This window comes from Leptopilina boulardi, unplaced genomic scaffold (genome assembly GCF_019393585.1).
Source record: "Leptopilina boulardi isolate dan_hultmark-lab unplaced genomic scaffold, ZJU_Lbou_2.1 LbouV2_191, whole genome shotgun sequence".
NCBI classification, from domain to species: domain Eukaryota; kingdom Metazoa; phylum Arthropoda; class Insecta; order Hymenoptera; family Figitidae; genus Leptopilina; species Leptopilina boulardi.
This window is the reverse complement of record NW_026137742.1, coordinates 252761-324849: the sequence shown is the minus strand read 5'-3', so window position 1 is coordinate 324849 and position 72089 is coordinate 252761. Positions and strand designations below refer to the sequence as shown.

At 29.4% G+C, this 72089-nt stretch overlaps 4 protein-coding genes across 4 annotated transcripts; 1 reads left to right on the top strand and 3 right to left on the bottom strand.

The window, feature by feature from the left end:
* Positions 1–13349: 13349 nt before the first annotated feature.
* On the bottom strand, positions 13350–15431 carry LOC127277935 (uncharacterized). Its single transcript, XM_051299383.1, has one exon. It carries the CDS (start codon positions 15429–15431, stop codon positions 13350–13352), a length of 2082 nt encoding a protein of 693 aa, XP_051155340.1.
* Positions 15432–15866: 435 nt separating this feature from the next.
* Positions 15867–17147, bottom strand: LOC127277934 (uncharacterized). Its single transcript, XM_051299382.1, has one exon. It carries the CDS (start codon positions 17145–17147, stop codon positions 15867–15869), a length of 1281 nt encoding a protein of 426 aa, XP_051155339.1.
* Positions 17148–17344: 197 nt separating this feature from the next.
* LOC127277933 (uncharacterized) lies at positions 17345–48641 on the bottom strand. The gene is made up of 6 exons (XM_051299381.1): positions 48582–48641; positions 44533–44675; positions 44381–44458; positions 38662–38743; positions 28320–28381; positions 17345–17413 (listed from the first exon to the last, which is right to left on the bottom strand). The coding sequence occupies exons 2-6, from the start codon at positions 44665–44667 to the stop codon at positions 17345–17347; spliced, it is 426 nt and encodes a 141-aa protein (XP_051155338.1). The 5' UTR covers positions 44668–44675; positions 48582–48641.
* A 129-nt stretch (positions 48642–48770) lies between these two features.
* LOC127277926 (uncharacterized) lies at positions 48771–68821 on the top strand. Its single transcript, XM_051299375.1, has 4 exons — positions 48771–48916; positions 54682–54850; positions 55210–55298; positions 68550–68821. Exons 2-4 carry the CDS (start codon positions 54693–54695, stop codon positions 68657–68659), a joined length of 357 nt encoding a protein of 118 aa, XP_051155332.1. The 5' UTR covers positions 48771–48916; positions 54682–54692; the 3' UTR covers positions 68660–68821.
* The last annotated feature ends 3268 nt before the right edge of the window (positions 68822–72089 follow it).

The window sequence follows — 72089 nt, the reverse complement described above, 5'->3', positions numbered from 1 at the left end:
TTTCCAATCAAATAAATGTTATTTTCCCCAAAGTCGACGATATTCATTATGGTTACAACTGTATTATCCTTCAATAGAACGCAGTTGTCTCTTGAGCTGCCACAGTCAATAAAAAAAGATCGATTTTTCAGTGATTTATATTGCTTTATTCTTTCAGGTGTATTGTTCATTAAAGGCCCATCGTAATGAGACTGCTTTAAAATCACAACTGGTTTATTAATGTTCGCTTCCTCGAAAGCTTGCATTTCAGCACTTCTTTTTGCTAATTGTTGTAAAGGTTTGTTTTTTTTTCGAAGTCTTTTCTTCACAGTTGTCATATAATTTTCAAACTTAAATGCACTGAAGACATCTAGAGGACCAAATGTTTTAACATCATTGCAAATGTGGAGTAAATTGTGAAAATTATATGACATAAATTCTTTTCCATAAAGAGTCTCAAATGTTTGGATGAAGTATTCTATTAATTTTTGGGCATAATCAATGTTTTCTTGAATTTTGGAATAAACTGGACTGCATAAAATTGTTATCGCAACATGAAGAGCCATAAAATTGTCATAAAAACCTTGATTCTTGAAAACATTTTTTAAAACTATTGGACCACTGTATAGTAAAAAATTTCGAAATTCTGTAGCTTTCCAATATTTAAAATCTCGTAAAGACCTCGATCGCCTAACAAAATCTGTCGGCTGATTTTTTCTTAATTCAATCAATTGTGCAGAAATTTTGTCGATTATATCTGGAAGAAGTTTCACCCATGACGGACCACACAACCAAAGATAAATCAATTTTTTCATAATTCCTAATAAGATAAGATGCATGTAGTCCAATGGTACATTAGTAACACCTCCAAAACGTGGAATATCTGTTAGAACACTTTTTCCTTCTTGATAAGTTCCTATATTTATATTTAATTATTTATATTTGTTATATTTATTAAATGATTATTATTTTTATTATTATTATTATGATTATTATTATGATTATTACATTTATTATTATTATTATTATTATTATTATTATTATTATTATTATTATTATTATTATTATTATTATTATTATTGTTATTGTCATTATGTTTAATAATTTAAAAATACCTCGGAAAGAATTATTTGCAAACTCCTCATCAGTTCTTTTTTTAAATGGACCTATTCCAGGAAAACAAACACGCCGCTTTGATTTTTTCTTCGGATTTTTTCTCCATGGTTTAGGTCGTATTCCTTTTCCTTTAAATTTGCACTTTGAACAACAAAAATATCCCGAATGATGTTTTGTTTTCAGAGACAAACTTTTGGCTGGGGCATCACATACTAATCCTTTTAAGTTAACTTGAATTTGACGATCTTTATAAGTATAACCTTTACTGCAAAACATTTTTGCTTCTTCTGCGAACGCTGATAAAAATTCGTTAGAATCTGCAGGATGATGATCTCCGCAATAAGCTCCAATCAAGAACACTCTTTCACAGTTTATTTCGGAGCAAAGAATTAACCATAATGATTTTCTGGATGATTTGTATATAGGTAACCCGTCGACGTTAACTAACAAATCAATGCTATCTTCACAATCTTTTCCCATATGGCCGCGATATTTCAAAATAGAGTCTAGGACAGGAACCATTCCCAGATGAAGATATTCTCCTCCATCAGTCATAGAAGTTATCTTAACATTTCTTGGAGTCTTTAGCAAGGTTCGAGCGCAGCGTGGTAATTTAAAATCCGTAAATAGATGTAAAATTAAAAGCAAAGCTGTTAAAGCAGCCATTGGGATATTATACAAAAGAGACCACTGAATTAAAGACGTTTTGAATTTTTCCTCAGTCTTCTCAGGATTTTCTTCATCAGAGGATGAAGAATCATTTGCTTGACTTTCGTATTCGCTGTCCGAAAAATTGGGCTCAAATTCTTCGTTCGAAAAAAATTCATTTTCAAAATCATAAAAACTGTCATCCGAATTATAATCGGTTTCAACATAATTCTCGTTTATACTTTCATTCTTATTTGTAACAGTATTTGTGGGCAATGGGTCATACGATTCTTCACTGTCATTCTCTTCTGCTAAAAAATAGCAAAGTGAATGATAATCAATAATTCATAATCAATGAATCAATAATTCAATTGAAATCAACGGAAAAAGTCTTATTTGATTTTAGAAATAATCAAAAAACCCTAATAGCGTCTGAATTCTGTCTCTTAAAAATTTCAGCTATTCATATAATTTTTAAAAATAATATAATTAATGAAATTAATCAGTATTAATTATTTCATCTGATTTTTTCTGAACGACAATTTACTTATAAAATATTCACAGGAATTAAATTATTGTATTATTCGATATATTTTAATTATACCCTCATCATTTTCTTGAATTTTATCTATGTCCATTTGAAAATTATCATCAGGATCTTCTTGTTCAATTGTTTCTTGTTCTGAATACGTATCGCAACAATCCACGTATATTTCCTCTGTATTTAAAACATCGTTATCACTATAGTCTGATTCTGCATTTAACAAATCGGATGACGATAACAATTCCATTTCTTGTGTTGTTTGTTTGTGTCTTAACCTACGAATGTGTCTACTGGAATATCCAGCATAAGAAGTTGTTTTCGACATGATATCGTTAATCGCATTAACTTTTTAATGATCTGGAATAAATTTAAAATGTATATGAATGAAGCCAATGAAAAATTTTGTTCTATGTAAAAATTATTAAAAAATTTTTACAAACCACTTTAAAAATGGGAAATAATTATAATTGATATTAATTAATTTCAAGTCTACATCTTATTTCATTTATATAATTAGTGAAAATATGAAAATAAATTATTACAAAACAATTAAAATTTTCATGTTATAAAATTAGTTATAAAAAATTGTACTAATTTTCAATATAATTTTTTTTCAATTTTTTCCATTTTCGAAAGGAATGAATTTAAAAAATTTATTAAAATATTTTCTATAAAAAATTTAGAAAATTTAACGGATCTGACAGAGAATTTCCTTTATCCTAATTTGGTTTGGATTGATTGAATATATCGATTAAATAATTTAATTTACAGAAATCAACATTTTTTTAATTTAAATTATAGTAAATATTAATATTTAAAAAATGATATAATTTTATTAATTACATTATATTCACACACATATAAGTTTATAATATATTTTTTCTTCTATAATAATTCTCACAAGTAAAAAATATTGTTATAACTTTTTGTTAAAAAATATAGAAACATATTATAAATGCTCACCTTCAAAGAGTTTTCATATATTGGGCAGAATGTTTTTGCATAATTGTTTTTTATTTTTCTCAGACACTAAATAAACATTTCCGCATAAATATTATTCTTAAGAAATATTTTAAAATTTATTATAGAATTAATTTCTGCAAAAAATTTTATAGATCACAAAATTTAAAACACACATTTAAATTAATTCATACGTTTTGATGACAGATGTCAGTAAAAGAATTGAACTTTGAATCGCATATCAATTTTTTTCATAATTCTATGTAAAAATAAAAAACAATAAAACCTCCATGGTTACGTTTAAACAAAAGGATTCTTATGACAGATAATGTACCGTCATGAAAATTTCTTCTGAAATTTCCAAGAAATTGTAGAAAAATGTGTTTTTCAGTGGTAGAATTAAAAGATGGAGTAGTTTTAGTACCGAAAAAATGGATAATAAAAGACAAGTACGGTAACAACAAGTGTTTCTACCCTCCGAAAATAGAAGCCAAAAAGTTAAATGACATGGTGTGCAAAAAAGTTGATCCGCTGGAGAATTGGGAAAAATATGAAATTATAAAATATTTAAAAACAACAGGTAAGATTAATAAAAAATTTAAAAATTAATTAAGAACAAATTATTTTTAATATTTTTAATATTATTTTAACTTATTTATTTATTTTATTAATCTAACAATAATTAAACACTTTTTAAAATGATAATTAATAACTATATAATATTTATGCTATTTAACTAACTTACAACGTCATTTATTTAATAATAGTTTGTTTTAAATTAATGGAAAAATGTTCTGATTATTGCAGATACTTTCGAAAAAGGAAGAGAAAAACTGTTGGATTCCTTAATTCTGTCAGAAATCAATAGTGATCTTAACGAAAATTATGCGGAAAAGTATAGAAAATCAAGGCAGATAAGGGCGAAACGATCGCCTTCTCCGAAAACATTGAGCAGGCAAAATAGGATAAAAGTAGTTCGAAACGAATCTCCAGAATCATTATCGGACAAAGAAAATAGGGCGAAAAGGTCTTCTCCTGAAAGGTTACAAGCTGTCAGGAATCAAGAATTGAGAGAGCAAACAAGGCAAAAACCGAAAATTCTTGAAAATAAAATTGTGAATCCGAAACTTCAATTTCCAGTAATACCGCAAGCTCCCAAACGAATGCGATTAGGTATCTGAGGCTAATATTTTTCTCTATTTTCAATACTTTATACTATTTTTCCATATCGATCAAAAAAACTTCTCTGTTTTAATACATAATAAATACTGTTTCACAAAAAAAAGTTAAAACAAAGTCCATATCGCAATATCATGTCATATTTTCTGTAATTATTTTTTATTTAATTTTACTTTTCATTTATATTTAGTTAATGTTTATCAAAAAAAGTTTGCTGATTCAAAAAAAAGAATTTAATACTATTTCTATCTGCAAAATTTAATTTTCTAAAATTTATGATATTTATTTTTTAATTTAAATATTTATAAATAGTTTATTTTGAAAATTTCGACAGGTTGAAAATTATTTGATCAATTCTCTAATTACATTTTATCTTCTTAAAATAAAAATAAAAATAAATTTTTAAATTAAAAATTGATTTATTTAATAGGAAATGATAATGAATCTTTAATGAAACCAACGACATCTAAGAATGATCACTCTGATGAATTCGGCGAGAAAATTAAGTTCAGAAAAAAATCAAATTCTATTCCTGGTTTGGCTCCAATGAATAAAAATTCAGGTACTTTTTGGTATTTTTTTATTTATTTATTTTTGTTTTTTAAATTGCTTTTTAAATAGAAACTAAATTTCACTTTTTAAAAATAAAGAAACACTAAATTCAAAAACTGTCAAACTCAAAAAATGGTTTGTCTAACTTGATTTCTCAACAAAAAAATTATGGTAACCTATTTTTCAATTTGTTTTCATAAATAATAATACTTTACTGTAATTTGTGTGAAATGGAATTCAATTATAAAAGTAATTTTTCTCTAGACTTTGCCAATAACTTTTTTAGCATAGAAAATTAAAAGGTAGTTTATTTTATCATATTTTCCTTTAAAAATCAAATTTTAATTAACCAATTTTTCATTTGCTTTCAATCTTGGTTAGATTAAAATAAAAACCAATATTTTTTAATGTAAGAATTATTATTTAATAAATAACAATAAATTATTTTAGCAGTCTGAGATAGATGAAAAAATGTATTTTAAGAAAAATATTATTTTTACAAAAATTAATTTTTATTTTATACTCCATCATATATTAGATTTTAAATTTACATTTCTATACAGAATTTCCACCTGCTCCTTTACTCCTATCAACATTGTCGCCACGTCAATCGAAACCTCGATCATCAGTTGGACCATCGTTTGAATCAATACTTGGATTATCATTTGGACCACCACTTCAAGCATTACGTCAATCACCTGATCAGTCACCTGGTCCATCATCTCGTCGATCACCACGTCGATCATCACGTCTATCACCTCGTCAATTATCACCTCGATCACTACCTAGATCACCACCTAGATCACCACCTAGATCACCACCTAGATCACCACCTAGATCACCACCTAGATCACCACCTAGATCACCACCTAGATCACCTCGTCAATCATCACGTCAATCACCATCTCGATGGCCACTTGAATTACAACGTCACTCACCACCACTTGCGTTACAAAGCCGTTCATCTTCTATTCCCTCAGCCAAGCTCAAAAAATCATCTTCAAAAAATAGTAGTGACAATGGTCATTCGAGGGAAACGACAAAGTCAAAAAATAGTTTGTCCAGTATGGCTTATCAGGACAAAAATAGTGGTAACTTAGTGCCATAAATTTATTTACTTTATTTTAATTATTGTTTAGATTAAAATTTTCTATAATTAAATATTAAATAAAGAATTATCTTATTGATAACTATTTAATATTTATTAAAAATTTTTTTTAATACAGGTCTCACTTTTGAAAAATTGACTTTGAATAAATTAAATGAACTTATATTACTGACAAGAAACTTAAATATTGATTCATCAAGGCATTAAAGGAGCTTCGATTTTGGATTCAGAATCTTGCAAAAATTTGCCTTTAAACACAACGAAAAATTTCGAAAATCTAAATGAAAAATTAAAGGACAACACTTTCAAACAAAAAATGGTTAATTACCAATTAGCTTTTATTACATGATTATTAAGTTTTATTTGTTATGGAAACTAAACTCGCGTTCGGTATAGAATATAATAAGCTGCTAATGCCATGGTTTATAACTGAACAGTTTTTTAATGTCCGAAATCCTAATTGCAGGTTACTTTTATTGAATAATTAAAATTATTTATGATTTAAAGATCAGAATCTTGATTTAATTTTGACTTTTATGTTTAAAATGTAAATCCATTAAGCTGAAAATAATTTTAATTTATTACAATTAGCATAAATAATTTCTTTTCTTCATTATAAAATAATTTTATGAGTTTTTTATAGAATATAGTTAACGTCTATTTTTGTACGATTTGGAAAAACATTTTTTAATATGAAAAATGTGTGAAAAGCAGAGAATTTTTTTCTATATTAGTTTTATCTGTCAGTAAATTGTGAAGTTTGTTATATCCTTAAAACATACTTATTTTATATACAATTTTAGGTACAAGCTCTTGCTGAAATTGGTGGAAGGGATCTTAAAAACCGTGTTGCAAATGTTTGCAGGAAACTATTTTCCAATGAGATCGCTGTTTTGTATAGCTGGTCTGGACGCAAAAAGCCAAAACTTCCTTTGAATGACACTAATTTTGCCGATCTTATTATCCGTGAGTACAATATGTAAAAAAAAAGATTACACAGGTCAAAGAACTTACTAGTAGATGTTTTTTTAATACCTTTGAAATATTACAAAATCATTTTGGTCATACAGTATAATAAAAAATACAAGATATTTATGAAATACTTTAAAGAATTATTATAACTAAATTATGATTATTTTTGTACATATAAAATTATTTTTAATTGCAGGTAGCGTGAGAGTGAGAAACCGAAATGAGACGGAGGAGGAAATAAAAGAGGAAAGCTCAAAATGGCTTGCTGGAGCAAAGCATCGGTTGGATTTAAGAAAGTAGGAAGTTATTTTAACTTATGAGAGTATTTTCTTTATTACTATCTAAAGTTGAGAATTCTTATTGAGAATTCATTGCCGATAATCATTTCCCGAGTGTTACCCAGGAGATTATTGAAAATATTTTCACATAAAAAATAATTTCAAGAGTTTTAAATTCATCAAATTTAAATAAAAATCAATTGAAAATGTTAAACTTTTATTTTCAGCGCAAAGAAGGTAAAAGCTAATGATGACAAAAATTCAGCTGGTGGAGATGACGATGTGAATCAAGAAGAAGTCAATGCTCCAGATGCAGACGATGAAGAAGAAATGCATTAAATTTAAATTTGGACGCTTAAGTGTTTTGATCTTGAATTAATGAACTAATTTTGCATAATAATTCCTATTAATTTGTTCGTTTTCATATTATATCAATTGTTACTAAAATGACTGCACATTATAATAGAATAAACACAATGCATATAATTCTTCATATTATTTAATTTTCATATTTAAATTGGTTTTAAATTATAATTATAATTAAATTACAATCTTGAATTGATTTTAAAAAATTTGTATTTTTTAATAAAAATTTTTTGGCAATATTGTGGGAATATATCGTTTTCGAATTATCTGATAAATTTTGATATATTTTATTAAAATTTTTTTTGAATGTTTCTCTTAAATATTGCGGAAGGATTACGTTAAAATATTACAGTGACATTTACATAAATATTTCTGAAATATTTCTAAGAAATATTCAAAGAAAAAATTCAGGCACATATGGAAAGTTTCATCGCAACATTCCTGCAATATTAAAATATAATATTCCCTGAGTCGGACATTTTAATATTTCTGAAATATTCAGGCAATGTTAAATTTGAATATTTTGAATATTGAAAAGAAATATTGCAGCAATATTGCTGCAATATTACGTGTTATGTGGGTAACCCGAAAAAGGGTTATTTTGCATGTTCATCCCAAAAAAGGGTTATTTTGCAATTTTATGCAATTTTTTACAAATTTTTCAATATATACCTTTAAAATTACTCTATTTTTGAAAAGTTACATATAAACCATTTTTTCCAATTTTTTATGGTTTTTTTAAATTATTTACTGTTGTTTTTTAAATTTTTAGTTAGGAACCTATAATATTGTGCCTAATTTTAAGTGTCATTGAAATCAATTGTTTTTAACTTAATAATTTTAACATTTCTTATTTTAAAACGAAACATCTTCTATTATATTAAGTTAAAAAATTTCCAAAAACGACGCCGACCCCGTGACCTTGACACCGTCCTTGGAAAATCTATTTTCACTTATTTTCAAATAAATCAAAATACTTTACCATATGCTTTTAGAAAATCTTACTTACTTTTTTTTGTAACATCTTTTTTTAATTTTAACCCGAAAAAGGGTTATTTTGCATGTTCATCCCAAAAAAGGGTTATTTTGCAATTTTATGCAATTTTTTACAAATTTTTCAATATATACCTTTAAAATTACTCTATTTTTAAAAAGTTACATATAAACCATTTTTTCCAATTTTTTATGGTTTTTTTAAATTATTTACTGTTGTTTTTTAAATTTTTAGTTAAGAACCTATAATATTGTGCCTAATTTTAAGTGTCATTGAAATCAATTGTTTTTAACTTAATAATTTTAACATTTCTTATTTTAAAACGAAACATCTTCTATTATATTAAGTTAAAAAATTTCCAAAAACGACGCCGACCCCGTGACCTTGACACCGTCCTTGGAAAATCTATTATCACTTATTTTAAAATAAATCAAAATACTTTGCCATATGCTTTTAGAAAATCTTACATACTTTTTTTTGTAACATGTTTTTTTAATTTTAATACGAAAAAGGGTTATTTTGCATTTTAATCCCAAAAGAAAGGTTATTTTGCAATTTTATGCAATTTATTACGATTTTTTGGATACATACCCTTAAAATTATTCTATTCTTAAGTAGTTACATATAAACAATTTTTTTCAACTTTTTATTCCCCAAAAAGGGTTATTTTGCAATTTTATGCAATTTATTACGATTTTTTTGATATATACCTTTAAAATTACTCTATTTTTAAAAAGTTACATATAAACCATTTTTTTCAATTTTTTATGGTTTTTTTAAATTATTTACTGTTGTTTTTTAAATTTTTAGTTAGGAACCTATCATATCGTGCCTAATTTTAAGTGTCATTGAAATGAATTCATTTTAACTTAATATTTTTAACCTTTCTTATTTTAAAACGAAACATCTTCTATTATATTAAGTTAAAAAATTTCCAAAAACGACGCCGACCCCGTGACCTTGACACCGTCCTTGGAAAATCTACTTTTACATATTTTCGAATAAATCAAAATACTTTGCCATATGCTTTTAGAAAATCTTACATACTTTTTTTTGTTACATGTTTTTTCAATTTTAAACTGAAAATGGGTTATTTTGCATTTTCCTCCCCGAAAAAAAGTTATTTTGCAATATTATGCAATTTGAAAATGTCTCGTTATTTGACGCGATAGTCACTACCTTTATTTTTAATGAAATTGGAAGTTAACCCTTCTTCAGGTTGTAAATCTGAATATACTTGTTTAGTACGTCAAAGTGTTCGAGAGCTATTGCTGACGATTAGAATTCGTGAGCAACTCAATCTGTTGGTTTAAGGAAAGGAATAAAAAAAGGCACAGTTCACTTAAACTTTAATTTATTTTTAATTGATAATTATTATGGAAAGTCAGAATTAGTTTTTTTAAATAAAATGTTTAGTTTTTTAATAAGTGTTCAGATTAAATGTTTGAATTTAAAAGATTTCAATTGCAATTAATGAGTAGAGCTTACACTTAGCGACGTGCTCTCTCAGAGGTAGACAGATAACTGATCCAAAAACCTTGAAAAATGCTTCAAAAGGTTGGATAGAAAAATTTGGCAACGTTGTTTACAATTTATATATTTGGCAACAATGTATATATTTTTGAGAAAGATGAGAAAAATTTTGAAGATGGTATGTTTAAGAAAAAAACACATTTGATTTTATTGGACTCATCTGCTAAGATGTCGAGGTAAAGAGTCATAAAGGGATTAAGAGCCCGGTTTGAGTACTGTGAGTCTACCTGGGTTCGTACCCGGCTAGTTTCTTGACAATTTCAAATTACTTTTAGTATATTTCGCACTAAATGATAGAAAATAATAAAATAGCAGATGTGTCATTTGAGATAACAAAAAAAATAAGTTTTAAGATTTTATTTGTAGCTCAGTTTAAGAATTGACACTGAACACATTCCCTCCTTTGAGAAATTTTAATAACAATTGATCAAAAGGAAGGGTAAAACAATGATATAGTTTCAAAAAAAATTAAGTTAATAGTAAATATAGGTTTAAGCACATATTGTGATTTGTTCAAATTTAAAAATTGTAGTAATCTTATAGCACAATTTTGTTTTTTTTAGAGTTCCTAGGTAATGTTCGTTTTTTCAGGGTAGTCACAAAGAAGAGGTGAGAGTTTTCTTATGTTTCTATCAAACTCTCCCTTTGCTGTTTTCACTTTCACAACACGAGTGACACCATCACTCCCTGGATATGTTTGAATGACTCGACCCAGGGACCATTGTCGAGGTGGCAAGTTGTCTTCTCTGAGGATAACTAGAGTATCCTCTTTGATGTCGTGGCTTCCTTTATTCCATTTGGACCTCAGAATTTGCTCATTGATGTACTCCTTGTGCCATCTCTTCCAAAATTCCTGCTGTTTTTTTTGGATAAGTTCCCAGCTTGATAATCTATTATTTTCTGTTTTTCCAAAATCGGGTTCAGGTAAGCTCATCAATGAATTGCCCGTAAGGAAATGACCAGGAGTAAGTGCAATTAAATCATTTGGATCTGTGGAAATAGGAGTAAGAGGACGGGAATTTAAAATTGCCTCGATCTCGATTATTAAAGTATTGAATTGTTCGAATGTGACTAACTCATTACAAATTCTTTTAAGATGATGTTTGAAAGATTTTACGCCGGCTTCCCATAGTCCCCCGAAATGTGGTGAAAGTGGCGGAGTAAAATGCCAGTTAATACCCTTTTCGCGCAAAAATGAGTACAATTCCTTGATCTCGTTATTTGCTCCTATGAAATTAGTGCCATTGTCCGAATAAATATTTTTCGGTTTGCCTCTTCTTGCTGTAAATCGTTTGAGAGCTCCAACAAATCCTTCAGTAGTTAAATCAGTAACGATTTCCAAATGTACTGCCTTAACCACTAGACAGACAAAAACACTAACCCACACCTTAATTCGAGTTCGATTTCGATGTTTTTTCTCTTTAATATAGAAGGGGCCGCAGTAGTCGATTCCCACGTTGTAAAAAGGTTTTGCTTCCGTGATTCTTACTTTCGGAATATTGCCCATAATATATTCGCTTTTTGGAGGGTTAGTTCTTACACAAATTACGCAAGTTTTGATAGTTTTTCGAACTTGTTGTCGGCCGTCGCACAGTGGCCGATTTCCCGAAAAACCTGGCCAAAAATCGAAAAATGATACAATTTCAACCAAAATTGGTATACCCATGTTTTTTGGGCTTCTGAATTCAAATTTTACATTGGTTGTGTCAAATTCAAAATGGCGGATCCAAAATGGCCGTTTAGATTTTAGAAAACTTTGCTGAAAATCGAAAAATGATACGATTTCAATCAAAATTGGTATACCCATGTTTTTTGGGCTTCTGAATTCAAATTTTACATTGGTTGTTTCAAATTCAAAATGGCGGATCTAAAATGGCCGTTTAGATGTTTAAAAACTTTGTTAAAAATTAAAAAATGGTACGATTTTAACCAAACTTAGTATACTTACGTTTACTGGGTTTTTGAAATCAAATTTTACATTTGTTTTATCAAATTCAATATGGCGGATCCAAAATATTTGCTGGTATTATAAAATTGCGTATATGTGTTAGAGTTTATTTTTTTTAAATTACAGACAGTGCTTAAATTTTAGTTTAAAGCGAATGCGAATGAAGAAAAAGTCAGTCTTTCATGTTCAGTTGCACCGCCGGCCGGTGCAACGCGCTGTCGGTAAACCGCGCTGGGTGAAATAAAAAGTGATACCAAAACTGCAGGGGCAGCTTCTGGCAGCTGATTTCAATTAAAATGAATCAAAAATATATTCTAGTTTATGATAATACCAGGTAGAGCGCGGACATCGGTGGATTTTACAATTATTTTCATGATTTACGTTGATAAAACAATACAAAAATCGTAGCCATGAATAGCGATGTTTAATGTCATTTTTTAAAAACTGTACGTTTTAAATGTGATGATAAATACATTCAACATATTTCATACACCTTTGTTAATAATTCCCAAAAAAAGATATTCAAAAATCTGCTGTATATTAGTATATTTTCACTATTTTAACTGTGACGAAAATTTATAGTTATGAAACGTTCTGAGTAAATCTCTGGCAAAGATCACTTTTACTTGTTCACATAATAAATTGGTCATAAAAAAAGTGTAATTTTTTTTCGCAAAATTATGCAGTGAACCCTCCTTTATAATATTCAACAATAAAAAGTATAAATTTCTAAAAAAAAATTTTTGACTTTTGGCCAGGTTTTTCGGGAAATCGGCCACTGTGCGTCGACTATCCAATAATTTTTTCGCATTGCATACAATGTTGTTTGTGATCCAGCATGACAGTTAGTAATGTGTTCATTTCGGATAAGCAAGGTTGTGATGTGATGGTTCTTGGGTATCAATAGAGGATATTTTTCTGAGTATGGGATATTGCAATTTTTAATCGTCCACCTACTCTTACTAGGCTGTTTTCGTCGAGAAAAGGGTTCAGTCTTTTCCATTTATGATTTGGTGATAAACATTCCCTTCTCTTCAGTTCCTTGATTTCCTCAGAGAATGTTGATTCTTGTACCAATTTTATGATTTTTTCATTTGCTGATAATAATTCGTTGGCAGAAAGTGGACCATTATTTTTATTCTTGAAGCGTAGACCGAACGCGAATAATTTTCTTAAAAACCAATCGATGAAAATTTTAAGATCCATGGTACTTCATTTTCAACACATTCCGTATTGTTTTCCTTGATAACAGTTTCAGTTTCAGAATTTCCTTTCGAGTTAGAGATAAGACATTGTGTTTTTCGTAATTCTGGGATTTCTGGTAAAACAGTTAGTTCACTGATTGGCCAAGTGGATTCATCTTGACTGAGCCAAATTGGACCATTTTTCCAGTTTGAATCTTCTATGAATTCCTTTGGATACAATCCTCGGGGAAGATGATCAGCAGGATTGTCAGTTGATCTCACATGTCGCCATTCACTATTTTCAGTTTTCTGTTGTATGTTTGAGACTCTGTTTCCCACAAATACCAATAATTTATGTGGTGGAGTTTTAATCCAATGAAGAGCGATCATTGAATCTGACCAAAAAATTATTCGATTAATTTGATGTTTTATGGCCTGTTGAACTGACGTGAATAAATCTGATAACAAAGATGCTGAACATAATTCTAGACGAGGTAAGGAAGTGGTTTTTATTGGTGCTACACGGGCCTTTGAACAGAGTAAACGTGTTTGAATTTTTCCGTGAATATTCGTGGAGCGAATATAAATACATGCACCATATCCTTTTTCACTTGCGTCGCAGAACCCGTGAAGTTGAATATCCCTTGCTTCTGAAATAATCACCTTCCTTTCAAAAGAAATGTTATTTAGTTCAATTAATTGACTGGAGTATTTTTTCCAATCTGTAAAAATACTCAGAGGTACGGCATCGTCCCAATCAAGTTTTTCTAACCACAAACGATGTAGAATCATTCTTCCTTTTATTATCACTGGACCCAAGAATCCGAGCGGGTCAAATATTTTCGCTACTTCTGACAACATTATTCGCTTAGTCATTTTAACATTTGTTGCTATAGGAAGAATGGTATATGCAATCTCGTCTGTATTTGATTTCCAATATAGGCCCAAAGTTTTAATTGTTGAATCTTCGGAAAATTTCATTTTAACATTCACATTACTTTCAGGTAGTCCTTCCAAGAGTCGAGGGTCGTTGGAGGCCCATTGTCGCATATTTAATTGTCCCTTTTTTAACAATTCTATTACGTCGTTTCGGAGATTCAATGCTGATTCGAATTCATCAGTGCCTGTTAGTAAATCATCGACGTATATGTCTTCTTTAATCACCTTTGCAGCTTCTGGAAATTCGTTGTTAAAGTCGTCAGCTAATTGGTGTAGACAACGAATGGCTAAAAATGGAGCGGCAGATAACCCAAATGTGACTGTATTTAGATGAAAGATTTTTTCTTTACCATTGGCATCTTTCCACCAGATCTTTTGATATTTTCTGTCTTCTTCTCTGACCCAAAATTGCCGATACATTTTTTCTATGTCACCGGTCAAAACGAATTGATGAGTGAGGAAGCGAATTAGTAGTGAACATATATCCTGTTGAATTGTAGGTCCGGTCATCAGAGTGTCATTGAGAGAGAGACCATTTTCGTCCTTTGCCGATCCATCGAAAACAACTCTCATTTTTGTAGTGAGGCTGGAATCTTTTATGACAGCGTGATGTGGCAAGTAGAAACCTTCTTCTTCTTGAAAGTTCTCATCGATTGCGGTCATGTGACCGAGATCAATATATTCTTGCATTACGGTTGAATATTTTTCTTCAATCATTGGATTGCGCTTGAATTTTCGGAGAAGAGTTTTGAATCGATTGAGAGCTGATTGTTTTGAATTTCCTAAATATTTTACCTTTTCATTAAAAGGTAAGGCAATAAAAAACTGATTGTCTTCATTTCGATTAACATTTTTGATAAAATGTTCTTCACAGGTTTGTTCTTCTTTAGATAAAATTTTAGTAGTAAAGACGTCATCCATTTCCCAAAAATTTTTTAATTTTCTTTCTATTCCTGTTAGCTGATTTTGTAATAGAGATCTCTCATTGTTTGTTGAATCAGATAGTATACTTCCACCGATGATCCATCCAAGGCGTGTTTCTTGCAATATCATATCATAGTTATTTGATTCATTCAATCTGATTTGACCTTGACAAATTAAAGACAGAGTTGTACCTACGCTTAAAAGCATATCTACAGGGGCAGGCTGATAAAATTTTGGATCTGCTAATTGTAAACTCTTTGGAATATCAAATTGATCCCGATTGATTTGTTCATTGGGAAATAAATTTCCAATTTTGGGAACAGTTAAAAAATTCAATGTTTTTGAATATTTGTTGAGTCTCGAGTTGATTGTCGCGGTGGTCAAAAAATTGGTCTTGGATTGAGAGTTAGCCATTCCTTCAATACAAAGTTCTAGTTTTTTGAGAGGTAAATTCAATTTTCTAGCAAGATTTTCAGTAATGAAGTTTGAGCTGGATCCAGTGTCCAAAATCGTACGGCAACGAATCGGTTTTAGATTTGAATCAAGGACAGTGATAACAGCAGTAATTATAATATCTCTGGATGGTAAAGTGGCAACAAGAGTTGTAACGACAGGTATAATAGAGGGTGAATTTGACAATAGTCAAGATGAAGATTGTCTAGATTGAAGTTGTTCTTCAGTTAGATGCACGAGATCGTTATGTCTCCCCTTACAAATCGAACAATGAGAAGCCTTACAGAAACGTGTTCTATGATCATTTTGAAAACAATTCAAGCAAAGACGAACCTTTCTTGCTGCTTGAATTCGATCTGGGGTGTTTAATGCAAGAAATTTATCGCATTTATCTATTAAATGATTTCCATTACAAATAACACATTGTTTTTCATCAGTTGAAGTAAGAAATGAGTGGGTATTTTCAGGACCTCTATTCTTATTATTTGTATTTTTTGGTTTACCATTCGAATTATTCGTCGAATTATTATTAAAATTAGTCATTGCTGGTTTAATAAATGTAAGACGCGTCGCTTGCTCTCTCAAAAAACTCAAAATATCCTCATAATTAGGAACCTTGTTTCCTTGTTTCGAGCGATTCCATTCTCTTTCGGTCTCTTTATCTAAACTGCGTAAAATGACACGTGATATGATAGTGTTCCAATTTTCAATTTTTTCACCAAATGCTTTCATGGCAAGTAATTGAGTTTGAATATGGTTCGTCAATTTTCGAATTTCGTCGGCGGAGCTTCTTTTCATTATAGGAGTTTCCAAAAGTAGATCGCAGTGACGAAAAATAAGGACATATTCAATATCATAGGTGGATTCTAATAATTTCCATTCAACGGCATAATTCTCGTCTGATGGTTGAAACGCGCTTATTGTTTTTTCTGCTTCGCCTGTGAGGGTTCTTTTCAAATAATCTAACCGTTGAGCGTCTGTTAAGTTCTCGCGATTGTGAATGGTTTGAATAAACCAGTCACGGTACATTCGCCAATTTTCTAAAGTTCCATCAAATCTTTTTGCTTCGATTTTCGGAAGTGACGATAGGTAATCTGAAGGTGCTGAATGTGAATAAACCGAGCCCGACCTAGAGTTCACGGATGCGCGATTTCGCATTTCTACTTCAAGATTAGGTTCTTTAAGTCTTCTAATTAAAACTTTAATTTCTTCATAGTCGAAGTAAATATTTTCTTCCTCTTCTTCATGATTTTTTCCTGGCTCTAATTGAATGAGTTCCATTTGAATTTGTACTAATTTTGTTAATTCAAAATCTATAATGGACATGTGACGATCCGCGTGTTCCGCGTTTGCATAGACACCTCCTTCTTTGAGATAATTTGATAATTTTGTGATTCTACGCTTCAAATTTGCACGATTTTGAACCAAGCTGTTTCGTCTAGCCTTTTGTGTTTCGTCTAATTCGACCATTTTTTATTTATCGAGATCGAGAGGAAAGAGGGAGAAATAATTAGAAATAAAAAAGGATTGACAATTCCAAACAAGATGATGAGCTTACCTTTTGCTGGTCCTTGATAATGGTTGGTAGGTGGATGGCGATATCCCAGTCTCAGCTACTTCTTAACCCCTTGACTGCAGGTGCTCCAATTATTAGTATTGTCCTTTAGTCACAGCAGTATATCTTCCTCACAAGAATAGTTAATTTGAGAAACACTGTGTGTATTACCTTGAGTTATCTGTCACACATTCAATTTGTTATTTTTAACAAAAGAAAGTCACTTAATTAACTGTATTCCGAACTTCTATTGCGTATTTGTAGCAAAAGAAAAATCACTTCACTGATCTTTTGTCCAAATCCGGCTCGAAGGACCATGAAAATGTCTCGTTATTTGACGCGATAGTCACTACCTTTATTTTTAATGAAATTGGAAGTTAACCCTTCTTCAGGTTGTAAATCTGAATATACTTGTTTAGTACGTCAAAGTGTTCGAGAGCTATTGCTGACGATTAGAATTCGTGAGCAACTCAATCTGTTGGTTTAAGGAAAGGAATAAAAAAAGGCACAGTTCACTTAAACTTTAATTTATTTTTAATTGATAATTATTATGGAAAGTCAGAATTAGTTTTTTTTAATAAAATGTTTAGTTTTTTAATAAGTGTTCAGATTAAATGTTTGAATTTAAAAGATTTCAATTGCAATTAATGAGTAGAGCTTACACTTAGCGACGTGCTCTCTCAGAGGTAGACAGATAACTGATCCAAAAACCTTGAAAAATGCTTCAAAAGGTTGGATAGAAAAATTTGGCAACGTTGTTTACAATTTATATATTTGGCAACAATGTATATATTTTTAAGAAAGATGAGAAAAATTTTGAAGATGGTATGTTTAAGAAAAAAAACACATTTGATTTTATTGGACTCATCTGCTAAGATGTCGAGGTAAAGAGTCATAAAGGGATTAAGAGCCCGGTTTGAGTACTGTGAGTCTACCTGGGTTCGTACCCGGCTAGTTTCTTGACAATTTCAAATTACTTTTAGTATATTTCGCACTAAATGATAGAAAATAATAAAATAGCAGATGTGTCATTTGAGATAACAAAAAAAATAAGTTTTAAGATTTTATTTGTAGCTCAGTTTAAGAATTGACACTGAACACAATTTTTTACGAATTTTTCAATATATACCTTTAAAATTACTCTATTTTTAAAAAGTTACATATAAACCATTTTTTCCAATTTTTTATGGTTTTTTTAAATTATTTACTGTTGTTTTTTAAATTTTTAGTTAGGAACCTATAATATTGTGCCTAATTTTAAGTGTCATTGAAATCAATTGTTTTTAACTTAATAATTTTAAAATTTCTTATTTTAAAACGAAACATCTTCTATTATATTAAGTTAACAAATTTCCAAAAACGACGCCAACCCCGTGACCTTGACACCGTCCTTGGAAAATCTATTTTCACTTATTTTCAAATAAATCAAAATACTTTGCCATATGCTTATAGAAAATCTTACTTACTTTTTTTTGTAACATCTTTTTTTAATTTTAACCCGAAAAAGGGTTATTTTGCATGTTCATCCCAAAAAAGGGTTATTTTGCAATTTTATGCAATTTTTTACAAATTTTTCAATATATACCTTTAAAATTACTCTATTTTTAAAAAGTTACATATAAACCATTTTTTCCAATTTTTTATGGTTTTTTTTAATTATTTACTGTTGTTTTTTAAATTTTTAGTTAGGAACCTATAATATTGTGCCTAATTTTAAGTGTCATTGAAATCAATTGTTTTTAACTTAATAATTTTAACATTTCTTATTTTAAAACGAAACATCTTCTATTATATTAAGTTAACAAATTTCCAAAAAGGACGCCGACCCCGTGACCTTGACACCGTCCTTGGAAAATCTATTATCACATATTTTCAAATAAATCAAAATACTTTGCCATATGCTTATAGAAAATCTTACTTACTTTTTTTTGTAACATCTTTTTTTAATTTTAACCCGAAAAAGGGTTATTTTGCATGTTCATCCCAAAAAAGGGTTATTTTGCAATTTTATGCAATTTATTACGATTTTTTGGATACATACCCTTAAAATTATTCTATTCTTAAGTAGTTACATATAAACAATTTTTTTCAACTTTTTAACCCGAAAAAGGGTTATTTTGCAATTTTATACAATTTATTACGAATTTTTGGATATATACCTTTAAAATTACTCTATTTTTAAAAAGTTACATATAAACCATTTTTTCAATTTTTTTTTATTTATTTACTGTTTTTTTTAAATTTTTAGTTAGGAACCTTTAATATTGTGCCTATTTTTAAGTGTCACTGAAATCAATTGTTTTTAACTTAACAATTTTAATATTTCTTATTTTAAAACGAAACATCTTCTATTATATTAAGTTAACAAATTTCCAAAAACGACGCCGACCCCGTGACCTTGACACCGTCCTTGGAAAATCTATTTTTACTTATTTTCAAATAAATCAAAATACTTTGCCACATGCTTTTAGAAAATCTTACTTACTTTTTTTTGTAACCTGTTTTTTTAATTTTAACCCGAAAAAGGGTTATTTTGCATGTTCATCCTGAAAAAGGGTTATTTTGCAATTTTATGCAATTTTTTACGAATTTTTCAATATATACCGTTAAAATTACTCTATTTTTAAAAAGTTACTTATAAACAATTTTTTTCAATTTTTTATGGTTTTTTAAAATTATTTACTGTTGTTTTTTAAATTTTTAGTTAGGAACCTATAATATTGTGCCTATTTTTAAGTGTCATTGAAATAAATTCATTTTAACTTAATAATTTTAACCTTTCTTATTTTAAAACGAAACATCTTCTATTATATTAAGTTAACAAAATTCCAAAAACGATTCCGCCCTCGTGATCTCGACACCGTCCTTGGAAAATCTATTTTCACTTATTTTCAAATAAATCAAAATACTTTGCCATATGCTTTAAGAAAATCTTACATACTTTTTTTGTAACATGTTTTTTTAATTTTAACCCGAAAAAGGGTTATTTTGCAATTTTATGCAATTTATTACGAATTTTTGGATATATACCTTTAAAATTATTCTATTTTTAAATACCCAGTAAAAAAAAAATAATTGAGAGTAAGGAAAAATAATTGGGAGTTAGCTTACTTTGTATTCAGTTTGGCGTCTAAACCGTGTAGGGACGTTACGGCCAATTATTTTTTCTTACCCTGAATTCTTTTCATCTGGATTGTTTAAATTGATGTTTGTTGATCAAAATTTGCAATACAAATGAATAGAATGCATGTTCCAAAGTGTCAAAATGCCGATTTGGAATAAGAAATGTGAAATTTTATGAAAACGACAAAATGTGAAATATGACAGATTTATCGACAATTTTACCATGTGAGTAGTGTTCATATGATAAATGTACCATACGAGCACTACTCACATGATAAAATTGTCGATAAATCAGTCATATTTCACATTTTGTCTTTTTCATAAAATTTTACATTTCTTATTCCAAATCGGCATTTTGATACTTCGGAACATGCATTCTATTCATTTGTAATGCATACGTTGATCAACAAACATCAATTCAAACAATCCAGGTGAAAAGTAATTCAAAAAACACAAGTAACAAGCACAAGTAATTCTAAAAAAATTTGTAAGTGTCAAAAGAGACTCAACACGTTCAAGGGAGTTGGAAGATCTTTGGATGTCGAATGACAGGACGGTTATGCAGAGGGAGGAGATTAAGAGAGTGAGGGAGGAACTAGAGACCCGTCGATTAGACGGAGAAATGAATGTGTCAATGGTCTACTGGCGTGGAATCCCTACCATAATTAAAATCCCCCCTAGAAATCGCACATCGACTCTTACAGTCCAAATAGATGCGTGTAAGGAGAATCTATAGTGATTTCCCCACTTGGTGCCCAAGGTTGTGTCCCTTCCTTGAGATAAACTTATTTTATTTCTATCTATGAAAGTGATTTAAGGAATGTAGACATTGTGATTTAGAGAAAATCAGTATTATTGAACAAAAACAATTATTTTTGAAATTAATTGATATAATGGTAAAGCAGATTCAATTTATCAAAATTAATCTTCTCCTTTGATTTGATTTATGTTATTCTTTACTGTATAAACTTATACTGAACTTTAACCATTATAGCGCCTACCTAGATTTAGTTAATATTTTATATTTTGTATTGTTACTTACGTAACTATTAGAATTTAGGAGTACTTTTGTACGAAAGGGCATGTCCCGTTAATAAATGAAATTGAAATTGAAAAGAATTCAGGGTAAGAAAAAATAATTGGTCGTAACGTCCCTACACGGTTTAGACGCCAAACCGAATACAAAGTAAGCTAAATCCCAATTATTTTTCCTTACTCTCAATTATTTTTTTTTACTGGGTAGTTACATATAAACAATTTTTTTTCAATTTTTTATGGTTTTTTAAACTATTTATTGTTGTTTTTTAAGTTTTTAGTTAGGAACCTATTTTTAAGTGTCACTGAAATCAATTGTTTTTAACTTAATAATTTTAATATTTCTTATTTTAAAACGAAACATCTTCTATTATATTAAGTTAACAAATTTCCAAAAACGACGCCGACCCTGTGACCTGCTAATAAAAACATGAAATGAATAAAAAACCCATCTATCTCAATTGTATCTGATTTTAGATGTATTAATGATTAAATATTGTTATTTTTATTGAAAAATAACAATTATTTATTATAAAATTAAATAAATGAAATCAGTGAGATTTCAGTGTTCATTCAGTGTTGGTTAGAAAATGAGTATAATAACACGTAAAATAATAAAAATAGGCACTACACTTCACGGTACCCTGGAACCAATCTCAACCCTCAACATTCTCCCTTTCAAAAATTCCTGTTGCAACTTGTTCGGGGTACCTCACTGAATATTTTTCAACAAGAAAAATCAAAATCCGTAGGGCGCTTTTTTTTAATTTCAATTTTTGTGATTTTAGCGCTAAATTAAAAAAAACTGGTTTTTATAATTATTTAAAGTAAAATTCAACTTCACATGGTCAAATTTTGTTCCAGAAATTATACAAAATCATAATTCCGGTAGAAATTTTTCTGTAGAATCGAAATCTGACATTGGCTTTCGAATTTAAAGCAGAGGAATCCCAAAAAATCCGGAAAACTGTAAATATTCTAAAAGCAATCTCACTGTCGTTTTTTTCAAGTTTTCTGTGTCGAAATTTTTTTTCTGTATTAAACACAGAATTCCTTACGCCATCTACAAACAGCAGTGGTAAATTCCACAAAACTGCTGCGTTGGTTTTCGAAATATACAAATTGAGTAGCTGCCTGCAATAACTCGCCGAGCGCTTGGCCGATCGCTCTAACGCCAGTCAAACGTTCAAAAACGTGAAAAAAATGAAAAATCAAAATTTTGATTTTTGAAAAGTGCAATCTTGTAGGACATAAGATGGCGCATCTTTTTTTCCTTTGAGTTTTTTTTGTAGATCAAAAAATAGAGTTAATATATGCAAAACACTTAAAAATTTTATTTCACAAATTTCATTCAATTTTTAAACATAAATCTTAGTATCTTTGACAAATTTCAATAAATCTTATTGAAAATTAATATACATACGTATTTAGGTCCATAGAAGACGACAACATAATCAAAAATATTAAAATCATCAATTGTTTATTTATAATTAATTGTAAATGAAGACTTGTCAATAATAATGTTTACTTACCTTTGACGACATAAAGTGTGTGGGGAACTTCAGAGTTGAAGAAACTTCCAGTGAGACATTTGTTTATCATAATGTAAGGAAGTTTTTTGTAAAATATAAAAACAATTTATCAACAACTTTAGAAAATATAGAACGTTTAAGAAAACATGCGCGACGCGCTAGCGAGTCTCCGCGCGGAGAATTGCAAACAAGAGTTGTAGAGGACCGAAAATACAGAAACAAATATTGTCACTACATTCTTAGAAATGTTTTTCAAATAAAATATGTGTTAATTATATGAAAATGCAAATTAAATTTGAACAACTGTTTTTTTAATATTTACTAAATAATCAATAGTTTTAAAATATTTTGGTGCTTGTATGTACTGTTTGTGCAGTTTGCAAATAAGTTTTTTAATAATTAATATTAAGGTATATCTTTATTTTCTGTTTCTTCATTTTTTTAAGAAATTAGTGTATTGTTACATATCAACAGTGATAGTATGTTGGCTCCATTTTCAAAACATAATATATCAGAACATAACATAACGTCCTTCTTAACTCTTGTGTGCAATTCTCCGCGCGGAGACTCGCTAGCGCGTCGCGCATGTTTTCTTAAACGTTCTATATTTTCTAAAGTTGTTGATAAATTGTTTTTATATTTTACAAAAAACTTCCTTACATTATGGTAAACAAATGTCTCACTGGAAGTTTCTTCAACTCTGAAGTTCCCCACACACTTTATGTCGTCAAAGGTAAGTAAACATTATTATTGACAAGTCTTCATTTACAATTAATTATAAATAAACAATTGATGATTTTAATATTTTTGATTATGTTGTCGTCTTCTATGGACCTAAATACGTATGTATATTAATTTTCAATAAGATTTATTGAAATTTGTCAAAGATACTAAGATTTATGTTTAAAAATTGAATGAAATTTGTGAAATAAAATTTTTAAGTGTTTTGCATATATTAACTCTATTTTTTGATCTACAAAAAAAACTCAAAGGAAAAAAAGATGCGCCATCTTATGTCCTACAAGATTGCACTTTTCAAAAATCAAAATTTTGATTTTTCATTTTTTTCACGTTTTTGAACGTTTGACTGGCGTTAGAGCGATCGGCCAAGCGCTCGGCGAGTTATTGCAGGCAGCTACTCAATTGTTCTTTGTGAAAAAGCCAAGATTAATTGGCGCAGGCGCAAATTTCTTGGGAAAAAAACAGACTAGAAACGAATTAAAAATTGTTTATATATTTACATATTTAATAACAGAAAGCAAATTTGAATCAGAAAATTTAAAATCAGTACACGGAAAGAAAGTTTGTAGCAATATTTGATATTATGGTGTTACTTTTTAGTATATTTGGTTACAATTGCGGAACATTTTGGCATGATAACGATTTTCGATACTATTTTTAAGAATGATTGAGATTAAAATAAGAATATTTAATATAGTTGGAAAGAAAATTTGATATAATATTTACGAAATCTGAAATCTTTTTATTGAAACACAAAAATGAGAGATTCTTTTTCAATCGCCCCAGCCCAAAAAGTCAATGTTCTGGGATTGGCTTCATACTTTGGTAAATTGTTGTCCTATATGATAGTAATAAATCCCTAAAATATAAATTAATTAAAAAAATATTTGTAGAAAGTAGAGGGGGTTGAAGTTTTGACGTTAAGGGTAACATTGTCATTTTCAAATCCGTTTAACTATGACAAAAGTTAATGGATTTTAATTTATCTATAATGAATTTTATTGCATTTTTCACGTACTTTTCAAAAATGTATGTGAAATTTAAAAAAAAAAATTTTTAACCCCTTTTTTGTCAAAATCAACCCTTATTTTTCGATTTTCACCCCTTCGGGTATTTTTTTTTTTTTTTTTACTTTCATTGGAAAGCTGAGGTTTTTTCCGATGAGCTATGTAAATATGAAAATGGGACAACAATAATTTTGTGAGTAACAGAATATTAAAGTAGGCGGTGCCGATAAGGGGTGTACCTGGAGATCATATTTGAGGATTTAGATAGGCACCGCCTAATTTAATATTATGTTTCTCACAAAATTATTGTTGTCCCATTTTCATATTTACGTAGCTCATGGGAAAAAACCTCAGCTTTCCAATGAAAATAAAAAAAAAACAAAAAAAAATTCCCGAAGGGGTGAAAATCGAAAAATAAGGGTTGATTTTGAAAAAAAAGGGGTCAAAATTTTTTTTTTTAAATTTTGTATACATTTTTGAAAAGTACGTGAAAAATGCAATAAAATTCATTATAGATAAATTAAAATCCATTAACTTTTGTCATAGTTATACAGATTTGAAAATGACAATGTTACCCTTAACGGCACCCTTATCGGCACCGCCTACTTTAATATTCTGTTTCTCACAAAATTATTGTTGTCCCATTTTCATATTTACATAGCTCATCGGAAAAAACCTCAGCTTTCCAATGAAAGTAAAAAAAAAAAAAAAAATACCCGAAGGGGTGAAAATCGAAAAATAAGGGTTGATTTTGACAAAAAAGGGGTTAAAAATTTTTTTTTTTAAATTTCACATACATTTTTGAAAAGTACGTGAAAAATGCAATAAAATTCATTATAGATAAATTAAAATCCATTAACTTTTGTCATAGTTAAACGGATTTGAAAATGACAATGTTACCCTTAACGTCAAAACTTCAACCCCCTCTACTTTCTACAAATATTTTTTTAATTAATTTATATTTTAGGGATTTATTACTATCATATAGGACAACAATTTACCAAAGTATGAAGCCAATCCCAGAACATTGACTTTTTGGGCTGGGGCGATTGAAAAAGAATCTCTCAAATGTCAAATTTTAATAAGTTCTTTATCAATTTTTCTAACCAAATATTTCAAATTTCGTAATTAGAATTGTATAAAATGATATAATTATTTTATATTTTGATATATTCGATATGAAAATTGAAAAAGAAATATCAAAGTTAACGAGATTCGACGAAATTTGCCGAAGTTGAACGTTCGGAATTGCCCGATCCTCACCGAGTGGTAACGAAGACTGACGAAGCTCTTTAGACAAGCCCCTTTTTACTATTATCTTGATACAGACCTGAATTTCTTTTATATAATTAATTTCGAATATTTTACAATAAATCAGTAAAAAAAATTGTTCTTCAAAAAATAATAAAATATTTAATTATTTCCCAATAAATAATGATTTTTATTTATATTTTTAAACATGTTTTGATATAATTTCACCTTTCTCATAAGCGGTGAAAAATATGTCTGGTTAGTATATAAGAATGGTCACATCAGTTTTTCACATGTGCGTAAATTTGTATATGAAGCGTTATTCTGCGAATGTTATACGTATTATCGTTAGTATAGGTTAGGAATAAAAATAAGCCAATCGATGTAAAACATTGCGGTGTATGTGTGTGTGTGCATTTAAAAGTTCATATCCTCGTCTATCCTCGAGATGAGAAAGAGATAAAACTTTGGCGTAGAATCTGTTGGTATTTCTGTTGTCATCTGTCACGACTGAACCACTTCGAATTTTTAGTATTGGGATCTGACATGGGGGCGGGGCCTAAAGCAATATGGCGTAAATTGGGTAACACTTTTAGTGAATTTACATGGGAATAACATGGGATGCAATAGAACAAAATCGTTTAAAAAATATTGCTTAATTTAATAAATGTATAAGTGAATTTTTTTAATACAAAATTACTATTTAAATTCCTATTTACAAACATGAATAAAAATATAAAAGAAATCTTATTTTTATACAAATGATTTTCTCAAATCCAGCGATACATGTGCAAGAAAAGTATTGTATTTTCCTTTATATTTCATGTAATTATATGAAAATTTATAAATGTATATATTTCATTTTTCATTGCAAAAGTCTGTTAACAAGAAGTGAAAAAAAAATTTATTTATCCGTTTTTACAGTGATAAATTAACTTTCAAAATGTTCACATGCACGGGTAATATGAAAGATTATATAACCTCCAAATTTTAAAATCTTAAACTTACCTGGCAAAATGTAATCACTTCTTTTGAAATGCAGATAACATACTCTCATAGAAGGCTTTATACTGTGTATTTTTAAAGCATTTTTCCAGGCCTTTAATTGATCGACTTTCAAAATTATCGAACGTATTTTTCACATCCACTACTCGTTGTTTTGGTTTCGGAAATTTATGGAAAATTACGCTTAAATTTTTCGCTACAGTACTGCCACAGCCTCTCACAGAACACTTAATTCTGCAGGAAGATTTCTCACGCGGTAAAAAATGTAGCTTCATTCATAATGATAAAATAATTAACAATGACAGCGGAACTACAATTGCAAGTGACACAAACAGTTATCCAAAACTAGTTACATTTTTCAACACCAGATGGCATGTGTACGAATGTCAGATCCCAATAGTTTTAACAAATTTCGAAATAATCTTTCCAAATTTTCATATAAATTTATCAATTTACGAAATAATAATTTCAATTTCTGGAATATATTTACTAAAAAGACTATTGGTAAAAATATACCGATTTTCGTTATCAAACCCAAATGTTCCGCGTTTGAAAAAGAGAATACTAAAATTTCCTATCAGATTTATCAAATATTGCTACTAAATTTCTTTCCGTGTAGAAACGTCGTAAACATACCCTAGATTTTGTTAACTTTTAAATTCAAAATTTTAATCACTGCCAAAAAAATGTTCATTCTATAATATTTTGTTTTGTAAATTTGAAAATGTAACTGTTACTTATTGGGAAATTTCGATAAATTTTGAAATTGCTCTTATTTTTATAAAATTTAACAGACAATTTGGAAAAAACGACGCTACGGTGAGATTGTTTTTAGAATATTTACAGTTTTCCGGATTTTCTGGGATTCCTCTGCTTTTAATTCGAAAGCCAATGTCAGATTTCGATTCTACAGAAAAATTTCTACCGGAATTATGATTTTGTATAATTTCTGGAACAAAATTTGACCATGTGAAGTTGAATTTTACTTTAAATAATTATCAAAACCAGTTTTTTTTAATTTGGCGCTAAAATCACAAAAATTGAAATTAAAAAAAAGCGCCCGACGGATTTTGATTTTTCTTGTTGAAAAATATTCAGTGAGGTACCCCGAACAAGTTGCAACAGGAATTTTTGAAAGGGAGAATGTTGAGGGTTGAGATTGGTTCCAGGGTACCGTGACTTATTATATACTTATACATTAGTATGTATTTAATTTAATTTTGTATAAATAATTACATATTTTACTGTTTTTAATATAAAAATAGTAAAATAAATAATAAATGTACAATTCACTGTATATAATACGCGAGAATACTGTCGGTAATCGATCAAAAATGAAGAATACAACATCAGCGCCACGTGATAAGTTACCACGTCGTAACTTACTACTTACCATGTCGCAACGACTTGCTGTCGCGCCGCCTTTTCGTCCGCTAGGTGGAGTTGTCCATTCAACTGTGTATCAGTTGAATGAAAGTAAACACATTGAATTTGACAGGTGACCAAGGAAGATGTTTTACATCCATAAAAATAATTTAAAAACGATGTTGTTAATAAATTAATTAAAATTACTAACTTTTAATGTTTTAAAATTCTCATCATACTGAGAAAGTTTTTGATTTGTGTTTTTTTAATCTGTCATTCCATGTGAGATTTTTATTAATTTCTATTTTTTCAAAATTTTTATGAAAAATAAAAAAATGCGCATTTCCATCAAACCACTGAAAATCATCTGAGCGTGTCAGCTGGAATATTTTTAAAAAATCTAGTTTTAATATTATGTGAAACTATGTGAATTTCTACGTTCATTGGTCATAATATTACCGTGTAAATTTTATTTCGTTTTAAATTATAATTTATTAAAAGTAAGAGGTTCACGACGTGATTTGGTAATCTTAAATGTTGCACTTTTTTTGAAAATATTATTATTCGACAACTGCCAAATATTACATATTCTTATTTACTGGAAACATAAGTCAATTAAAAAATGATGGAATTATTATAGGGGTAAATGGGGACAAGAGGATTTGGAGCTTAATTTACAGATTTAAAATTAAGTTCAACGTCAATATTTTGACCTTAGATCACCTGCAAGAGGTTTTGAGTATTGCCAAGCTTTTATCTTGACAATTGGCAGCAAGATAATTCAAGCTATCGCTCAATATATAAAAACTTGAAAATCCAAGTCAAACTGTTTCAGTATTTTGTCTCGCATTTCAAAGAAAACAGACTTAAAAATCTTACAAAATTTTTTTCTTATTCCTTATCACTCCTATAACAGAAATTCACTTAAATTTTTCATTTTTGTCAATTTGGTTAATAATAACAAGATGTCCCCATTTACCCTAAGAATTTGAAAACTCAGAATAGATGGGGACAGCATGTTATTATTAACCAAATTGACAAAAATCACAAATTCAAATGAATTTATGTTATGGGAGACATAAGGAATAAAAAAAAATTTGGTATGATTTTTAAGTTTTTTTTTCAAATGCGAGACAAAATACTGAAATAAAAAAAATTTAATTGGTTCAACTATTATATATATATATCTACTACAAATTTTTTTCAAGTTTTTTCATCCCTTAATACATTAATATACTTATGGTAACTTTTTTCTTAAAATTTTATTAGAAACTATGCTGTCCTCATTGACCCCAAATTTTACGAAATTTTCTAAATTTTGGTTTAAATGGAGACAGTCAGTTTCATGCGTTTAAAACTTATCTAAATTTTTCTCTGCTGCATAAAATTAATCCTGGGAATGTAAATAACAACTTAAAAAAAATAAACCTGCAAATATTACCTTTTAAAGAAAGTAACTTACGTAATTTGTGAAATATTGCGATTTTGTCCCCATTTACCCCAACTGACCCTATCATTATTTTATTTTTAGATGTTAATTCGAATTTGAAAATTTGGATATACTTCCGAAGTAGGGGTACCTCCGATTTTAATAAAACTTGCTATACTAACATATTTTGGTGCGCTGATTACGAAAATGATAGTGAAAATTGGCGCAAATTTGATTATCATGGTAAAAACCATAAAAAACACCATAAAATCATGGTTTTTTGCAATTATCTCGTAAAAAACGCAAAATTTCAAAAATTGTTTCAAACAAAAGTTGTAGGTCTCAAAATAACACATATTTTATGTTGTATTCATTTTTTACCAAAAGTCATTATTTTTCGAGAAAAATCCAAAAAACGATCAAAAACGCCACAAAATGATGGAAAAATAGTAATTAGAGAGGAATTTGGTAGTTGTAAGTAAGGTACTGCTCGCTTTCATTTTTAAAGAAACCTTGGCGAGAGGGGGCGGATATGGCCGAAAGTATTTTGCTGAAATTGTGGGGTAGAGTCTACAGCAGCGGTGAACGCAAAATAGTAAACACGGCCTTCGACCGCGTAAGGTACTGCTCGCTTTTCTTTTTAAAGAAACCTTGGTGAGAGGGGGTGGATATGGCCAAAAGTATTTTGCTGAATTCGTTGGATCCTGAGTAATGGTGAATATGATACTATATACGAGTTAAATAATATGTCTAACCATGACTGTTGTATATGTTATCATTATCATGGTGTTTTTGGTATTTTGGATTTTTCTCGAAAAATAATGACTTTGTAAAAAATGCATAAAACATAAAATGTGTGTTTATTTGAGATCTACAAGTTTTGTCGAAAACTTTTTTCGAAATTTTGCGTTTTTTACGAGATAATCGCAAAAAACAATTTTTTTATGGTGTTTTTTTTATGGTTTTTACCATGATAATCAAATTTGCGCCAATTTTCACTATCATTTTCTTAATCAGCGCACCAAAATACGTTAGTATACCAAGTTTCATTTAGATCGGAGGTACCCCTACTTCGGAAGTACACCCGAAAATTTTTTCAGTCAAACAATTTTACAATTCTTAGAAGCTTGTAACTTTTTTCTGGAATCTTTAAAAATATGTGCGAAACCCCAAAATTTTTTAAGCTTTTAGGAAAATGTTACAAGCATCGAAAAATTGTGAAATTTTTTTACTGACAAATTTTTCAAATTCGAATGAATATATTTAAAAATAAAATAATTATCTAATAATTATATCATTTTATGATGTAGAATAAATTGATTTATGTATTCTATTACGACCAATGAACTTAGAAATTCACATATCTGCGCGCATCTATTTCGCCCGCTCGGACGAACTACTTCATTCTTATATTTCGCCCGCGACGTGCGAAATAGATACGATTGTGTGAAGTGGCTATTTCGCCTGTCGTAATAAATGTGATTTAGAAGACGTGAGAAATAAAAAATAGATTATTTCGCCCGTCAGGTGATAATAAAAAAAATCGACCGAAATAATCTAATTCTAACTACAATATTTCGCCCATCAGGGATAAACGCGCACCTGTTGCATATTTTTCAAATTAATTTTAAAATTAATTTAAAGTTTTAAAAGTAATTATTATATTAAATAACAACTTAATGTAAAAAAGGATATAAAAAATTAAGGTTTTTAATATAACGTGTTGTTAAATTTACTTGTTATTAATTTTCGCATTCGAATTAATAACAATCAGATAAGAAAAAACTAGATTCAGTTATAAATTGTACAATTAAAAATTAGCACATTTATAATAATTATAGGTTGAATAAATTTTAGAGAAAATATTCCGCAGCTCATACAATATTTATACAAATTCATCTTCGACAATTTATATCATTTTTCATGGGCAATTTTTTTTACATATTTTCTTTTATGATTCTTAACAATCAATTGTATATAATTTTCTTGTTTTTAAAACCTTGAAATAAATTTAAAAATTGACTGTTACTGACATTTTTTATAATGTAAAACGATTAAAACTTTTTTTCCCCTTAAAGTTTATTCGAGATCTAAGTGACTTAAAGATATTTTATAAAAATAATTATATAATTGTTTTATTGACTTGAATCATAAAATAATCGAATTTTTTTCAGAACTTTACATAATAAAATATTTTTATAAGCTATTGTCTAAAATTTATTTAACCTAATTATTATATGTAAGCTAATTTTTAATTGTACAATTTATAATTGAATATAGTTCTTTTGTATCTGATTTTATTTATTCAAATACGAAAATTAAATAGACACTGTAAAAAGATTTATTTGATTCAAATACTCAGTAACTTGACTATTATCATAAATATTTATTTATATTAAATAATTATTATTTGAGTCACATAAATCGTATTTTTTCTAATACATAAATTATTATTGATTATTTGAAACAAAAAAATTTTTTTTCAGTGCATGTAAATTTAACAACATATATTATTAAAAAACTACATTTTTTATAACCTTCTTTAACCCTAGAAGGAGTACATGAATTTCCTCACCCTCTAAAGGGTAACTGGGGTGTCTAGACACTCCCAACTTGAAACTTGTGTAAAAAGGTTTCTATTTGACATAAAACTAATTATATATAATGATTTTTATTGGTTTTTTTGGAAGGAAAACAATAGTTTTACTGATTTTTTGTTAAAATATAAAAAAGTTTTAAAAAAATTGCAAAAACGAAAAAAAAAAATTTGCCAAATTTTTTTTTTTTTTAAAAATGTAGTTTTTCGAAAATTTGACTATTTTAAAAATATCAATCACATTTTGAAAGGTGAATAGATTTACTTTTAGAAAAAAATATTGGTTTTTGCATTATTTTAAAAAAATATAATTATTTGAACAACTAAAGTGCAAAAAAAATTGAAGAAAATTGACTAGGGTCAACCGGGGTAAATCCGAACGCTTTTAGTAAGTTTCAACAATAACATAAGTTTTTTCTTTAAAAAAAAAATACTTCCGGTATTCTGGTGCATGAAGTTGTTACTTTACTTCCATAGAACAATTTTATGGGGTAGAAAAAATTTTTGATAAATTACAATCGCAGGAAACTTAGCGTTCGTATTTACCTCGATACTTTGCAACTTTCCTAAAATATGGGGGTAAATACGAACGCCACTGTATTTCAGAAAAATCTTAGGGAAAATAAATTTAAAGTATTGCAATTGTTAAACTTATATAAAAACTCAAAAAAAATACGATAATAAACCTATTATGTAATAATGCATCATATATAAATACAAAAATCAAACAGGTTAAAAATTAAAATGCATTACACAATTAAAACCTTCAATAACTTTATCAAATCATAACGGATTTTTGCAAAACTTGGTACAGAAAGTATTTTGGAGTGATTGAATGTAAATACAAAAATAAAAGTCAAATTTTTTAAATTCAAAATGGCGTACTTTCCTAAAACTTATTTTTAAAAATGATCAAATTTGCTAACCCTGAAACCCCCCGAGTAACAATTTTCGAGCGAATCGAATGAATTTTTTAATTCTTGTCCGCCATTTTGAATTTTGAAAAACTGACTTCAAATTGGTAATTAGCGACCCCAAAAACCGTAGAATACCAAATTTTATTAAGATCCTGAAAAACTTTTTTCAACAAACCATTTGGCAAAAAATTGAAACACTCCTTCGAGAGAACAGAGATTAAGTTTCTGCTTATTAATTACTAACGAGGATACGTATAGAAAGAAAAACTTTTTTCTACACTACCGTCCGAAATTGTGCGCACTCTGCTTTTTCAACAACTATAAAACTGTTCAAATCTTCAAAAATATTAAAATTAAAATTTTTTCCTCTTTATTTTATTAAAGCTAATAAAATTCTGAAAGAAATGACACCTTGACAAAGAGAATATGTTAATATTAACATATTCTCTTTGTCAAGGATTTACCCCCCGTTCAGATTTACCCCGAGTGACCCTAATTAAAAATTCAAACAAATGAAAATTTGTTGAATTTGAATTAGTCATTTAAAACTGATTTTTATTAGAAATTCAGGCGCCCATAACTTAATTAAAATTTTAAAAATTTACATCTTAGTTCGATTCTGATATATTTGAAATAAATTTTCTTGATAATATTTCTAAAGAATTATTTTTACTAAGGAATTAATTAATTAAATTAATTAATTTTACTGTTATTATTGATAAATGACTATTTGTTTCTTAGTAATCAAATTGTAAAAAGTTGTTTCATATGTGGATGAATTGAACTGAGGTCATTAGTACACTGAAAAAAGTATATATTTAGAGGAAATTGGCATTTGAATTCCTTATAACATTTTTTTTTCTAGAATAGAAATATTTAGCTTACCTTAAAGTTTGATGACAAATTCCTTTAAAAAATTTTTTAAAATTGCAACAAAATTTTTGTTTTTTAACTTGTACTTTTTATTTCCAATGAATAGCTGCAAAATTTTTAGTGCACAATTCAGTTTAAAAACGGAAACGTCGAATTGAAATGACCTTCAAAAAATTCTTCTATGACAATCAAAGATATGTTTAAGCCAACAGTTTAGTTTGCCAATATCATACCCTTTTTTAAATGTAAATATAATACCCTACGAAGGTAATAGTAGTAAACTTCCTTTTTTCCTTACTTATATAATTCAAAAACATTTCTTTGTCTCTATTTTCTAAAAAATAGGTTCGATTATTCCTAAGATTTGCTCACAAAATTAGTATGTTGCAATTTTAAATTAAAATGAAGATTTTATAGACCAAATTCCTTCATCACGAAATTGTTTATTGAATGAAACGACATGTTAGTAATTTTAACTAAATATTTCGTATAAAATTAATTCATCAAAATTTATTTATCTACCTTTATATTTTAGTTTAATATTTAATTCAATAGTGTAACATTTAATTTGTAGACACCAAGGATTCGCTACTCAAGGGGGAGAAGTGGAGGATTGAAAAAGAAGGAAAGGTATGACGCATTTAAGGTAAGATTATTATAAATAAAATAGATTTTATAAAAATACAAATCATGTTTAATTTAAGAATTATATTCAATTTTTGTTTCAGGCTATTGCTAAGGGAAAACAGGAGAAAAAAACAAAAGGAAGAACAGAGCAGAAACAAAAAAACGGAAAAAAACCAGAAGATAAAAAAGAAAATGAAAATAAAGTAAAAGAAAATAAATTTATAGTTATCGCGAAGGGGGGGGGTGTAATTAATATTCATAATTAATTTATTAAAATTTGTGAATTTTTATTTTTAATAAATTTATAATTAATTCTATCCATTTATAATTAATCTACTTTACAAGTAGTTTTTTAAAATAACCTTTTCACTTTCAAAATACATAAATGTGTAGGTAGCATAAAAAAACCGGAAATATTTTTTAAATTCTGAAAAAACTGTTTGCCAACGACCGGACTATTATTTAGTTGACCAATGACTGTTATTTGATTTGTTAAATTTGAGACATTTTTTTACAAAATTTTTTTTTTAAATCGATCAGTAAGTCAATTGAGAAAAATGGATTTTTACCTTTAGAACTAAATAATTTAATAGAAATATCGTATGGAAAAATGTCGACTTTTTTTGGAAAAGTACATTTAAAAACACACATTGAAATAATTGTAAATTGATTCATTTTTAAGAAAGTTATATGCATTAAAAAAATTTTTAAGTCTCAATTAGTATTGTACAATGGGATAAACTCGGCGTTAGGGGTAAAATCGGTGATTCCCTATTGTAAATTCCTGTATGAGATCCCGTACATAAAATCGAGTATCTGCAAGACAGGCGAGTATATTATTTCGCCAGTCAGGTATAAACAACTATTGGATATTTGTTATTAAAAATTAATTTGAAGTTTTGAGAAATAATTATTATATTGAATAATGACTTTTTTTAACCCTAGAAGGAATAACTGGGGTATCTAGACAACCAAAGCAACATTGAAAGTATGTTCCTGACTTAACCAATCATATTTTCACGACGGGACCATAACGATAATTCAATTTGTACATCTGACAGTTTTGATCTACGGTATTGCGCGCGAAATTTTTGCTCCAGGAGAAGCTCTGTATCGAATTGAAATACGTGTGGGGTATATTTACACCCCGGTTACCCCCCAATGTTACAAAATTAAAAAAATAAGTAAATTTAAATTTTATGTAAAATCTTTTTTAATCAGTTTAAATCATCTAGTAGACTAATAAATATTAATTGATAAAATCTATTTTATAATCAATTTTTGTGATATTTTTAATTAGGGTCAGTCGGGGTAAATCCGAACGGGGGGTAAATCCGAACGCTAATTATTTCAGCTTAATTAAAATTTTTAAAAATAAGTTCGATATGAGAATTTTTACCTCAGATTCTCTTCAAGAGATTCTAAGTATTATCCCATTTTTCGTTTGTTAATTAGCAACAGCATAAACAAAGATAACAAGTATTGCAAAAAAGATTGAAAATCAAAGATGACACTCTTTCAGTATTTTGTCTCGTATTTCAAGAAAAAGAAGCTAAAAATTCATTTTATTATTTATAATTGTTTGTTATGAATACTAGAACAGAAACTATATTTGATGTTTGCCTTCTGTAAAATTTTATTAATAATATCAGACCGTTCGTATTTACCCAAGAAAATTGGAAAACTGGGGTAAATCCGAACGGTATTTTTAATAATTTTTTTTTACATCAAAGCCACACAAAATTGTTTTTATTTGATTACACTATTATTTTAACATTATAAAAGTACATAGAAAAAAGTTTTTCTTTCTATACGTATCCTCGTTAGTAATTAATAAGCAGAAACTTAATCTCTGTTCTCTCGAAGGAGTGTTTCAATTTTTTTGCCAAATAGTTTGTTGAAAAAAGTTTTTCAGGATCTTAATAAAATTTGGTATTCTACGGTTTTTGGGGTCGCTAATTACCAATTTGAAGTCAGTTTTTCAAAATTCAAAATGGCGGACGAGAATTAAAAAATTCATTCGATTCGCTCGAAAATTGTTACTCGGGGGGTTTCAGGGTTAGCAAATTTGATCATTTTTAAAAATAAGTTTTAGGAAAGTACGCCATTTTGAATTTAAAAAATTTGACTTTTATTTTTGTATTTACATTCAATCACTCCAAAATACTTTCTGTACCAAGTTTTGCAAAAATCCGTTATGATTTGATAAAGTTATTGAAGGTTTTAATTGTGTAATGCATTTTAATTTTTAACCTGTTTGATTTTTGTATTTATATATGATGCATTATTACATAATAGGTTTATTATCGTATTTTTTTTGAGTTTTTATATAAGTTTAACAATTGCAATACTTTAAATTTATTTTCCCTAAGATTTTTCTGAAATACAGTGGCGTTCGTATTTACCCCCATATTTTAGGAAAGTTGCAAAGTATCGAGGTAAATACGAACGCTAAGTTTCCTGCGATTGTAATTTATCAAAAATTTTTTCTACCCCATAAAATTGTTCTATGGAAGTAAAGTAACAACTTCATGCACCAGAATACCGGAAGTATTTTTTTTTTAAAGAAAAAACTTATGTTATTGTTGAAACTTACTAAAAGCGTTCGGATTTACCCCGGTTGACCCTAATAGAATTTTTAAGGCAACGAATTTTCACTTGTGAATTCGGTTAGATTAAAATTTTGTGAATTGAAATTTCTGTCATTTAAAAATTTGATTCAGACAAAATTCGATTTAATTAAAAGTTCTGTTAAATTAAAAATCTTTTTAATAAAAAGTCATGTAAATTAAATGACTATCTACACTACGAAAACGGCTGTCTTATTTTAAGACATAAGACACTTAGGAAACGTCTTAAGACACTATAAAATGTCTTAAAAATCGGGACGAAAGTGTCTTAATATAAGACATTTGTTTTTGCAGTATAAAATAAAAATTCTGCCTAACAAAAATTAGGTAATTAAAATTTTTGTTTTGCAAACTTTTGTATAAAAATATTTTTGGATTTTAATTCGTAAACTGATAAGTCGTCTAAAAAATAATTATCTCTAATTTTCTATTTCTAATAATTGAATTTTTAAAGATTTACAATTTAGATTTTTGAAATTAATTGAATTTAAAATGACTTTTAATTAAATATTTTGTGATTTCTGTTGATGAAGAATTTATTAGAAATTACAAACAAAAATTGAATTTCTAAAGTTTTTAATTGGATAATGCTTTTCAATAATTGAATATTTTACGTATATTATAAAAATCCTTTTAAAATTATTAAAAAAAAATTTTGTTGAAAAATCTGGCCTAATCACTCTAATTTAATATAATTATTACCAGATAAATAAAATCTTAAATAAAATTATTAATTTTTGGAAGAGTTACAGTTGGTATTTTCAGAAATAATTAAAATTGAAAATGTGTAATTTTGAATTTTTTTTTTAATTTTTCAAAATAATTGAATTTAACTGATTTTGAAATAAAATTTTTTCATGATTTTTGTTGCTGAATAATTTATTAAAAATTAAAGACAAAAAATGAATTTTCAAATTGTTTAATATTAAAAAATGCCTACAATTGAATTTTTGAAAAATAAAATAATCATTAAAAATAATTGAATTTTGAAAGAATTATAACTGAAATTATTAAATTTAGATAAAAAATTTTTAAAATAATAAAATTTTAAAAGGTTTTAAGTAAATTGAAATTTTTTGTAATTTTATTTGATTTGTTTTTAAATTGTAAAGAACTGTTGGATTTCGTACAATTTTTAATTAAACATGAATTTAAGATAATGGAATTTGATAAGAATTTTATTAAAATTATTAAAAGTAATTAATTTAGAGAAAGTTTTTCGTTAAAAATTTGTCAAATAATTGAAATAAAGAAGATGTTTGTGATGAAATGTTTTAAAAATGAAAAAAAAGTAATACTTACTATCGGCATTAATTCCTTTTCCACAGAATTATGACTATCTGCACCATTTCTTCTTTCACGATCTAATCGCTGTGAGTTCTGAAAATTGATGAAGCAAAAACATCAATAATAATAACAATGAAAGCAATAATTTGATAAGAATTTCATTAAAATTATTAAAAGTAATTAATTTAGAGAAAATTTTTGGTTAAAAATTTGTTAAATAATTGCAATAAAGATGATCTGTATTGTATACTAAAAGGACGTTTTGTGTTTAAAAATTGTATAAAAACGATATTCGGATGGAATGTTACCTCCCTGAAGTACGCAACGTTTATCTTAAACGAAAATTTTTTTTTTAATAATTACATAAAAGTCCTTAAAATAGGTACAAACTAATGAAAAATAACAAAAATAGAGTTTAGAAAAAAAAATTACACAAATTACACCCCAAACACCCCCATACAATTGAAAAATCGAAAAAAATAGAAAATATTCTATTATTTCAAATCTAAATGCGGGACCAAAGATTTTAATGTTCTATTCGCATCTTTATATGTCCCTTAAAATGTAAAAAAATTGAAGGCGAATTTGATGATCCGCAACCCCGATTTTTTACCCCAAAAATTTGAAAAAATTCACAAAAATCAAAAAAAATTCATTATTTTGAATCTAAATGCGGGATCCAAGATTTTATTGTTCTTTTCGCATCTTTATATGTCCCTTAGAATGTAAAAAAATTGTGAGCTAATTTCATGGTCCGCAACCCCGATTTTTTCACCCCTAAAGTTTGAAAAAATTTTAAAAAATCGAAAAAAATTCATCATTTCAAATCTAAAGGCGGGACCAAAAATTTTATTGATGTTTTTGCATCTTTATATGTCCTTTGGAATGTAAAAAAATTATGAGCAAATTCTATGATCCGCAACCTGGATATTTTGACCCCTAAATTTCGAAAAAATCGAAAATAATCCATCATTTCGAATGTAAATGCAGGACCAAAGATTATATTGTTCTTTTCGCATCTTTATATGTCCCTTAGAATGTAAAAAAATTGTGAGCTAATTTCATGATCCGCAACCCCAATTTTTTTATGTCCCTCAGAATGTACAAAAATTTGGGTCAATTTTTGTGTCCCGCAACATTGGTTTTTTCACCAGCAAAAGCTGGAACAAAAGTTTCATTGTGTTAATTGTAGCCACGTGGAAATAAAACGTTAGAAAATTTGGGACGCAGAATATGTTCTACAAATCATTACTTAGAATTTTCATTTTATGGAATTTCATTTGTCATAATTACATTTGAGCCGAATTTTTATTTGTTCGAAATAGTATTTTGCAGAATTTTCATCACATCTATTTTTTATATTGCAGTATTTTTGGATAACCTAAAATTCACTTCACAGAATTTTTATTTACACGAATTTTCATTTAACATAATATGCATTTTAAAGAATTTTTATTGGATAGAATTTCATTGCGTAGAATTTTCTTTCAGATGACTTTTTATTTGTTCGAATTATTATTTGATATAGTTTCCGTATAACCGATTTTTCATACTACATACAGAATTTTTACTAAACCGAAAAATTATTTAACAAAATTTCTATTTCTACAATTTTTAATTGTTCGAAATTACCAAATGGCCGAAAAAGCATGAAATTCTAACCAATAAAAATTCTTTAAAATGCTTATTATGTTAAATGAAAATTCGAGCTAATAAAAATACAGACAAATAAAAATTCAAACAAATAAAATTTCTGTGAAGTGTTTTTCGTTTATATAAAAATTCTGTGATATGGAAAGTCGGTTTGATAAAAATACTGCAAAATACTAAGGGTGTACTTCCGAAGTAGGGGTACCTCCGATCTTAATGAAACTTGGTATACTAACGTATTTTGGTGCGCTGATTACGAAAATGATAGTGAAAATTGGCGCAAATTTGATTATCATGGTAAAAACCATAAAAAACACCATAAAATAATGGTTTTTTACGATTATCTCGTAAAAAACAAAAAATTTCGAAAAAAGTTTTAAACAAAAGTTGTAGATCTCAAAAAAACACACATTTGATGTTTTATGCATTTTTTACCAAAAGTCATTATTTTTTGAGAAAAATCCAAAAAATGAAAAACACCATGATAATGAAAACATATACAGCAGTCATGGTTAGACATATTATTTGACTCGTATATAGTATCATATTCACCATTAGTCAGGATCTAACGAATTCCGCAAAATACTTTCGGCCATATCCACCTTCTCTCGCCAAGGTTTTTTTTAAAAAGAAAAGCGAGCAGTACCTTACCCGGCCGAAGGCCGTGTTTACTATTTTGCGTTTACCGATGCTGTGGACTCCACCCCACAATTTCCGCAAATTACTTTCGGACCATTTTTCTCGAAAAATAATGACTTTTGGTAAAAAATGCATAAAACATAAAATGTGTGTTTTTTTGAGATCTACAACTTTTGTCTAAAACTTTTTTCGAAATTTTTTGTTTTTTACGAGATAATCGTAAAAAACCATTATTTTATGGTGTTTTTTATGGTTTTTACCATGATAATCAAATTTGCGCCAATTTTCACTATCATTTTCGTAATCAGCGCACCAAAATACGTTAGTATACCGAGTTTTATTAAAATCGGAGGTACCCCTACTTCGGAAGTATATCCAATACTAATTCAAAGAAATAAAAATTTGACTCAAAAATAATTATGACAAATGAAAAGCTATAAAATGAAAATTCTAACTAATTATTTTTAGAGCATAATCATCTGTCCCAAAAATCAGAAAACAGTTGTGATTGCCTTTGACGACTATGTAGTCTAGATGCGTGTGTGGCGGGGATAGAGCCGAGCGCGGATATTCGGCTGCGTTCGGTTCAGATCGGCTCTTTGCTTGTCACTGACCTCACCCTTCTCCCCATCAGACCCCGACGAAAGTCTCTAACTCCTTGAAAATCTTATTTTGCGTTTCTTAATATATGCTTTGGTGAGAAAGTGAAGCTTTATGTTTGTGTCAATATTATTTAGTGGTGACATGATCCTGAAAAATTCGGATATTTTTTCCGTTATTTAAAAACTGAAAATTTCATGGACATTTTAAATTTTTATCATGAATAAAATTATAAAGTTTTTAATATTAAAATTTTTGAACATTTTTTGAAATCTTGATTTTAAAAATCATGAATTGTAGAGCAATTTTAATTTTTAATTCATACGCAATAATTTTGTTAGAATGTTTGTTGTTAATTTACATAATAATAAATAAATTGATACGTTTTTAAATATTCTACTAACTGGTTATAATAGTTTTGACATAATAATTACACAAATATAAATTTTTGAAAAATTATAATACTTATTATGTAAATTAACAACAAACATTCTAACAAAATTATTGCGTATGAATTAAAAATTAAAATTGCTCTACAATTCATGATTTTTAAAATCAAGATTTCAAAAAATGTTTAAAAATTTTAATATTAAAAACTATAATTTTATTCATGATAAAAATTTAAAATGTCGGGACATTTTCAGTTTTTAAATAACTGAAAAAAAATCAGAATTTTTCAGGATCATGTCACCACTAAATAATATTGACACAAACATAAAGCTTCGCTTTCTCACCAAAGCAAGTTTAAATTATGTCCGAATGGAGAAAGCACGTATATATCGAGAAACGCAAAATAAGATTTTCAAGGAGTTAGAGATTTTCGTTGTGGTCTGATGGGGAGAATGGTGAGGCCAGTGCCAAGCAAAGAGCCGATCTGAGTCGAACGAAGCCGAATATCAGCGCTCGGCTGTATCCCCGCCACACACGCATCTAGACTACAGTGAATGGCAATGATCACTACTGTTTAGTTAAAATTTTCAGGACACATAATTAAGCTCTAAAATCATTAGTTAGAATTTTCTTTTTGTAGAATTTAATTTGTCATGATTATTATTATTCTGTGCAATGAAATTCTACACAATAAAAATTCTTTAAAATGCCTATTAAATTGAATGAAAATTCAAGAAAAAAAAAATTCGAACAAATAAAAATTTTGTGAAGTAAATAAGAGACAAATCAAATTTGTCCACAATTTTTTTATATTCTCAGGGACATGAAAAGATGTGAAAACAATAAAATTTTTGGTTCCGCATTTTGATTTGAAATACTGGATTTTTTGTTGATTTTTTGGAATTTTTTCAAAATTTAGGGCATCGAATTTTATATCCTTCGAAATTTAATTTGGTCGATATTTTAAGGGGGGAACACCAGTTGTAACTCAAGAAATAATGCTTTTTACAAGAATATTTTCCAAAAGAACAATGAATCTTTTTAAAGAATACTATTTATTAGTTAAAAGTACATGTTAAAAGCTGTAATTTAAAAGAAAAAAAAAATTTTTTTAACAAAAACTTTTAGAGATATGAGCCATTGAAGTGGCGCCTTAAGAAAAAAGGCGAATTGCGGTGACCAGCATTCTGCAAGTATACTTCGTCTGAAATACAAAAATGAAATTGATTTACATTTATTATAAGATTATCTAGTTCGTGATCGAAGGATTTTAAAAAAAAAAAATTTGACAAAATGGCGACCTGTCAAAGTCAAAAGTATAATTTTCGTTAAAAAAATACGGTCGATTTTCAGCTATATAAAAAAAAGTTTTGCATAAAAAAAAAATCCTTCGATCACGAACTAGACTTATATGTGTAAATGAAGCACATTAAATTTTAAATAAATCGGTTTCATGGTATTCGAGTAATCGTGGTCACCGACTTGGAAAATGTCATTTTGAGAAAAACGCATTCAAAGTTTCAACTTACTTTTTTTTGTTCAGAAGAAATTTTGTTTCCAATTTACAAAGAGTCATCGATTCCTGGACCATATAATAACTCTTCCGCAGTGGTTGCCGTTTCTAAATCATAGGAAAAGGCCATCTGTCGTTAGGGTCAGGTATGGCTGGCCACCTTGTCTGAAGCCACGGGACGCGCCGCTGCAGTGTTCTGTATATCTCATTTATTTTTCACCGGATCAAGTTTAAAATTTACAGACACATTTCTAAATATGTATACTTTAAGAAAATGCAAAAAAAAATCGATTTTTCGAAAGTTACAACTGGTGTTCCCCCCTTAAAACCTCGACACTTTTGTTAGCTATACGAATTTCCTTTCTATGTAGTTTGTCAATAAAGTACATTGAAATTTTGCGGGAAATTTGAAATTATTGATGTAAATAATAATAACAACATAGAGAGGAAACTCGTATAGCTAAAAAAATGTCTAGCTTTTAAAATGTCGACCAAATTAAATTTCGATGGATATAAAATTCGATGCTTCTAAATTTCTATCATTTAGAATATCAAACAAATAAAATATCGACCACTTTAAATGTCGATCATTTAAAATTTCGACCAAATAAAATATCGACTAAATAAATTGTTTACCACTTTATATATTGATCATTTAGAATTTCGAATAAATAAAATATCGACTAAATAAATTGTTGACCACTTTAAATATCGATCATTTAGAATTTCGATCAAATAAAATGTCGACTTTCATTAATGTCGTTCTTTTACAATTTCCACCAAATAAAATAACGACTTAAAGTAATTCGATCAATTAAAATTTCGAACTTTTTAATTTTTGGGAAAAATCATGCGTCTCAAAATTTTTTGTTTAAGATAAACGTTGCGTACTTCAGGGAGGTTGGAATGTTTTAAAAATGAAAAAAAGTAATACTTACTATCGGCATTAATTCCTTTTTCCCATTAGTCTGATTATTTTCATCAATTGCTCGTTCATGATGTAATTTCTCTAAGTTCTGTAAATAAGGAAGCAAAACATAAATAATATTAATAATAATAATAATGAAAGCAATAATATAGTAATATTTACCTTCTTCGATTTATTACTATTATTCTCTTCAAATATTTCACCATCTTCTAAAATTTCTCCTTCTTCTACAATATCCTCTTCTTGGTTTTTTGTGTAAAACATTTTTTTTGATAATGCATTCAAAACAAATGCCATTTTTTAGTCTGAAATAAATTATTTATAATAATTATTTAAAAAGAATTTGATTATAATATTTTTGCTTGCGCAAGAAACATAATTAAAACAATTTTACGTCGGTGCAGTTCGCAACGTTTATGATCAACGATTGATATGAAAATATTTTTCTATGCAAATTATTATTATATTTCTGATCTACAAAATTTTTTGCAACGTTTCTTGATCAATAATTTTTTCAAAAAAAATTTGTTGAAAACAAATTATTTATTATGTGAAAAATACTTTTTTTCAATCAATTGTTTTTAACGCAAACAAAATTATAATAAATATTAATTTCAAACAATTTCAGAAGATCAAGATTTACTCCTTTCGAAAAAAAATATTTTTTTCCAAAATATTTTGTCAATAATTATTTTTATAACATTTAGTATTTTTTCTTTTAAATCAGACAAAAATTGCAATTTTTAACCAATTTTTATAAACAAAAGCTCATTTTACTCAGTGAAACATTCTCTACAATAGTTACCTTTTTTATATTCTAATAAGTATGTTGTTAAAAAGTTATTTAATAAATAAAATTTTGATTGTTTATAACTTTTTAAGAACATACTTATTACAATATAAAAAAGGTAACAATTGTAGAGAATGTTTCACTGAGTAAAATGAGCTTTTGTTTATAAAAATTAGTTACAAATTGCAATTTTTGTCTGATTTAAAAAAAAAAATGTTAAAAAAATAATTATTGACAAAATATTTTTTTTTCGAAAGGAGTAAATCTATATCTTCTAAAATTGTTTGAAATTAATATTTATTATATTTTTGTTTGCATTAAGAACAATTTTTTAGTTTTTACAGATTTTTGAGGTTATGTTGACCCGCCACCCTCCTTAAATAAAAAAAAACAATTGTCAAAATTTTGATTAAGTCTAATTATAATTTAAAAGAATTTTAATTTTAAAAAATTGGCGGTTATTATAAATGATTGGAATATGAAAATACATTTATCCTTATTTATATTTGACGGAAGTGACGTTTCATAAAAGTTTTATTTAACGCAGTGGCTATTTGGCCAGTGCACTGGCCAAATAAGGTGGTTTAATTATTCATCCAGTGCACTGGCCGAATAAGATGGTTTCACAATTTGGCCAGTGTGTCAATAAAATCACAATTAATATCCAAAGCTGGCCAAATAAAAAGGGAACACTATTTGGCCAGTTAAAAAAAATAGATTTTTAATATATTAATATGTTGACTAACAGACGTTTTGATATAAATTAATGAAATTAATATAATGCTTGTCCCCTCAACATAACCTCGAACTCCAATTTATAAAAATTGGATAAATGTTACGTTTCGTATGTAACTTTAAAAAAACACAAAATATTAATTATTATTTTTAAAAAATCTTTAACTCAAAATAATTTTTTCTTAAAATTGTACAACTGGATTTTTCAAAACTGGGGGAAATCAATTTTAAATATTTTTAGTTCTATTATAAATTATCTTTTAGTTTTAGGTTATGTTCAGGAGATAAGTAGCCTTAAAAAAGATAAAAATTACCAAAATAAATGGAACTGAGACAATTTAATGGAATGGTTGAAAAAGGTGAAAAGGTGTTATTCCGTTAACCATAAATAAATTAGATAAATTTAAAAGTAATAAATTTCTCTTTATTTATATCTTTACTTTTTTTAAAATTAATTGAATTGAATTTTTATTTTATTTTTTTACAATTTTAATAAAATTAAATTTTTTTTCAAAATTTTTACATCCAATAATTGAGAAAATTGAAAAATTAGATACTTTTAAAGATTTTTAATTTTAAAAAATATTATTAAACTTCAAAAATAATTTATGTAGGGGAATAGTGTCAGGGTTGGACACTTGTCAGGGTTGGACACTTGGCTTTTTTTAAATAAGAACACTAGCGCCACCTGTGTGCGTACGTGACGAATCTTCAAGTAGTATTAGCTAACTTTTTGTGGCATTACATTTTTGGAGAATCAAAAGTAGCGTCTCTGGTGACTTCAGTGCAATCGAAGAGACAAAAAAAGTTTTGTTTGACTTGTGAATAAATCTAAAAAATGTGTAAAAAAAAGCAAGAATTCGGCAAGATAAGCTTATTGAATGTATTGTGGGGTACATAATTTAAGAAGAAAAAAAGTGAAAAATCGAATCGCGACACATGTCTAGTTATGGTTAGCACAATTCGAAAATGATGCTTCTAGTTAGGGTTGGACACTTTATACAGTTAGGGTTGGACACCCATATTAATTATGAATTTGACACAATTTATAAATAAATTTTATTTTATTGATATTTCAGTGCAAAATTGTGCCAAAGATATTAGAAAAATAATACTTAAATTGTATAACTTTTGTTCATCATTTCATTGAGTTATTTGGAACAATAAAGCGTTATTTTTTATAATTTGAGTTCATTCCTTTTTTAAACCCATGAAGCTTTACAATTTGTAAACAATAAGTAAAGATAAACATGAAAAAATAAGAATAAAAAACATTACAAATGTTATTTTACGTTTTTACCAATAATGCGTTTCGATTTTCAAAAAGTGTCCAACCCTGACTGAAAAGTCCAACCCTGACTAGATTTTTTTTTTTTTTAAATGTTTATAACTTTTTTAATTTTGGACCAATCAATTTACGGTCCACAGCAAAAGTGTTCCTCTTTTGTAGATCTTTCCACCCATATACCACAATTGACTGAATTTATCTAAACAAAATATTTATAAACAAAAAACCAAAACTGTGTCCAACCCTGACACTATTCCCCTAATTTTTAAATTAGCTTCAAAAGTTATTGATTGTTCAATAACTTTTAAAACAAAATTCCGCACGACAATACAAAATATCTTTGAAATTTAAATATATGAATTTTAATATTTAACACGTTTAACATTTTAACTGTTGAATTTATTTTAATAAACAAATAAATAAAAATAAATAAATGTAAATTAACTGTTTGATAAATTTTATATTTTTAATTTTTTTAATAATTTTCACATTTATTTGAAAAGTAAAATTTAACAATAATAATTGTGATGGAAAAAAGTATTGAAGTGCATAAATCATTGTTGTATAATTGTATTTTTAATAAATTATTTATGCAAAATAAAAAAAAATGAAAAAGAGATATTTGAAAAATTCTTGGAAGTAGATGCGTTTTATTTATAATAGTAGAAAGCAATTGAAAACTAATAAGTATGCTATTTACTTAATTTTTTTTTTTGGATTTTCGTAATTTGGCGAATTACTTCTCGGATTTTAGTAGTTTAAATTTTTGTTCTTTTATGTTTAAATTGTTTAGAATTGTTTTTTTTAACTCTCTATAAATAATTATTAAATTATTAAAAATAAAAAATAATAATAATAAAAAAAAATTATAAATTATTAAATATGTGTCAGAATATTATTATATTTCATACAAAGTCGTTGGGAATTATTAAAAAAAAAAAATTAAATGGATCGCGGAAAGAAGGGAGTGATTTGTTGATATTTTTCGCATGCACTTTCGTCAAGCTGATCTGTTGAAATTGTATGGACACAGAACAGAGAAATTCAGATAAACTACACAGGCACACAAAAAAAGTTGTCTGTTTCTTGAACTAGACATATTTCAATTATTTAATTAATTATAAACAAATATCGAACAGCTGCGTTTATACCTGATGAGGGTCTTATTAATACACTGGCCAAATTGTGAAACCATCTTATTCTGCCAGTGCACTGGCCGAATAATTAAACCATCTTATTCTGCCAGTTTTTCTCTACAACACAGAAATGCCCTGTTTCTCGTCAGTAAAACTTTATCGCGGTTTTCTCTAAAAAAAGAAACTCTCAAACCTGGTCATATAATATTAATATAAAATTATAAAAGTTAAATTTAAAAGTTAATTATATATAATTTCTTACTTAACACTACACGTGCGCGTCCACTTGACTTGGAATATAAATCAAGACTGACCAACTCGGCTAATAGATTGACGATGGCGACACACGTTACTGACACTTGTTGCTGACTTGTGATTGGCTGTTACCCCCTACTATGAGCTATTAATGGAAATGTGAAGACGAAGTCTTTTTAACACCTCATTGTTTCAATATCGTGTGTCGCGTGCATATGCGTTTCACTGCATTTGAAAATTAAAACAGTTAAAAACTGAAAATATTTTGAGTGACAATTGTGCTATAGTGCAATTCTATTCACGCAGTTCTTAAAAAAATCAGATGGAGAATCAGCTTTAAAGGTAGAAAAAATGATATTTTTTTAAATGTTTTTATTTCACCTCTGCGTGACTACTTTTTCCAACATGGCGTTTGCTGTTTTGCGATAGGTCAGGTTGAAAAAAGTCTATTAAATTGTATAATTAAAAAACGGGCCCAGGGCCTTATGTGGGCCCTACAAACAAAAAAGTAAATTTTTTAAATGGAACCAAGTATTTTCAAACTCAGATTCTTGTAGCCAGTGATTTCCTCTTTTCAGACATGTGGTAACTTGTGGGCCCAAAGTTAAATTTGGGCCCAAAATTCGATTTTTTGTGGTTTTAAAGGTAATTTTAGTGTGACTTAGTTCTAAGGGGTTTTTGGGGTCCCTGATTAGGAATCTGAAATCAGTTTTTAAAAATTTTTAATAACGGACCCAGAATGACTGATTAAATATGAAAAAAATGAAGGAAAATTATGAAATTTATTATTTTAGACCTATTTAGCATTTTACTTGTTAACTTAATGTTACTTTTATTGCTTTTAATTTAGTATCATAAACCTTGGGGTAAAAAATTAGATTTTTACCAATTTTAATATTTAGGGGCTTATAAGGCCCAAAATTAGATTTTCTTTGGTTTTAAAAATAATTTTAGTGTGACTTAGTTTCGAAGTGTTTTCGGGATCCCAAATTATGTATCTGACATCGATTTTTAAAAATTCAAAACAGCGGACCAAAAATGACATAAAAATTAATAAAATTAAGGAAAATTATAAAACTTTTTATTTTAGATTCATTTAGTTTTCTAATTGTTAATTCAATGTTACTTTTATAGTTTTTAATTTAGTATCATAAACTTTAAGGGAAAAAAAATTGATAGATTTTTACTAATATTAATGTTTAGGGGCTTATAAGGCTGAAAATTCTGTTTTTAGTTCTTTTAAAACTCATTTTTAAACAACAAAATTCGATATTTTGTGGTTTTCAAGGTGATTTTAGTGTGACTTAGTGCCAAGGAGTTTTCGGGGTCGCTGATTACGAATCTGAAATCAGTTTTTAAACATTTTTAATAACGGACAAAAAATGAATGATTAAAAATGAAAAAAATTAAGGGAAATTATAAAACTTCATATTTTAGACTTATTTACCCTTCTAATTATTAATTCAATGTTACATTTATTGCTTTTAATTTAGTATTATAAACCTTGGGGTAAAAAATTAGACTTTTACAAATTTTAAATTTAGGGGCTTATAAGGCCCAAAAAACGAGTTTTTTGGTTTTAAAGGGGATTTTAGTGTGAATTAGTTCTAAGGGGTTTTTGTGTTCCCTGATTGAGTTTTAAATTCATTTTAGTGTAACTTAGTTCCGATGGGTTTTCGGGCTTCTTGATTACGAATCTAAAATCAGTTTTTAAAAATTCAAAATAGCATACCCAAAATGACTAATTTAAAAATAAAAAAAATTAAGGATAATTATGAAATTTATTATTTTAGACCTATTTAGCATTTTACTTGTTAACTTAATGTTACTTTTACACAGCTCTAAATTTACTATCCTTTGGGGGCAAAAAGGAAGATTGGTTTATTTTCCAAATTTAAATTTTGGGGGCTTATGGGTTCCAAAAGTGGATCTTCTGTGGTTTTAAGAGTTATTTTAGTTTCAGGGAACTTTCTAATCTAATTTTTGGCCTTATAAGCACCTAAATTTAAAATTTGTAAAAATCTAATTTTTACCACAAGGTTTATGATACTAAATTAAAAGCAATAAAAGTAACATTGAATTAACAATAAGAAGGCTAAATAAGTTGAAAATAAGAAGTTTCATAATTTCCCTTAATTTTTAAAAATTTTTAATCAGTATTTTTGGGTCCGCTTTTTTGAATTTTAAAAAACTGATTTCAGATTCGTAATCATGGACCACGAAAACCCCTTGGAACTAAGTCACACTAAAATTACCTTTAAAATCACAAAAAATCGAATTTTGGACCTTATAAGCCCCTAAATTTAAAATTTGTAAAAATCTAATTTTTTACCCCAAAGTTTATGATACTAATTTAAAAGCAATAAAAGTAACATTTAATTAACAATTAGAAGGCTAAATAAGTCTAAAATAAGAAGTTTCATAATTTCCCTTAATTTTTTTCATTTTTAATTAGTCATTTTGGGTCCGCTATTGAAAATTTTTAAAAACTGATTTCAGATTCGTAATCAGGGACCACGAAAAGCCCTTCGAAACTAAGTCACACTAAAATCACTTTTAAAACCAAAGAAAATCTAATTTTGGGCCTTATAAGCCCCTAAATATTAAAATTTGAAAAAATCTATTAATTATTTTACCTCAAGTTTTATGATACTAAATTAAGAGCAATAAAAGTAACATTGAATTAACAATTAGCAGGCTAAGTAAGTCTAAAATAAGAAGTTTCATAATTTTCCTTAATTTTTTTCAATTTTAATTAGTCATTTTGGGTCCGTTATTGAAAATTTTTAAAAACTGACTTCATATTCGTAATCAGGGACCCCGAAAACCCCTTAAAACTAAGTTACACGAAAATCACCTTTAAAACCACAAATAATCGAATTTTGGGCCCAAATTTAACTTTGGGCCCACAAGTTACCACATGTCTGAAAAGAGGAAATCACTGGCTACAAGAATCTGAGTTTGAAAATACTTGGTTCCATTTAAAAAATTTACTTTTTTGTCTGTAGGGCCCACATAAGGCCCTGGGCCCGTTTTTTAATTATACAATTTAATAGATTTTTTTCAACCTGACATAAAAATCACCCTGTATATATATATATATATATATATAACATTATAAATTATAAATCACTATAAAAATAATATCTACCATTAACAATTAACAAATTATAATTATTGTAATAACAATTATAATTAATAATTAGTTAATAATAATTTATTATGATACAATAATTATTTATAATAAATTATGTCTAAATGATCTACAAGATGTAAAAAACACATCTAACTTCGAACATAACCTTTTATTTAAATAAATAATTGAAAATTCGGCTCGGAAAAGTATCCGGCGAACAGAAGGTTAAAAGAAGTGGCGCGAGGAAAGCAAAGGGCCTGTCGCGTTGAGAGTGGGAGGTGCAAGGATGAATAGAGATGGGCCGTAAGGCGAAAGTGGAGAGAGCGAATGGAAAAAAGAGTGGAAAGCGTGGAGTGAAAAAGGGGCGCGCCGATATTTGGAAAAAGTATAGAAAACGCGTTACCAATGACTCGGCTAAGGACAAGAAATTCATGAAGATATAGCAAAGTGTTTTGCATTCTTCATGAATTTCTCGTTACCCCCATCAGTGACATGTATCAGATTGAGGGAGGTGCGGGGTAATGGGAGATTATACGTGTCCCCAAAGTTATCACAATATTATTTATATTCCTTCAAATGATTTTATATCAATAAATTTCCATTAATTTAAAAATACGGGTAATATTGGTATAGCAATATCTACGTAATTAGCATAATAAGCTTGTAGCATACTTGCAGCAAGGTTGACGTGCTGGATTTATGACAAATAATAAAATGTCTTATTGATGCCAGCTTGCGTGGCAAGTTTGTTGCAAACTTACTTGACAAATGATGCGTTGTTAAATTCTATGGGATTTTTATGCGGCTGCCCAGTACCTTTTTTTACATTTCATCTTTTATCCACAGAAAATTTAAAAAAATAAGTAGTATCTCAGAAAACAAAATTAAATTTAACGTAATTAATTAAATAATTTTTTTTTTGATTGAATTTGAAATTTTGAAATCAAGATTAATAGTTAATGCAATTAATTTAATCATTTCACAGAAGTATTTAAAGAAAAAAATGTTAAATATTTTTAATAATTATTTAAATAAGCTCACAAATTAAATAAACAGTATACGTTTCTTAATAAATAAAAACAATTTTATTTCTCAGTTTACAATTAAACTATGAAAAATATTAAGAAAACTTATAAATACAGCAAATTTTATAGTTACAACAACCACATATTAAATAATATTTAAGTAATTGAACGAAAATTATACCTGCATTTATATTATTTTGAGATATATACTTTATTATGGAGTTTTTTAAAAATAATAAATGTTTAATTAAAACTATTGAACTACAATTTTTATTCTTGAAATTTGATATTAATAACTTTTCAATATCGTGACATCTTGCACGGCAAGCTTCAGCAAGTTTTCGTGCTGATTGAGATTATAAATTAATTACATTCATATTGAATTACATGTAAAATTCATTCACTTTGGAAGTGAATAATTTTACAGAAGAAGTTTTGTATAATGAAAACGATGTTACAAAAACAATTACTTATTTAAATCTTTCAAATGTAAATATCTATAAGAGTCTTTGAAATTTGGACAAGTTTTTCTTGTTTCACCTAAATAACCGCAAACATAACAATATTTATTGACTTGTGGCATAGAACAATTTTTTCATGAATGGCCTTGCCTTTGGCAATTAAAACAATTAAAGTTTCGTCCTTTTAATTTCTCTTTATCAAATTTTGCTTTAGGTGTATACAATTTTCTTAAAAAAAAGTTGAATTTTAAATGCGTTTTCATATTGTTGTTTTAATACATTTTGCCTCTTTTTTTGATATGTTTTATTATGATATTGTTTTTTACCATATTCGTACACTACATGAGCTTTTTCAATATTTCTATTTACTTCATCTCGCCATTTTTCAATTCCACTTTCGTCACTGTCATCACCACTGCTAGAATTATCAGTAATTTGTATAGTTACATCGTCCTCCATGCCAAGATTTGCTCCCTTTATTGCAATATTTGAAAGATATTGAATATCTTTATAACAATTAACTTTTTTATCAAAAAATTATTTACGAGATGTACAATATTTTGCGATATGATTTTTTTTTCCACATTTAAAGCACACTTTTATTGGATTATATGGATATTCACATTTTTCTTTTAAATGTCCATAACGTTTACATCGAAAGCAAAGATTTATTAATCTTACTGATAGACGAACATATTTATGAGAAAACGGTAAACTAAATTTTGGAATTTTTTTTTCTTTATATAAACGGTAAGCAGTCTCATATTCAGAGATTGTAGATTTTACATCCCAATTTTAATTTTTAAAAAAGTTGATACTTTCAGAAATGATTTTTTATGATATTTAGGAAATTAAATAAAAAGAATTAAGTTAAAATTTTTATTATTTATCTTAGAATATGTATTTATGAATGGAAAAAGTAAAAAGTGCTAAGAAAATTTGAAAGTTCACCGCAAATACTTTACATTCGGTGAGTTTTTATTTTAATTAATAATTCCACTTTTTAGTAATTAATTAATGAAAATTCCAAAATTAGGTTATTTAACAGACAAACTTTGAAAACTTATTTTATCTATTATATTAATTTATTTACTACTTTAACTTTAATAATTAAAAAATAGATATAATTAATCGATTCTGAACAAGAACCAATAATTTTTTTTACACTTTTAACAATTTTTCTATGTTTTTAAAAAAAGTTTCTAAATGCTAAAAAGGTGATAATTTTCCGCACCTTGTCCACTTTAAATACATATTTTAAGATAAATAATACAAATTATAACTTAATTCTCTTTATTTCGTTTCCTAAATATCATAAAGAATCATTTCTGAAAGTATCATCTTCTTTAAAAATTAGGCCGCAACGACTTTAGGTGAAATATAATGGAATGACCCTTTGCCATTCTATCAAATTTATTGTGTACACAATAAAATTTTATCAAGTCACAATTATAATAAATTTATTAATGCCCTTTTTTAATACAGTGTCACAAGCAATGAACCGCTGGAAAATATTGGTGGCCGGTTATACCAAGGAACGGTATAGATTGAAGACATACGTTCCTTCGGGATCCGCAGCACAAAAGGCTCCTACAGTTGAATGGCCATATTTCAACGATTTAAATTTTCTACAAAAAACTATAGATCATATGGGGTAATAATATCATAATTATCTAATTTAATTAACAAAAAACAATTTTTCTAATTTTTAAGGGGTAACTGCGACAATATTTTCAAAAAATTAAAAAAAAATTTTCTTACCGATTTTATTTTATGACCAATGAATTATTCAGGTTTTTTGAGAATTTTAATTAATTCCTTCAAATAATTGAAAATATTGTCGCAGTTCTCCCTTTAATAAGTGAAACTACTCTTATTATTTGTCCTTCAGCGGAATTTGAATTTTTTTTCAAAAACTGTCTTTTTAGCACTTAAAGTATTGAAAAATTGATTTGCGAAAATTTTGGTAAAATAAAGAAGCAATAAAATAATATTTGAATAATTTTGTTTTAGTTACGTCGAAACTTTCCATAAAGCACCACCTCATCCATATCAAGAAGTGAAAGAGGTGGAAGTAGAAGAAATGGCACGTGAAGAAGAAGGTAAACTTCTCACAATTGCAATTGATTAAAATTTTTAATGAAATTTTTTTATTTTTAAAACGATACACAGTATTTTATTTTTTGAAAATATTATTTTTAACCTTTAATCTATAAGTCAAAAACTGACATAAATTACACTAATTTTTGAGGTAATATTCCCTTCTGGATCTAATTTTTGAATAGAAATTTACCTCTTGATATTTCAACTGTACGTCAAAAAGACTTAAATATTTACCTAAATTTAAAAACTGTAAATTTTTAAAGGGGAGCCTTTACCCACATTTTTAACTATATTAATCAAATGATTTAACTTTTCCTTATTCTTATAGTAAATGGTGGAGACAAATTCAAATGTTATAAAATAGAATCAGTCAAAAAATATTTTTACCCTTCTTAAATTTTTATTTTTCTTACAAATTAATAGATTTTGAAATAAAAAATATCATTGTTATTCAATTCTTTAAAGATTTCATTTGTTTATTTTTCTAACTAATTTCATAATTTTTAAAAAATATAAAATATAATGTTACATCCCGGTAACAATTTTCCCTAATTTTCCTTAAAATTATCATTAAAATAAGACATTTTATATAATTCTATGATAATTTTACAATACTTAAACTATATGTCTTATTTTAATGTATTTATTTATGTATATATTGATAGGATAGAGTGTGGAAACGAAATCGATCTCAAAAGAGATATGACATTCGTTTTCACCATAAAAGTTCAGAAAGTTGAAAAGCTAAAAATAGGATATATGTAAGCAAAATGTGAAGCAAGTTCGAGCTTGTTTTTTTATACGCGTGAAGAATGTAAAGGTTGTGAAGATCCAAGTGTAATATGATCTTCAAAAGCCCATTGTCAGCATATAAAAGAGAGAATTCAGAAAGAAGAAGATTCAATGTCATACATGCGATGTAGATCATTACCATATAAGGAAAGTGATTCTATTTATAGATCACCCCTTCCTCAATAATATGACATTTCTCCCATTAATTAGCATAATCGACTAGTATATAAACAAGAGCTTTTTCCATAAAGCTTGTCAAAAGTTCCGGTGCAATCTCTAACATCGTAGAGCGACCCTTCAGTTTACTTTCGCCATAATTATTGTATTCTTTCCTGATAGCCAATAGGTGCAAGTTAATTTGACTTTTCACTTAGAACATAGTTCTTTCCTGATAGCCAATAGGTGCAAGAGAAGCAAATTAACACTTAGAATCAATAATTTAATGGAAATAACTGTCGTATTTATAACTTGTAACGATATTCTCTATCTCTCTCTATGAATTTCCTATATTCCCGTCGAACATGTGCTCAACGGAAAATTCTATAGAGAAGACGCTACAAAAATGGCGTTAATCATACACTTTTCCGATTTATAAATTCCACGCTTTGAATTTATAAAAAGACCCACGGCGATCCGTTTAGAGGTTTCTCCTCAGCGCCAGGTAAAAGATTACCCGGATCCCCGTTGACCGTTTCGAAGTGTGAACTCTACCCGGGCTAGCTCGACTTACCGCGAGTTCACACATTACACTAAGCGAAACATTTATTTTATTCTCAGGACGTGAGTTACACACACAGGTGAGAGAGAACGACACACTACACTGAATTTAATAAATGAAACACTGCAATTTAAATAATTTTTATATAAATTATTTCTAATTCTGAATTTATTAAACTCAATTATTACACTCGAGAAATCCACACTACTAGTTGGTGAGATCAGCCGGCGAGAACAGGTTGGCGTCCATTTTCCTTGCCATGCGGTCGGCCAATATTATCCTGTTTATTCTCGGTTTTTTCCGTATAAATTCACCACAAAGATGCCAGATTTCGGGAAGAACTGTCCACTAACCTTTGATCTTGTTCAATATCTTCCGATAATCCATACTTTCGGTTATACCGGCAAAACAATTAAAAAAAGATAAATAATCAATTAATTCTCTGTCTTAATCTGTGAGTAGCCAAACTCGAACTGATTTGCAACAGCAGGGTCGCCTGACCCAGTGACCTGCGCAATGCGTGTGGCCCCTGAGGGTTGACATCCTCGGTATACTTCCGTGTCAGATCCCAATTAATATCGGATGTGATTATTAATTATGTGAATAATTAATAATATAAAGTCCAAAAATGTGAAGATCTTCTTCATTGAAATCTTCTTTCTCACCCGACTGATCAAATTTTATACAATAACAAAATAATAATTTGAGCAAATGTGGATTTCTCTATTCATTGAGAAATATATTATTGCTCTTTTTCAGTAATAATTTGTACATGTTTTCTTTTACAAATTATTATAAACAAAGTACATGAAGTAAGATTTATATATAAAAAAATACAATAATTATTTTTTATAAAACAATAACCAATAAAGAAAAATATAAAGGTTGAGTCCGGGTTTGGCTATTATTTTTCTTACTTTTTATCGAAAACGCGATATTTAATTAATATTAAAAATTCTACTAATAATTTAGTTTTCGGCGAAACCTCTGAAAACTGTCTTTAAACGGGATAATTAAATTACCACGTTACAACTCCCCTGGGCCTAGCCGAAACCTATCTCCTGAATTTTTCAGAAATATGGCCAGATTCTTCCCTTTCATTAGGCATTTTTCAATTGATATATTTAAATATTGAACCAATTAATTTCTATTTTGATTAACCACTGGTCTGACAGGTAAACTGATATGAAAAATCTCTTTTAATTCTGATTTTACTCTTTAACCAGCAATGTTCTGTCTACTATCGATTCAGTATTTTATTTCAATTTCTTTTCAAATAATATAAATTGTTAAACTTACCGATCCTCGGAGTTCTTGAACACCATTGACAGGGAGTGAACTGGGAATTAGGAATAATTCGAAATTTTTATATTACAAAAGAAAATACGTAATATATTTTTATCAAAAGTCACAACAAAAAAAATATATATATGAAACATATCCCTTATCCGAATACGGTACAGTCACAGCCTATTTACTCTTTGACTATATTAAGGTACACGGTTTAAACCTGAGAGTTTTCTAAGGGAATAAAACTATTCTAAATAATCTCAATTGACTTACAATTCTAGTTATACTGAAAACTTTACCTAGTCTCACTGTAATTCTCTCATAACTAACAGTCTTTGGTTTTAAAATACCATATTAAATATAAAACTAAAAAAAAATACTAAATATATATTTAACCAAATAACTGATAAACAAAACAGAATATGATTTCTAAATGGGAATAGAGAGAGAGAAAAAAACAAACTTACAAACTTTTATGAGCTCTAGGGAGAAACAGAAAAGAAAATTGAAAATGATAATAAAAAAAAACTTATACATGGGCCTTATTGGTCCCGATGTGGACAATCATTTTCAAGGTGGCGTCTATTGCGGCATCTGATGCACCACAATAAGCTGGCTACCATCCCGGTCGACCGTTGTAGTTCCCAACGAACAATGGCCTCCGTACCGATTTGTTCGGCGAAGCTCCGAGCAATTTCTCTAGCCGCTTCTAGTTCGGCTCTGTCCCGTGCTTCTGTCTCTCTTCTCCTTCTCTCTTCTCTTTCATTCCAAAGAGCTTCTGCTTCCTCAATTTTCTTTTTATAAGCAGCTTCTTTGGCTGATTTCTCCTTATCTGCTTTGGCCTTAACTTCTCGACCAAGTTTGTGACCTTGTTCGGCTGCGGTCCTTTGCTCTTGCCTTCGGCGTTCTAACTCCCTGATGTGTTTTGGAGGTCTATTAGGCTCGGTCCTTAACCGGAATTCTCTCCAAGTCTCGTCCTCCCTTCGGTTGGGCCTGGATTGAACTGGACGGGTAAAACCGTCCTCCGAATCGGAATTTCTTGTCGATCTTGGATCCGTATTTCGGCTGGCTTCGGCACCTGCCGGCTCCCATGTTTGCTCAGCGTATTGAACGGATGATTGCCGTTCACGATTTCTGTTTCGAGATGTTGACGGTTCAACCGGGTAAGTGCCTTCCTCCCAATCATAGTTTAAGGGTCGTGACTGATGTTGATGTATCCAATGATCTTCTTCACGACTCTGTTCTCTTCTTTGGATCATCGATTGAGAACTTTGATTTAAGCATATTATCTCAGTTTACAAGCGATAGCGTAAGCGAAGCATAAAAAAAAATAAGCTTAAAGCAGATAAATACATGCACAAATTAAAATAAAACATTTTCTATTCTAAGGGACTTGGCTTTAAGGTGGTCTCTTACTCCCCCCCTCCCTAGGTTCTCTGTAGGGGATAAGTAATTTTACTGGGAACCTACCTAATATTCTACCACTTTCTGTTGCGATTTCGTAAACTGACGGCCCTAATACGCGTACTACGGTATGTGGTCCTTGGTTTTTCCCTCCGAAACCTCGGGTGATACCTTTTTGAGCTGATGACGTGATTAACTTTTTGCACATAACTCTGTCTCCTACTTTGAATGTCGCGTGTCGACGTCTTTTGTCATAGTTTACTTTTTGACGATCGAAGGCGCTGTCCATTTGTAAAGATATGAGATCTTGCAATTCTCTAAGTTTTTCTATTCGCTCTATCCATTTTTCTTGGTTTTCGGGTATAGGATCTACCGGTTCCTCTACTCTATTGCGTAGGTTATTAAAGGGTGTCGGTTCTATGGCAGTATTCATAAATGCTGGACTTACGCCCGTGCTTCCGTGTACTGCCGTATTATACGCAAAACGCAAATTATTCAAATATATGTCCCATTTCTTGTGATTTTTCGATACATACGCGGAAATCATTGTCTTAATCACTCGATTTACCCGCTCGACTGGATCTGACTGTGGGTGGTAAATCGGAGTGAAGGAATGTTTAATTCCGTAAGCCTCGGTTATACCTTCGAACGCTTGATTTACGTATTCTGTTCCGTTGTCTGAAATCAGTATTTGGGGCGCTCCCCAACGATTTAGAATCAAATCTTCAAAAGCTTTTATTATTGATTCCGCGTTCGATTTTCGCATTGGTGCTAACTCTATGTATCGCGTATATAAATCTTCGAAAATCACAAGGTATTTGTAACCTAGAGAAGTTTTGGGCCATGGACCCATTACATCTGTTGCTACTACTTTCCAGGGCTTTTGGACTACACGTTTGCCCATTAGACCTGCGGCTGGTCTTTGGTCGGGTTTGATTCGTTGACAAATATCACAAGTTCCGACCCATTCTTTTATGTCCCTATACATTCCTGGCCAGTAGTAATTTATTGTCGCCCTTCGGTATGTTTTCTCGATACCGAGGTGACCTGCTTGGGGTTCGCAGTGAATTTCATTGAACACTATTTGTCTTTGTTCTTCAGGTACTACTAATTTCCAAGCGTCTAAATCGTCAATTACCGAATCTATCAGTGGATTTGGGCGATATCGGTACAGTTTTCCGTCGGTAACTTTCCATCCGTGGAATTTCCTCGGGGTTTCCTCAACTTCCCTCATACGTTGGCAATACCAAGGGTCTTCGACTGGGGTCAAAGCAGCTATTGGTAGCGCCATCTCCTCTTCATACATTCTTGATAGTGCATCTGGGACAAGGTGTTCCGAACCTTTCCGATACACCACATCGAAATCGTATTCTAGGAGATCGAGCGCCCACCGAGCCAGCCGCCCCGTCGGATTATGCAAGTTATGCAGCCAACGTAATGAGCTGTGGTCAGTGATGACAGTAAAGTGAAACCCCTCGAGGTAATGACGAAATTTCTTAACCGCCCAAATTACCGCGAGACATTCCCTTTCGGTAACTGAGTATTTTCTTTCGGCTTCCGTGAGCGTTCGACTCGCGTATGCTATTGCCCGATTTTTCCCGTCTTGTAGTTGAGTAAGAACTGCACCAATACCGAAATCACTTGCGTCGGTGTGTAGTTCAAACGGTAGCGTAAAGTCGGGGTACGTTAAAGTCGGCGCAGTCGCAATTAATTCTTTTAGTTGTTCGAACGCGTTTTGTTGGGATTCGTCCCATTGCCACGGAATGCCTGTTCTCAAGAGTCTGTTCAAGGGTTCAGCTAGTGTTGCTAATTGAGGGATAAAATGTCGGTACCACGATGCCATTCCGAGAAATCGTCTCAGTTGCTTAATTGTCTTTGGCTCGGGGTAGCTTTGAATAGGTTCGACTTTTTCTGGGTCTACTTGTAAACCTTCCTGGTTTACGAGAAATCCTAAATATCGGGCGGTTGTTAGACCGAACTTGCTTTTTACAGGATTAATCGTAAGACCTGCTTCTTGTAAACGATCGATAACAATCTTTAACCATTTCTTGTGATCTTCGAGAGTCTCAGTCACTATCACGATATCATCTAGGTATGCGTATACGTATGGTTCCATTTCCGGACCAATAAGGGAGTCAATTAACCTTTGAAAAGTCGCTGGTGCTCCTGACAGGCCGAATGGCATACGAGTGAACTGAAATAGTCCCATACCTGGTACTGTAAATGCGGTATATTCTTTACTCTTTTCCTCTAAGGGAATCTGGTGATAACCCCATTTTAAATCTAGTGTCGTGATGTATTTTGCTGCCCTGAGTTTTTCTAAAATCATATCCATCTTCGGTAGTGGATAAGCATCGGTTTTCGCTACTCGGTTTAATTTACGGAAGTCTATACATAACCTATATGTTCCGTCTGGTTTTCGGACTAATCGGAACTAATCGAAGAAGAGAAGAAACAAATTTTTCTAAATCTTCTCTTTCTTCGGCCGAAATTGTTCTAAGGCCGTTTACTTGGTCTGCTTCCGTGGGGACATTTTCACCCTCTATACTAATAGCTTCTACACCCTCTTCAGTATAGTGATGAACAGAGTCTGGGTAGTCGGACATATACCAAGCTCTTCGACTACCATCGTGTATTACGCCGAAGGTGTGGATAAAGTCTACTCCCAAGAAAACTTGTTCACCCATTCCCGGGACTATCAACACCTTCATCATGCGGGACACACGATCGACTTCTATTGGGAGATAGCAGACAGCTTTTACTGGACGCACCGTTCCGTCGGCGGTCATGACTGCTTTTTCGGTTGCTGGTTGCAATTCCGCTTTATACTTTTCGGCAATTGCTAAACCGATATCTCCTAATACAGTACGTGAAGCACCATTATCTATTAGGGCTTGCACGTTGGGGGTATTGCCTATCCTAATGTTCGTGAATACCCTCAAATTAAAACCTTTATCCTCTGGCGGTGGTTCTTTTACTTCTAACCGCAGAGGTATCGACTCAGAATTTTCTTGTGGCGCGGTATCCGTTTTCAATTGGGCCAATATGGTTCGATTGCCCTTCCATGGGTACGCGCCGTTACATGCCTCAACTCGATCGTTGATTCGGACAGTTTGGTCAGCCTCATTTGGACGGGTGGCTTTCCTGTTTTTCGACTTCCTATCAACTTTCTTTGTGGATTTCCGTGTACTATCTAGAATTTCGGGTACGGAAGAATCCACGGTTACTGTAATGTCTGGTGTTGAGGTCTGAGTTGTGTCTAAGGAGGGGGAAGCGACCTTTACTTCTACTCCTTCTTTCGGTTTCCCGGACAATTTTCGCACGATTTTGTTTTAACCCCCTCTTTTCCGCAACGCTTACAATAATCATTCCGATTGGGTCTAGCGCATCCTGTTTGAAAATGACCTTTTTTCTTACAGTTAAAACAAATTACTTCATCGGGGTCAAAATTACTGTCGGTTTTCTTATTTGATTCCGATGAAATAGGGGTTTTCTCTTTGTCCGATTTCTTATCTGACGGAGGGTACTTTTTCTTGTTCCATTTGGAACCTCCGCGATTCTGGTTGGACGGATGTTGATTGTTTTGTTGGTATGACGTTTTTCCATTCACCAACGCTGCTATCAATGCATCCATTGTTTTGGGCCAAAGATCGGTTTTATTTTCGGAACTCGCTTCCGTTTCGATATCCGTATTCTGTTTCGAAACTTTTGACGGTTCTGGTTCTATCGCCGCGATTGTGTTCTGTTTTGATTTTACCTTACCTTGCCCTTGAAATGCGTATTCCGGAATTAGCGATTTCTCCGGCGGTGGTGGGGGTAAATCGTCGTCTGTTATCGCGGTTACTCTTTCGTATTCGTCGGATAAATCCGCGAGTCCGTTATAATCGTAAAACTCGAATCTTCTAATTGCCCTTCTGTAGTCTGGGCGAAGGTTGGCGTGGACTCTATCCATCTGTGCTGTCATGTCTATATGTCTGGTTGACAGCTGGTAAAGTCCGTACATGCAGGTTAGGTAATCGGCTGCAGATTCTCCGGGACCTTGTTTTCTAGAGAGAATCTGTTCGTCCAGCCGGTCCTGAAACCTGGAGTCGCCAAACCTTCTTTGGAAGTGTCTTTTACAATCTTCCCAGTTTGACCAACGTTGGCGGTTTTGTCGGTACCAGTGAGCCGCCATGTCTGTTAGAAGGAAAGGCATTGCTACGAGAAGCTCTTCGTCTGTCATAAACGATGCTTCTCTACCTTCCTCAACTCGCCACAAGAAATTGTCTATACTGGAGTTTTTCTGTCCATCGAATTTTATTTTCCAGCTTTCGACAATTCTTGTCACGTCTCTAGGTGATCGATTCTGATTTCGCGTATTGGGAAGAAATTTTTGTCTCGCGTACCCGTCTGTTGTTTGTTTCTCTTGTGAGGCTGAGGTCGGGTTCACGTAAGGAAACAAACTGGTCGGGGGGTACAATGGGTCATTTTGCCCATATTGCGCTTGAGAGTACCGGTCTATTTTCTGTTGGTACCCTTGTTGAGGAGGAAACCGCCCCTCATTTCCACTCCAAGTCAAGCCTGAAAACGATACGTTCGTGTTACCGTGAGTAACCGATTGAACCGTAGGTGGCGCTGACACGTTTGTTGAAAACCGCGGTTGTGTGTTTTCTATAGTCGGGTACACATGTCCGTGATTGTCAAAGTGTCTATTATGGTACGTTTGTGTCGACTGTCTTGTGACTGTTGTCGTTGTGTGACATGTCGGGCATGTAGTCGATACTATCTGTGGAGTCTGGTTTTGTACCATTGTTGTCAGGGCCTTAATTTGATTCTGCATTGCAAAAATTGCTTCTCGTAACTCTTGGGTTTCGGTTTTTTCATTGTAGGCTGACTTTTGTTTTACCCCTTCCCCTTCTATTCTTATTTGCGTATTTACATTTGGGAAGTGGTAGTTTGGGGGTGGAAGAGTGTTGTGAAAATTTTCTGGTCTGAAGTTTTGTTCAATGTTTTCGTACTTGTTTTCTGTAAAATTATTTCCCCCACCACTTGTTATTGGGCTTTCAGGAAGAGGAAAATTTCTCGCGGAACCGGGAGTATTAGGGGTTGACGTCTGTATTACCCCTGCTGGTATAACGAACGCTTCGTCATTTTCGTACCATGGTACATCCGTATGTCCTGTCATTCGCGCGATTAACCTTTCTATGCGCGATTGTAATTCTTCGTAAGAACCTGAGGTGTTACAATCGTGTAACCGCAATTGTTCTTGCATTTCCTCAAAAGCGCGGACTTTTGTTCTTAATTCGTCTATTAGACTGGTTCCCGTTTTACTTTGGGTTTCGGATGTGTTCGCGGTTTCTTCCGATTCTATTTCCTCCCCAGATTTCTTTAATTCTGCTTCTGGGTTTCCCTGATTGGGTGTGTGGGTGGATCTACTATCGTCCGACATTTTTATTGACAAAACAACTCAAAGAAAATTTAACACAATTACAATTTTCAAGAAATTTCACTAAAATTCCTAAATTCTTGAAAATTTCCAAAATTTCCTTAAATTTCAATGTTCTAATTAAGGAATTTGATATTAATTTTTCAAAACACAAAACAATTGTTTTAACTTTTGGTTTAATCACTTTATACACTACCAAATTTGAAAAATTATAAAATTCTCTAAAATTTTCAAAATTTCCAAAATTTCCAAAAATTTCCGTAATTTTGGAATTTGCTTTTTCTGTTTGGAAATATTTATTTATTATTAAACTCTGTTATTGGGATAATTTATGTGATTATTTTTCTAAATTTCATAAATTACCGATAAATTACCCAATATTTCTGGTAAATTTCCGGTACATTGTTTTATTGACACTCGGTTCGGAAATTTTAACCGCATTCTGAAAAAAAATTTCAATTTAAAATATTCAAAGTTCATTGGAATCACTACTTTTCTTAAATTTCCAATGTTTCCGGTAATTTTTCCACTGTTTCACAAATTTCTAGAGGAAAAAAAATTTTATTTTCACGAAATTTTAACAACTTTACTTTATTAGATAAATTTCTGTCATTAAAGGTCGTTTTACTTAATATTGTCTAAAATTTCATAAATTACCGGAAAATTTCACGGAAATTTTCACTGCACTATTTTTCATGACACTCGATTTGAAAATTTTTCCGTAAACAAATTAATTTGTTACTGAATATTTTTAAAATTACCGAATTTTCCAGAAATTTCATAAATTTCCACACTATATTGGTAACTTTTCCAAAGTTTTCTATTAGTTACCAAAAAAAAACATTTTGAAAATTTATGGAGCTCGAGTATTAGCCATAGTTGAGAACTTGTCAAAAATTTATTTACTTGTACTTTTAAATTTATTTCCACTATTATGACTGTCTGATTTTATTTTCTCTAATTCCCTATTTTCACTTCTATCCCGGTGTGTCAATATTCCGAGAATTTTTCTTTAAAAAAAATCACTTTTTCTTATTTTTCTAGAAAAAAAATTCCTTGTAATTGTCGCGATACTACTATATTACTCTATTCGCGAGGGATAGTAGGGGACACTGCTGGTACATTTTCTACATGCTGAAAATAAATGCATTTTAAGCTACTACAAACATAATTTAAAAAAAAATTTTCATTACTATATGTAAGCAATAAAGCAAGAGAAAAAAAAATTTTCTTTTTCTGTCAGACCAGATAATTGTCAATCAAATAAATTTTAAATTTTTCTTTTAAGTAAAAAAAATTTGACTTTACTCACCAGTAGTGTAGATTCTCGATTTACACAAAAACAAATTTTCTTTTAATTAAATTTTCATTTTAAACTTTTCACTAATGAAATCCAATTAAAATTTTCTTTTCATAATTGAAAACACTATGAGTCACTTCTCTCTCAGCTATGCTGATCCGCGAGTTGGGCGCCACTGTTGTAACGATATTCTCTATCTCTCTCTATGAATTTCCTATATTCCCGTCGAACATGTGCTCAACGGAAAATTCTATAGAGAAGACGCTACAAAAATGGCGTTAATCATACACTTTTCCGATTTATAAATTCCACGCTTTGAATTTATAAAAAGACCCACGGCGATCCGTTTAGAGGTTTCTCCTCAGCGCCAGGTAAAAGATTACCCGGATCCCCGTTGACCGTTTCGAAGTGTGAACTCTACCCGGGCTAGCTCGACTTACCGCGAGTTCACACATTACACTAAGCGAAACATTTATTTTATTCTCAGGACGTGAGTTACACACACAGGTGAGAGAGAACGACACACTACACTGAATTTAATAAATGAAACACTGCAATTTAAATAATTTTTATATAAATTATTTCTAATTCTGAATTTATTAAACTCAATTATTACACTCGAGAAATCCACACTACTAGTTGGTGAGATCAGCCGGCGAGAACAGGTTGGCGTCCATTTTCCTTGCCATGCGGTCGGCCAATATTATCCTGTTTATTCTCGGTTTTTTCCGTATAAATTCACCACAAAGATGCCAGATTTCGGGAAGAACTGTCCACTAACCTTTGATCTTGTTCAATATCTTCCGATAATCCATACTTTCGGTTATACCGGCAAAACAATTAAAAAAAGATAAATAATCAATTAATTCTCTGTCTTAATCTGTGAGTAGCCAAACTCGAACTGATTTGCAACAGCAGGGTCGCCTGACCCAGTGACCTGCGCAATGCGTGTGGCCCCTGAGGGTTGACATCCTCGGTATACTTCCGTGTCAGATCCCAATTAATATCGGATGTGATTATTAATTATGTGAATAATTAATAATATAAAGTCCAAAAATGTGAAGATCTTCTTCATTGAAATCTTCTTTCTCACCCGACTGATCAAATTTTATACAATAACAAAATAATAATTTGAGCAAATGTGGATTTCTCTATTCATTGAGAAATATATTATTGCTCTTTTTCAGTAATAATTTGTACATGTTTTCTTTTACAAATTATTATAAACAAAGTACATGAAGTAAGATTTATATATAAAAAAATACAATAATTATTTTTTATAAAACAATAACCAATAAAGAAAAATATAAAGGTTGAGTCCGGGTTTGGCTATTATTTTTCTTACTTTTTATCGAAAACGCGATATTTAATTAATATTAAAAATTCTACTAATAATTTAGTTTTCGGCGAAACCTCTGAAAACTGTCTTTAAACGGGATAATTAAATTACCACGTTACAAACTATAAATACTAAAGAAATCCTGCATTATCTCTTTTTCTAAATTTGTCAATTTAGTATATGTTGCTTCTCTTACACCTGCTATAAAATTCATTCCTGTCAAAGGTGCGAGTGACGAGAAATAATAATAAAGAATATTGCAATTCTTTAAATAGTTATAAAACAATCTAAGTCGTTAAAGTTACACAAGTGCGACCAAAACGAACTATTTCAAATCAAATCAAAACCAATTATAACGACTAAGCTATAATCATCGATTTATCCGACTTCATTGCTAAAAGTAAGTAAAAGAATTGTAAACTTGTATCATTATTGTATAATCATTACTATATAATTATTATTTAATCAATAAATGTTACAAAAGGGAATATTTGACTTATTATTGTAACGCAAAACCCGTAGTTTTGACAAGTGACCACGATCCTACATAAAAATAAATATCAGGCTTTATCAACCTGATTAATCAGCCTTATTACATTTAAGTAAATAAAATTCATTTTATTTAAAAACCACGCCTAGTTCGGAACGTAACATATAAAGAGATTATTATAAAATTATGATTTAAAATTATTTGGAAAAATAATGAATTTTTAAATTTGTTAATTTCTAAAAAAAAAAATTCAAACGAAGTCAAAATATTTGTGACCGATTTTATTTTATGTACATTGAATTTTTCTCAAAAAAATAATGTAAAAATAATGAAGATTTAAATCATTTTATTGGTGTAGATAAAATTGTGGGTGATGTCTTCCCTTAATCTAAAAGGGGTTGCGGAATTTTTTTATAATATATTACTTACTTATGTATACATGTGTAGAAGCTGTATAAACATTAGAATTAACATTGCAATTTGTCTTTACAGATATATTCTCCTCATTTCCTATTCCTCAAATATCTACTTCTGAAATACCCACTGTTAGAATGCCTTCTGCTTCTTCATCCGAAGATAATTTATCGGGAAAAAGAAGATAATAAGAAGGGAAAGACTTCTAGTGCTGATGGATGTGAGGAAGCACATCTTCAAAAACAAGAAATGGCTATGCTACAACGAATTAAAAAAATTAATTGAAAAATAAATATCAACAAATATTGTTTTTTCGGTTCTCAAATAAAGTCTTCAATTTATATTCTTTATATTAAGGTGTCTAATAATTTTTGTTCTTTTAATTCCCGGTTATTCGCGATTTAAGATATTAAAAATTTTTTTTACTACACATTTTAACAAATATACTTTCTTATTATAAAAAAGTTATTTTTATTGTGAAATTAAACCTTACAAAAACAGTACTGGCCACCTACAATTTTATTAAACGTTTTCGATAATAAAACTATTATTTATCTAACCAAATTAATTTTAATTTGTCAATTGTGAAACGAAGATCATAAAAAAGAAGATTGGACAAGAATAAATAATCTAATAATAACAAATTGTTAAAAATAAAGAAAATTGATCGTGGAATTAAAAATTTGGAAATCTTACTTTGTTTGGAATCACTTGAAATTTGTTAGTTAGGGGTTTTTGTGATCGCTGATTAAGAATCGAACCTTTTGTTTTCAGAAATTAAAAATGGATCCAATATAGCGGCCAAAATTTATAATTTTTAGAAATGGAGGTAAATTTTTTATCAGCAACCCCAAAAACCTCCGAATAATAAACAAACTATTTCGAGAAAATTTAAAAAAAAATGGGGAAAACAGAAATGACACGAAGGTAAGTAAGAAAGGTTTCCCCTTTTTGTTAACATACAAAACAATAATTCAAAGTAATAGTATAAATGGAGAAAAGATCGCCCATTTAAATGGGAAAACAGAAATGACACGATTTTTTTCCTGACTGTCGAAATAAGCAATAGAAAAATGTGTAAAAAGAAAGTAGTTGATTCAATCGGTTTGATATTTTTGCATTATTTCTATTGCACGACTGAAAAAAATTATTTGTTCCTCGTCGCTCAGAATGTCCCATTCATGAGTAAATAAGTTAAAAAGAAGATCATCTACATTAATCGAATATTTTTGGTTTTCAGTCGATGTTATTTCTTTGAAATCTCGTCTCGATTGCTTTAAAGTTTCGGTTAGAGTACTGTCTGGCATTTGCATAGACATTCGTCTGGCGAACCGATCTAATGGAGGGACAATCTTTGCTTTTTTTGATAAATCATTTGTGGGAATGTTTTGTATTGTAAAATGTTTTCCTAGAATAGATGAAGCATTGAGTAGATTTATGCGAGAATTTGAAGATTGTAGTTGAGATGGCTGCTCATAAAATGATGAAGAAAACGTAGACGCTTGCGCTGGAGGCAGTGGTGTAGGACGAGTTGTAGAAATTGTCAAAGATTTTTGACCAGTTGTAGAATTCGGTGAAAATCGGTTGAAAATGGACGTTTGTAATGGAGATAATGAGGTTGAACATTCTCGACGAGTTGCAGAATTCACCAAAGATGTAGCCGATGATGATCGGTAAAGAGAGGATGACGTTTGCGATGTCAACAATGGGGTAGAACATTCTCGTAAAGTTGTGGGAAACGTCCTAGGTTCTTGACGAATGGAGGAATTTGAGGAAGATGCTGCAGGTGATATCAATGAAGAGACTGGCCCTAAATCAATTCGAGAAACTTCCGATGATTCTACTGATAACCGACGAGGAAAGAATGATGTAAAATCAAGGGTAGGTGTATTTAAATCATTCGGTGTGAGATCGTCATCAATTGTAATGATATCGTTATCGTAATTAAGAATCTCATATTCACTGTATTCTGTCTCCTTTTTAATGGTATCTTCATTTTCGAAAACATTGATTTCTGTAGAATTGTCCGCATCACAAGATGTTGAGGCATATGATGTTGAGGATGTTTCCATACTGTTATGAAAATCTTTTACATTATGCCAAGATGAATTTGGTACATTGTAGAGACTTGCATCTTTAAAAAAATAATATTTGCTTTGGTTATAAATTGTGATAATTTCCTATTATTAAATGTTATTATATTTTTACAATATTAAGTAATAAAAATTCAAATTCACATTTTCTAAAACAATTTGATATTATCATTTAAAATTATAGATCAACGGGCAATATTTATTTTATATTTTAATGCAAAATTACATATTAGTATAAACTAGCTAAAAGAAACGCGCGTGGTATCTATAATTTTTTATGAAAAATTAAAAATTTATTTTTATTTGACGGACACTTATTGGGATTTTGATCTCACAAAAATAATATTGTTTTTGTAATCGTTACTGTATTACTATTTCAACATTATGGTGTTATAATAATATAATACCTATTATTGCACAGTCAATATGACCTTTAAATTTTGTACTCAAATAAAGTTTATATGCTACTATCATATTTACATAAAAGTATTTTTATTGACAGAATTTTCAATTAAAAGAATTTCTATATAACAAAAGTCGTATGTAATAAAACTTTTATTAAATAAAAGAAAATTTTCTGTTAATAAAAATATTTATAAGTGAATATTCAGATAAACAATAATAATATAATTAATATATAATAATATTATAATAATAATAATATTAATAATAATATAATTATTATAAATTATATTACATTATATTATATTATTTGTAATTAAACAATTAAAAAAAATTATTCAATAAATTCTTTACAATATTAATTAATTAAAATTTTTTTTTAATCTTGATGAAAACAGAAAATTGATAATAAAAAAATATATTTATAAAAAATGATTTGAGAATAATGAAATAGAAAGAAATATCTTTCTAATATTCACGTGATTTATATTTCGCTCTAAACAGGAATCGGGATGAGAATCTCGACTTCCGGTAATGCGCGAGAAATTTTTTGAAATTGACCAATCAGAATTTAAAGACTCCCCTCTATGTGCCCTTAACACTAAAGCTTCTGTGCCAGCGTCTCTCAGTTCGCCGTACATTATAATCAAGTTATCACCGACGGAATAGCTCAGTTGGTTGGTGCTCCAGGCTGTGCGGGTTGAGCGAACGAGGTTCGCGCCCCCCGTCAGCCGGGGATTTTTCCGACACGTGAGCTATTCTGAGCGGGAGGTTTGACGTCTAGGTGCGACGGTATACATTGTCGATTAATTGTCCGATGTATACCGCCGAAACTAGACAGTCAATAAACCGGTTGTACTCAGAAGAGGTTTTTCTACAGTTTCCCTCTTCTCTGGCGAGAAAACCCAATGACGGGTGGTTCAGGCAAAATGAGAGTACTCCTATCTTCGAAAGTCGCACTGTAGGCGCATTAGGTTAAAAATTTGCAAAAATTTGTAGAATGGTTATGCTTCATCCATAAAAAGTATTTCTCGGGGACTCTTGTCGAGTGCGTAATAGGCCAATAGGGCAGGAGTATAAACGAAAAAAAAAATCAAGTTATCAAAACACTGTAACTGAAAAA

Excerpts from the sequence above, each read along its gene's own strand:
- LOC127277935 (XM_051299383.1), bottom strand. The coding sequence starts at position 15,431 with ATGCTTTTAAGCGTAGGTACAACTCTGTCTTTAATTTGTCAAGGTCAA.
- LOC127277934 (XM_051299382.1), bottom strand. The coding sequence starts at position 17,147 with ATGGTCGAATTAGACGAAACACAAAAGGCTAGACGAAACAGCTTGGTT.
- LOC127277933 (XM_051299381.1), bottom strand. The coding sequence starts at position 44,667 with ATGGCATTTGTTTTGAATGCATTATCAAAAAAAATGTTTTACACAAAA. Across the intron at positions 44,459-44,532 it reads ATAGTAATAAATCGAAGAAG|AACTTAGAGAAATTACATCA; the intron begins GTAAATATTACT and ends CCTTATTTACAG. Across the intron at positions 38,744-44,380 it reads AAAAGGAATTAATGCCGATA|AACTCACAGCGATTAGATCG; the intron begins GTAAGTATTACT and ends ATCAATTTTCAG.
- LOC127277926 (XM_051299375.1), top strand. The coding sequence starts at position 54,693 with ATGAACCGCTGGAAAATATTGGTGGCCGGTTATACCAAGGAACGGTAT. Across the intron at positions 54,851-55,209 it reads AAAACTATAGATCATATGGG|TTACGTCGAAACTTTCCATA; the intron begins GTAATAATATCA and ends ATTTTGTTTTAG. Across the intron at positions 55,299-68,549 it reads AATGGCACGTGAAGAAGAAG|ATATATTCTCCTCATTTCCT; the intron begins GTAAACTTCTCA and ends TTGTCTTTACAG.